Source organism: Lynx rufus, unplaced genomic scaffold, assembly GCF_022079265.1.
Source record: "Lynx rufus isolate CCGP_SWC_20201006 ecotype Redwood Valley unplaced genomic scaffold, mLynRuf1.p SCAF_7, whole genome shotgun sequence".
Classification (NCBI taxonomy): domain Eukaryota; kingdom Metazoa; phylum Chordata; class Mammalia; order Carnivora; family Felidae; genus Lynx; species Lynx rufus.
Window position 1 is genome coordinate 71,089,906 of NW_025814889.1, and position 68,425 is coordinate 71,158,330.

Consider the following 68,425-nt stretch of genomic DNA (forward strand, 5'->3'; position numbering starts at 1 on the left):
AGCCCCGCGTCGGGCTCTGTGCTGACGGCTCAGAGCCCGGAGCCCGTTTTGGATTCTGTGTCTCCCTCTCTCTCTCTGACCCTCTCCCGTTCATGCTCTGTCTCTCTCTGTCTCAAAGGTAAATAAACGTTAAAAATTTAAAAAAAAAAAAAAAAGAAAGAGCTGCATTCAGTGTTTATACTGCATTTGTAATGTCTATCTTCTGGTTTTGAGGGACAACATTTTTTTCACATACCTAAAACCTTTATCATCATTTAAAATAATTTTTAATAACTACATGTTTTGCCATCAAGTTGACACATCTCATTTTATTTCGTTATCTAATGCTGGACTTTCAAACTATAATTTCTTTCACTCTGTATAAAAGTGTTATAATGAGCAAGTTTTGTGTTGCATGTAACTTTTTTCCTTCTTTTGAATTTTATTTCCTTATGCTACTATACCCAAAATAGTTTCACTGACTTAAGTACATAAAAGTGCCAAATACTGATATACAATGCTCTATACTGCTTTTTAAATGTCACCATATTATACTACCAGCAATGAAAGGATGCTAGACCTTCGAGATCAATATATACCACCACCACTCCAAATTTAACTGATATATATAAGTGGTAAAGGATGGTTTACGATGTGGGATAGTTAAATATTTCAATTTTCAAATAGGCAAAATGTTTTCTTCCTCTAGCAACATAAAAGGTGGAGACAATTCTATTACTTGTTGCTTATGAGGTTGTGCTGTCCTGATTCTTTAATAAGTCTCAAAAAGAGTCAACAACATACCCAAAGTGACTTGTAAGTGTCAGAGCTGGAGTCTGAGCCCAGATCTGTCTGACTCTAAAATTTGTTTTTGATGACAGAGAAAAGAATCACAGAAAGTCAAGAGGGTCAATGTATATCGAGATAAGGAAATTGTATGAAAAATTTTATTTCAATCTTCACCGAAGATTATTTATCTCATAAAGAGGTAAATTACCCCGGGGTAGCTACCATAATAGAAATTATATTTCCCTAATGTATTATTCTGATAAGTGATTTAAAAAATGGAGAATGACAATAATAATTAACAAAATGCTTCATTTATCTTTCTCTCTAATCATACGCTTTCATTAAAATCTAGTTTCGGGGCGCCTGGGTGGCGCAGTCGGTTAAGCGTCCGACTTCAGCCAGGTCACGATCTCGCGGTCTGTGAGTTCGAGCCCCGCGTCAGGCTCTGGGCTGATGGCTCAGAGCCTGGAGCCTGTTTCCGATTCTGTGTCTCCTTCTCTCTCTGCCCCTCCCCCGTTCATGCTCTGTCTCTCTCTGTCCCAAAAATAAATAAACGTTGAAAAAAAAAAAAAATTAAAAAAAAAAAAAATCTAGTTTCATCTACATTCTAAGCAAGTAGAGGATATCAACATTACTCCAAACATGTTTTTTTTTACATGTTACCTTGCAGTATTATATGCTCTGAATAGTCCAGAAAGATTGTAAACTTTATAGCACAGAATAAAGGTCACTGAAACATTAGATCATAGAAGGAACATAAGCTTTGCAGTCTTAAATTCAAATGCTGCCACTTACTAGCTCTATGTCCTCTGGAACATCAGCATCAAATTCCTAGTTCCTCAGGATGTTTTGTAATTACAGGAGATAACAATTATAAAGCTCCTGGTAAATGGTAAATGCTCCAGAAATTTTAGCTCCCTCTCTTCTAAAGAATGACAGATACGATTAGATCAAGGCTAATGGTTCTAAAAGTCATGCTTCATTATCTCTCTCAGACAGACCGTAGCATAACACGAAGCATCAAGATCAAAAGAGATCAAAAGAGATAAAGTTGCTTCACCAATGTGGGAACCTTCCATTTTGACATCAGTATCATGTTCTTCCTTTAGTTGGTATGAGACATTGTGGGGACATTTCAATATCTGTCTATAGCATCCTGGAACATTCAGTTTCAGAGTAGGTACTTTAAACCTACATGTCTGCAGTCCATCTCTGCTAAGTATTTCCTGGTACCACTGCCCTACTTTGTTCTTCGGGTATTGAATATTGTATCCAAGCACTGGAAGAACCACCTGTGTAGAAGGGAAAAAATACAGATGAAACAGCCTTCAGAAAAATACATGATCATTGTAACACTGAGATTTGGTATATGAAATAATCCTTGAGATACGATCATTATGTCTCAGGATGTAAACATCACAATCAGCCTAAAACATGCTACTGACCACCACACTACTTTGATTATTTTAAATGCTGCCAGGCAGAGAGCTAACTAAAATCAAGAAGGATTCACAATAACCAAAGTAACCAACTCAAGTCAGATACTACTAGACAAACTATTGTTAATGCAGAAGAGAGGAAACAAGAAGTTCTGGTACATTTAATTAGCTGACAAAGACTTAACCTCAAGGTAGTCATTCAATCCTAAAAGCGTATTGTTTCTATAACACAAAGATGAATTCCTACTGTTCAATAATATAACTGGTATTTTGGCTGATGATGTTATATTCTTCTTACTTATTTAAAAACATGAAAGCGAACCACTAGCATCATATACAGCTGCTTATGCCTTTTGTAAGGCTCTCCTCCTTTGCGGGTGATTTCTAGACATTTTTCTTGAACTACTGGTACCAAACAGTTAGTCAGAAAGAGGAACAAGGTAAAAAATTCAAATGCACACAACATGAATGGATTTCAAATTAATTATGCTAATTGAAAGAAGCTAGACACAAAAGGCCATATACTATAAGATTCCATTTGACATTCTTTCAAAGGCAAAACTATAGGGACAGAAAATGGACAAGCTCCTGCCAGGGACTAGGGGTACGGGTTGACTAAAAAGGGGCACAGGGAAATTTTAGGGAGAGATGAAAATGTTACTTTATCTTGATTTCTGTGGTGGTCATTAAGCCTGCATGTGTTTATCGAAACTCTTAGAATTGGAAACTGAGAAGAGTGAATTTTATTGTATATAATTGCACCTGAATTAAAAAGTGGTTAAAAAAAAAAAAAGGAAGGTAGAGAAGAAAACTAATCAACATTTTGTCTTTTGGACACAATATCTCAATATCTACATTTAGACCAAAGTGATGCCAATTCTTAAGCAAATTTACCTGATGTATTGCATATGTGTTAGCTGATTCCTCTTCTTCAGTTACTAGATGAACCTATTTTTTAAAAACATGACAAAAATATGGATGATTCATTCCCTCAATTTTCCCTGTTATGTATAATTCGACTCCCATGCTGAATATACATGTACCCAAACAAGAGTATGTTCACAATTTGTTTTTAGACTGCATAAAAATTAGAACGCTTCCTGCTTTAACCAAGTCAAATTGGAACACGTACAGAATGGAGGTAGCTTAACACTCTGAGGTGATAATTTCACCTTATCACCAACTTTTCCTGACTTACAAAGTTGTTACGCTGAATCAAAACTCCACTCTCTGAAACCACCACACCCCCCGCCACCTCTGTCCCCAACAAATATCATAATACTCTCCGAGAAGTGGTGTCTCTCAAAACGTGTTTCACAGAACAGTAACAGGAGGCAGGGGAAAAAAAAGAGGTATGTGGTAAGTCTGAGAAATGCTGCTATAGGACACTACAGAATAGGTCATTCTGATTTCTCTAACATATGAAACTCAGGTATAAAGGCAGCTGTCATCACTAAACAAGGATGAACAGGACCCCCACCTTCCAAAGCATTCATCACATAATGTAGTGTCCAGATCCCCTCTAACTCTGCTGGCTTTCCCTTCAAGTCTGCCTACTCTAATCAATAGATTAGATGCTTCCCTTTTCTGTTTTTCATTTTGGGTTTGTATGTTTGCTTATTGGTAAGTTTTTTAATTGCTGCACTCAAAAATGGATATAAAACTCTAGATGTGATCTGACCAAATCCATGGGATGAGGGTCTCTCCTGCATCATCATTTCCAGCTTTTTGTCTTTCACAAACTGATAAGCCTATGAAAATACCAGAAAATGTGGTCAAGTACAGAAGACCATGTTTTGTGTTTGGAGAACTCCCTCCAGATTGATATCAATCAATTTTTTGATTAACAAACATACTTTTGGTGTATGGTTACTCCCCAACTATGAATTCACCTAATTTTTTAATTCACCTAACACATTTCTCTATCTTGTTCACAAAAAATTATAAGAAAATCTACCTTGTGACTTGAAATAAAGGTGTATCTGTACCTGTCTAGTAATCCTATCAAGGAGGGAATCACAATAGTGTCCTATAGTTTCCTACAATTTTTAACTGTAGATGCACAACATGATATGCCCCATATACCATTTATTAGAAACTTGATTGTCTTTTTTCTTTTCATATGTTACCATTTTGGATCTGTAAGTCTTGCTTTTTCTTTTCTTAGTATGTACTAATAGAGTATAAATGATTGGTCTTACAATATATAAAGACTTTTAGTTTTTTGCTAATAGAAGGAAACTTAGCAAGACATGAGGAAGAAAATGTTCTCCTTTCTCTTACAGCTCCAAAAGAAAAGCAGATACACTTCTGATCCTGCAACTCTCCTTGCAAAATGTTACGTTGAACAAAGTCTTATAAGACATGTATTTCAGAGATTATTACCATATCTTGTCAAAGTAACCTTTAATATCTGAAAATCTGAATTAGTAACGGCTAACTTACTAAATAATGCGTAGCACAGGTAATATTTAAAAGAACATGTTTCCTGGAATATGTGAAAAAAAACATGATTTTTCAGTATTTATAAAAAGGAGATCACTGATAGCTCTTCTTCCACTCACATGAGTTAAAGTAAAGCCTATAATGCTGTATTTCTTTTACACAGTTTCAGATGTTGTCTCAGTTAAATGACCATTTTATGCTCCCAGTAATCCCTTTCTTGACTAAATATTTATAAGCCACCCACCCATTCAATGAAACAGTGAAGGAGACATCTGTTGCTCTGGCTTATTCAGCCTTTACTCTCTCTTTTCCAGTAGTAGCACCCTCATTACCAGGTCGCAAATGTGATTTTTATGGGGTGGTTCCAGGAAGGATCCTTTGGAACACAGGCTTAGCCAATGACATACTCCAGGCCACAATAATTGGTTTGGGCCTGGATATGGGACCCAAGCCTGGTCACTCCTAGCCAGAGAGACCTAATCCCATGGCTTTTATTCCATGGGGGAAAAAAGTCCTCTTCTCTACAAGGTGGTTTTTTGTTTGTTTGTTTTTGTTTTCGCAGTCACATTAATCTGGGTTTTTGTTTGTTTGTTTTTTTAATATAATTTATTGTCAAGTTAGCTAACATACAGAGTATACAGTGTACTCTTGGCTTTGGGAGTAGATTCCCATGATTCATCACTTACACACAAGAGATAAGCTTAGAGATGCTCATGACCATCTTGCCACTAAAAGAATGAGCCAGACTCAGAATGGCTCTAACATAGGAAAGCAGAGCTGAAAGATGAAGAAAAGAAGATAGAGATTATTTAAGAGACTGCTTAACCTCTGGATAGAGCTGCGCCTGAATCAGCACCTTGGTTATGAGGGCCAATGAATTCCTGTCTGCTTTGCCTTAAGTTAGTTTGAGGTGGATCTCCATTACTTAAAACAAAAACAAAAACAAAACAAAACAAACAAAACCTTAATTCATACATCCAGACTGTGCCATTAATTTAGATAAAGTTTCCTTTACATAGAATTCAGAGTCTATCTTTCTATTTTTCTTCCTTTTTGAAAAACTGGCCCATGTTCTCTCTAGATGCAGACACGTTTTCTATATTCCATGATTTCTCTGCTAGGGACCAATTCAGGCTAGGGTCTTTTTAATTCTGCTACCTATGTCACTTAATCTGTCTCCTCTCCAATCTGGGTCTCAATTTTCATTTCTACAAAATGGGAGTTAGGAAAGAGAGTCTCTAAAACCCTTTTCTCATCTAGAACTCAATGATTTTATGATGTTATATATGAAATTACTACTCAAAATACCTTCACTAACTTTTATAACGTATTTCTGAGACTAACTTGAGATAATGTTATTTTTGCATTTTAATTTATTCTTTGCATTATATATAAAATAAATTTCTTTACTTGATTTATATAATTCAGTTTCATTATTTTAACTGTTCAAGCCCAAGATAAAAATACTAGTTGGACAGAGAAGAAATGGAAAGAGAAACTTTCCATTATAAAAATTTTATAAAATTTATATTATAATTTTTATAATTTATAAAAAAAGCAAGTTGTAAATGGCAATTATATAAAATCACATTTATATAAAATACATCCAAACATTACACACCCTATATACCATCATTATAAAAACTGTATTTTTTCCTTTTCATATTTTAAGTTCTGAGCTCCTAAGCCCTGCCTTTGCTTTTATTCATGTTAGCTAATAGAATAAAAATACAGTTTTCTATAGATATTTATGTGAAAGCATAGAAAAAGGTCTAGAAGAACATATATGAAAAAAACAGAGGTTGATTTCCTGGACACACAATAAGAGTGGTGGCAAGATGACAGCTTTGTATGTAAAGTTTCAATTTTTCACTTTTAATGGCACTATTTTGTGCATTACTTCCGTAATTTTTTTAACATGTTCTTTAAAGGAAGGTTTACTACGTTTGTACCTTTTACTTAATACCAGTGACTATTTTTATCTTTCTGTTTACAGATAGGTGTTAAGCCTCAGTTAACAGCATAGAAGCAGAAGATAAGCAAATAAACACAAGCGAAAAAAATAAAATGTGTGTTTAGTGCTAAATGATTTCTAAAAACGAGCTTCTCTAATATTCCAAGTGTAGTAACAACTCTTTGAAAACTTTGATGAAAGGATACTTACTTTATTATTTGGGAAATGTTCATCGTCAACATCTTCACCCAAACAGACCAAATCACCCTCTACTACTCTTGACCCATAGGTTCCAAGTCTGTAGGATACTGCCTCATTCCAAATTTTACTGCTATATGCATGAACGTAGAATATGCGCATAGAATGGGGAAAAGAGAACCACGCCTGGATACAACCCTCCTCCGTCATGCCAAAGCGATGCAGTGACTCCAACAATGCTCTCTCTCGAACTTTGAATTCAGGCATCAATGAAAGTGTGCCTTTAGCATCCTCTGAAATAAAGAGAAAATCAGTGAGTCAACCACTTTCCTTTAAAGGCCAGTTATAAGTACCTTTATTATGCCCTCTAAATGAGAGGCAATGAACTGTGTCATCTTATAAACTTGAATATGAAGATGATGCTTATTACCAACTATAAACCTAGCTATACCTGAAGAGTTTGTTTGTTTAATAAAGATCATTAGTCATATAGTCCATTCTCCATTCATTTTCCCTGCTTTAAAAAAAATAGCAAAAAGCACATTAGTAATACCTACTTCAGAATGGAGATAAACTAACTGGAAATTATTCAGAGGACCTCTTTTAAAAAAGGCATGAAATAAACCTGTGAGCCTATAGATTTTTAAAGAGCTATTATGAACACTTATATAGAATATTTGGAATAAGAAAGGTTGGATCCTTCATGTATGCTAACAGGCCTTGCTAATGGGGTGCTTTTTAAAATTAAATTGATGGACTCTACTGCAAAGAGGCTTATTCAGGTAGGAATCCTCATTTTAGTAAATGTGCCACATGTTGCTCATGCACACTGAACTGTATGAATCATTGCCGTAAGGACATTATGTTCTCTGGACTCTAAATAATACAAACACATACGTCATTTCGAGAGTGAAACTCCATGTAGATTGACTCTAGAACCCATACTCATAACCACTTTTCTTTAGTGCTTCTCATTAAACATTCTGCATTATAAACCATCACATTGGGCTAAAGTGTCAAAATTGACAGGGCTGAATGGCGACTAAGCCCAAATCAATGCACAAAGTTTTGGATACAACAAATAATACTTTTATGTAGTTGGTTTTTCAGTCTCCCCGAGTTGTAGCATATACTTCCATCAGTACCAGTTTAGAATTTGGAATTCTTATCTCCTCTGAGGGTACAGACCAAGAAAAACTAAGAAGCTATTTCTCCCCTTACTCCTACCCCCAGGCAAGAGTTAAAACAGACAAGAGTTCTGGATATTTGGCCCAAACTAAAGTGTCTTGGGCATATAATAAAATTATTAAATATATAACATACTATAATCTATTTCCTATCACATTTATGTTGCAATGAATGCCTGCCTAATGACATACATTTATATTATAGATTTGCATGACTATGTATGGGGTAAAGAAACTTTTAAATACCAGTTTGAAGAAAATATTTCTTTGCTCTGTTTACAGGATCATCCAAATCTTCTGGTGTAAGAAATAATTTCACAGCCTCCACCTTTAAAAATCAAGCAAGCAAACATAGTAAATGAAAATGACAAATTACTTTTTTAAAAAATGTTTATTTATTTTTGAGAGAGAAAGCATGAGCAGGGAGGGGCAGAGAGAGGGAGAGAGAGAGTCACAAACAGGCTCCATGCTGTCAGCACAGAACCGGATGCTGGGCTCAAACTCACAAATTGCGAGATCATGACCTGAGCCAAAATCAAGAGTCAGATGCTTAATTGACTGAGCCACCCAGGTGGCCGCAAATCACTTTTTAAAAAAAGATACAAATTCTCTAGCATCATAAAAAAAAAAAATAGGCACTTAACCAATGATATTTGGTGCTGCAATTTTATCTTCAAGCTTTCAAAAATTAAACAGTGTTAAATTGGTAAATAAATCTGTACCAAGCAACTTTACACACAGGTTTAAAATATTCTGAACTGGGGCACCTGGGTGGCTCAGTTGGTTGAACATCTGACTTCGGCTCAGATCATGATCACGCAGTTCGTGGGTTTGAGCCCCATGTCAGGCTCTATGCTGACATCTCAGAGCCTGGAGCCTGCTTTGGATTCTGTGTCTCCCTCTCTCTCTACTCCTCTCCCATTCATGCTCTGTCTCTCAAAAATAAATAAAAGTTAAAAAAAATTAAAACAAAATATTCTCAACTGGAAAAAGTGCCTCCCATCACTTCCATATTCTACTTCTGTCATTCCTTATCTCTATCATTGAGTTATGACTGCATGTATGAACTAATGACATAAAACTCAAACCTGACCAACATAGACAACAAAAACAGGGGAGGTAATAAGCATAGGAAAATGGTGAACCACTAAATTTCATTCCAGTTCTCAAGTTTTGGAATGCTTTGGTCTTTAAAATAATTGCCAAAATCTTTTTTTTTATTGCCAATATTAATATTTTCTTTTGAAAACTAAATAGATTAAAAGACATTCCTTTTTTTTAATGCTATCTATGAGGTCCTCTATATTATTATTATTATTATTATTATTATACTGTCTCCAGCATGGTGATTCATAAGTATATGTTTTAGAGTAGGAAAGGATCTTAAAATAGATCATTCAACCTAAAATCCCAGTCTTATTTTACAGTATTCATTCATCCATTCAAACAAATATATGTTAAGAAGCTAATTCATTCAAATAAATATTACTAAGCATCTGTGATGTGCTAGGCACTATGCAGAGTACCAGGGGTGGAATGTTGAGCAAGAGAGACATAGTGTTTGTTTACTGGAAACGATTAAATAAACATTAACAGTAAAATATAATAAAACCTAAGATGGGAAATCCAAGAGGCTTTGAAGTCACAAGATAAGAATAATTCAATTTTTCTTGGGAATGGGATGAGAATTTAAATTGAGATGCAAAGAATATAAAGGTTGGGGAGAAAATGTTTCCAAGGAAAGAAAATATGGCTTTCTAGCATGGGGCCAGCCTCGAAGTTGGCCCCCGCTGATCTCCATTCCCTGGTACTCATGCCTCGTGCAGTCCTCTTCTGTACTTACCAGGGTGGATCTGCATGCCCAGTGAGTAAAACAGAGCAGAAGTGACGATGTCACTTCTAAGATTACATTATAAAAGACACTCGATTTATGCTGTGGTCTCTCTCTCTCATTCATTTGTGCTCCTGAACTCCTCTCTCATAGGGAAGTCACGCCATGAGTAGTCCCATGATGGGAAACTAATGCTTCCTGCCAAAAGCAGAGTGTGCTTGGAAGGAGATCCTCTGTGCCTCATCAAGTCATCAAAGACTATAACCCTGGCTGACAGTGTGACTGCACACCATGAGACACCCTGATGCTGCAACACCCAGCTTGGCTGCTCCCAGATGCCTGACCCTCAGAGACAGTGAGATAATAAATGCTCATCATTATAGACCATGCAGTTTGCGAGTAGTTTGTTTGTTACACAGCAACAATTGACAGCTAAAGCTCTAGCAAAGTTAAAAAAAAAAATGAGAAGCACAGAATATGAAGTTTAAAAGAGGGGACAGCTTTTGTTTAAATGCTGTAAGAAATGTGAATTTTGCATCATCGGATGCCATATTTCTGGAATTATAGGGTGTTACGTTTCCTCCAAATCCTCCATTCACTTCATTAAGAATTTGGTGAGTGCTCATCAATTCTCTGTTAAGTCTCAAGTATTAAACACAGGGACATCACATACAATTTCACTTTATTACAGTGTGATACTAAGACTACAATAGCTGCTCATAAATGTTCAATAATGTAGCATATGGTGTATGTATGTGTGTACATATGCATTCACATGCTGGGTTAACAAAGCAAAGGGCTGGGTCACGTAGTAAGTATAACTGACAAAACAAATCAGAGCAGAGTGTTTTTTTTTTAATCCATACCATTTCACTCTTCAGCAAAGCCAATCCAATCTGGTCAGTGTGAACTTTCCTTCCCATCCCAAATCTCTGCGGTCCATAGTAATTTACAAACCCTTTATTCTACAAATACAAGAAAATCAATCATTAAGAGCATATTATTATGTGAGCACTGGGTGTTGTATGTAAGCGATAAACCACGGGAATCTACCCCCAAAACCAAGAGTGCACTGTATACAATGTTAGCCAATTTGACAATAAATTATATTAAAAAAAATTAAAAACTAAAATTAAAAAAAAAAAGCATATTGTTATGGACTGCATGCCTGTATATCCCCCAAAATTCATACGTTGAAATCCTAACCTCCAGTGTGATGGTATTTGGAGGTGGGGACGCTGGGAGGTAATCAGAGCTCTCATGAATGGGATTAGTGCCCTTCTAAGAAAAGACCTTGGAGCTAGCTCACTCTATTTCCACCATGTGAGAATACAACACGAAGACAAGGCTGGCACCCTGATCTCAGGCTTTCAGCCTCCAGCATGATACAAAATATATTTCTGTGATTTAAAAGTCACCCAGTCTATGGGTCTTTGTCATAGGCCCAAAGTGACTACAACAAATTAATAGAATTATTGTGTCAGATATCTAATCAAGTGTCCTCTTCATATTTATTTTAATAAAAGAATACTGTAATCAGCAATATACACATGGGAACCAAATGGTCTGAGATATGCTATACAATTAAAGAAAAGAAAGAAGAAAAACAAACAATTAAAAGTTAGAAAATAAGGCCAGCAAAAAAAGCCTTAAAAAATAGGTCAGCTTTCCATTCATATTACTGAAGGGTATTCTAGGATGCAGGACTTTCAATGTTAAAATTGGGGAAGTTCTGGGAAAACTGGGATGAACTGGTTACTGGGTGTGATCTTTGCTCTAAAGCTCTTTCTGATTCTGAGATGCTCCTGTTGTCTGGAGATGCTGGGAATAAGCAATACATTTACTTCAAACCCAGCAAGTCTTAGTTCCTTTATACAGAACAATTCATTTTTTAATTATCTCAGTTTCTAAAGACCTGAGTCAAGAGAATGACATGGCATCACTTCCCCAAGAACAGAAAATTGTAAATTACTCTGCAACCTTAAAGACAATAAATAATAGTCAGTGGTTAAACATGCTCTCACAAGGAAAACATCAGGGCCCAGATGGTTTCTTGAAAGATAAGAGTCTTCCACACTCACTTTATGAGAGGAGATCATATTTATTCATTCAGCAATTATTACTTCAAATTTGGAAAAATAATATCAAATAATATCCTAGAATAACCAGAAGAGTTTTAAATACCCCTTCAAATTACTTAGGGCTGGATATAACAAAAGGTTTCTAGTGGTCAAAGTTATAACCGTCTAAAACAAAACTTCAAAGACTTCTTATTTTCAGAACTAAAGGAAAGTTGGCTAAAGCTAAAACCATTTCTAATGGGGATTTTGGGATTTTATAACTAGCAGTTGTGTATCCATAAGTTCCAAATGAAAGACAGGCAATAAATGCTATCAGACTTCAGAGAAACTTTCTCCCCTTTTTAAGGGATATTATTTTAGTAGCAGTTTTTCAGGACAGAGAAAAGAATTTTAGATACAGAAGTAAGGGAAAAACAACCATATAAGGAGTATACAATCAAAGAGTGTCTATGCACAGGTAAATGTGCTGAATTTTAAAAATCTTTATTAGAAGTCATTTTCCTGACTATAAGGCATAATAACTGATTAAAAACCTGGCTTTTTGTTTGTTTGCTTTTCTTTGGAGAGGAATAAAACTGTGTAAAAAGGTCTTTGTGGTCAGAATCTTATATCAGTGTTTCTCAATGTTAGCTGTAGAGTAAAATCAGCTAGGGAGTTTTTAAAAAATATTAATAAACTAAGCTGCATTCCCAAATGTTCTTATTTAATTGGTTTGGGGGTAGAGATTGACTACTGAGATTGCGTACAAGCATCCCAGATTGAGGATTACTGGTCTAGATCAGAACTTGTCAAACGACTAATGGCCTATAAGTCAAATGTGGCCCTACACCTATTTTTGTAAATAAAGTTTTATTGGAACACAACCATGCTCATTCATTTATGTATTGCCTATGGCTGCTTCCACACAATGGCAGTATAGTGGCTGCAAAAGAGACCATATGCCTAGCCCTCTACAGAGAAAGTTTGCTAACCATACTCTAGATGATCAGACTGAAGGCTATGGTATGTTTAGATGCCTGGCAAATGTCACTTATATGTTTATGTTAAATACCTTTTTATTGCAAGACATAATAAAATGCATGTGATTTACTACAGTGAAAAAAATCATAATTAGACTAAAAAGAAAAAGATTGTATATAATTCTGATAAGTAATGTAACTATTTACCAAAGATTGCTGAAAAAAATTACTGAACAAATTTCCAAAAAAAAATAATCCTTTTGCCTAAAATACTACTCTATATGGCATGTGCTAAACATACAAATAACAACCAAAAAAACCTACCTCTGTTCTTATATAGATAGCTTCCCCCTCCCCACACACTCTGGATAACACTATATGTTACATTTTTAAAAATCACATTAAAGCTGTTTTTTAATACAAAAATATACTACCAAGAAAATTAAAAATAAGCCAAATGTCCCTGTCATTTTTTAAATAATTACATATACACATTTAAAAAAAGGTACGTTTTTCTTCCTGCCTCAGTGTAAAGAGGACTATAAACATTTTCCTATAACATTATTTTAAAATTGAGTTTTCTTACCTTAACATTTTCTATTGCCTCTAAAATTCTGTCTTTCAGGTTTGCAGAGTCATTTATCTGGTTTTTTAAATTTCTGATGACAATATCAAAGTGATTTCCTTTGAGCTGACCAAGTCTAAGGGAATCATCTATAGATCGAATATTAAACACATTCATTCTTTTCTTTTCAATTTCTTTTTCAATATTTTTCAACCTATAAACGATAAATCATATAGACTCAGTTAAATCTTACATTTAAAAATTAATGTAAGTTTAAATGACAGTTGCCAGACAACCACTTATACCAGAACACCTAAAAATTCAAAAGTTAATGTTATTTCAACGAATGTGCACTAAAAAACCCATTATTATAGGATCATATTAACAGAGTTGTTTTATGACCTGAAACACATACTCCTAATGCTATCACTTTATCTGTGCCTTCTGACTTCTCCTTAATTTAACTGGTAAAAACCTCTTAACTGTTCTAGTCTTCCTGTCCTCAGACTTTGTTCCTTTCCTCCTCAGTCTCTCTTCCTCCAACATTACTAAGAAAAACCAGTAGCACCAGAGGATTTTACTAAAATTCTGCTCTGAACACTTTTTCTTTAATATTTATTTATTTTTGAGAGTGGGGGAGGGGCAGAGAGAGAGGGAGACACAGAATCCAAAGCAGGCTCCAGGTTCTGAGCTGTCAGCACAGAGCCCGATGTGGGTGGGGCTCAAACTCATGAACCATGAGACCACGACCTGAGCAGAAATTGGATCTTCAAACGAATGAGCCACCCAGGCGCCCCTGCTCTGAACATTTTCTTACTCAAACTTTCAATTCTTTCCCAAGTCTAAAGAATAGATTCCAATTATTAGCATACCTTTAAAGACTCTATAAGAAAGCATTTTCTTTACATTCATATTTTCTGTCATACTTATAGGAACTATCTGTTTTATCAGGTAGGTAGTTAACTTACTGCTCGTCCAAATACGTCTTCAAGTTTTTTTCATCTGCTAAAATCTTACTATTACTTGAAGGGTAATTAAAATCCTATACCCATTAGCCAAATCAAAGGGCTCTCTCCTCCTAGGAATTAATAATATTTTGTCTTTAGTAGTTGAAAACCAGTTTCTAACATCTAAATATCTTTGAAAGCTAAAGTCTTTCTCTCTTACTATACTGTACTTTAAAAAAAATTTTTTTTTATGTTTATTTATTTTTGAGAGAGAGACAGAGACAGAGCATGGGTCAGGGAGGGACAGAAAGAGGGAAACAGAACTTGAAGCAAGCTCCAGGCTGCTGAATCACTATGCTGTGTATCTGACACTAATGTAACATTGTGTGTCAAGTATACTAAAAAGAAAAGAAAAGAAAAGAAAAGAAAAGAAAAGAAAAGAAAAGAAAAGAAAAGAAAAGAAAAGAAAAGAAAAGAAAAGAAAAAAAGAGGTTACTGTGGCTATTCTGAGTAGTGGAATTATTAGTGACTTTTAACTTCATTCTTACATTCTTCTATTTTCTGAATCTACTGTAATAAATATGTATTTATTTTACAATTACAAAAAATATTTTTAAAATTTGAGAAAGCTGAAAGGAGGTTAATTTGAATACTTTGCTCTTCATTTAATGAGGATTTATTTTATTTTATTTATTTTTTTAACGTTTATTTATTTTTGAGACAGACAGAGACAGAGCATGAATGGGGGTGGGTCAGAGAGGGGAGACACAGAATCTGAAACAGGCTCCAGGCTCTGAGCTGTCAGCACAGAGCCCGACGTGGGGCTCGAACTCACAGACCGTGAGATTGTGACCTGAGCCGAAGTCGGCTGCTTAACCGACTGAGCCACCCAGGCGCCCCGAGGATTTATTTTAAATGTAAGGAACCATGACAATAAAAGCATAAAAAGTATTATAGTAATTAAAAATACATACATTTGTAACACACTGTCCTGAATATAAATGCATATTCAAATATGGTACAGGGTATTTTTTAAACTTTTAATTTTATGTCATTTCTATACCCAACACAGGGCTTGAACTTACAACCCTGAGATCAAGAGTCACAGGCTATACCAACTGTGCCAGCCAGGCGCTGGTACAGGATTTTTAGAAACAATTCAGATCATTTAAAATCTTTCACTTCTCAAAGTGTCTGTCTTAAAACAACCTATATTTGTAGTATAAATTTAATGTTTATTTATTTTTGAGAGAGAGACAGAAAGAGAGAGTCCGAGTAGGGGAGGAACAGAGAGAGAGGGAGACACAGAATTGGAAGCAGGCTCCAGGCTCTGAGCTGTCAGAACAGAGCCCAACGTGGGGCTCGAACCCACAAACTGGGAGATCATAATCTGAGCCGAAGTCAGACGCTTAACCAACTGAGCCACTCAGGCGCCCCTTCAGTGTAAATTTAAGATATAATGCTATTTAGATGATAATTATATTATTAAAGAATGTGCTGTTCAGTAAGCTTTCAATCAATTAATTACTATTGGAGCGCCTGGGTGGCTCAGTCGGTTGAGCGTCGGACTTCAGCTCAGGTCATGATCTCGCAGTTCGTGAGTTCAAGCCCCGCGTCAGGCTCTGGGCTGACAGCTCAGAGCCTGGAGCCTGCTTCCGATTCTGTGTCTCCCTCTCTCTGCCCCTTCCCCGCTCATGCTCTGTCTCTCTCTGTCTCTCAAAGATGAATAAACGTTAAAAACAAAATTTTTTTAAATTACTATTGATAGTGAGGTTAATATGTTCCTAGTGTTCTGATTTTTTAAATCTTACATTTATCTATCTGATGCAATAAGATAGAAAAGTTCTATCTTATAAAGTAATGTCATATTACCTCTCTGGAGTCACTTTTCTAACAACCATTGCTTGATAGGTGACAGCTTTCTTGTCTTTAAGGCCTGCATAACTAAAATCTGAAGGAATCACACCAAGTTTCATAGCTAAAAAACCAACTGCTTCAAACATTTCCAGATTTTCTTTCCGTAGCGTAAAGGCTGAAACAAAGAAAAACACAAGATTACACACACACACACACACACACACACACACACACACACCAGCTGTGATATATCAATTACATTCTTAGTAGACAAACAGGTTAATATAATGAATCAAATTATTCATTTAAGTAGGTATAAGTATTTTTTAGTCAAGATACAAAATCAGTGTCTTAGATTACAACTATCATTTAAAAAATACTAATTGGCTCAGCAAAGGCTTACAGAAAAAAACATCTAAATTCCTTAATTGGGCATTCATATCTGGCCACAATCTCCCTTTTCAGTCTCCACATGTGCCACTTCCATTCATGTATCTTATACAACCCAGAGACTATCTCATAATTCCTGGATGGACTAGATCCTTCCACAGCTTTGTACTTGCGCACATTTGAATCCCTCTGTTTAAATGTGTTCCTCCCATTTTACTTGCAATGCTTGTATGCACTCCTCATGATCCAACAACAGCAGCAGTTCTCTCTCAAATTCTTTCCAAGTTCCCCACACTGAATGCTCCTAAGCAGGGATCGTGTTGGTTTTCTCAATCGTTAACACCCACAGCCTAACACACAGTAAGTATGCAGATAATTGTCAAGTGAATAAATAAATAAACTCCACAACGTGTTGATTACATAATCTGGCATGTCTCCACAAGTTGTCATTATGGATATCATGACACTTGCCATTATAATTTATCTCTTTATGTTTGTCCGCCCCACAAACTGGTAGTTCCAGGACAGCAAACCAGTAGATAGAAGGGTGCTTGCCTTGTGGTAGGTGCTTAAAATGTCTACCAGATGACACGGTGGGAGTGAGATTATGGAGGTAGGGAGAAGGAACAAGCCCAGTACCAACTAACACCAAAGAAGTTCCCCCATATGCTGGCCTACATAACCCACCAGCATTGATAGTAACAAAATACCACAACCCACAAGTCACCATATTTACATATAAGATACATCAAACTATTGCCCTCTTCCCTCAAGTCATGAAATGGAAACACAGGGTTTTTTGCAAAATAATTTATATTTTGTTCAGTTGTCATAATTGTCATCGGCAGCTACAAGGGTCTCTGTGAATAATGAGTACTCTAGGAAAAATGAACATTAAACATAAACATGATTCAGGAAGTAGAAGGATGTGAACTCTATCTATCTATCTATAAATATATAAAATAGCTAAACAAGAGCTTATAATATCCACACTTTAGAATATCATGCAGTTGTTTAAAAGAATGGGGAAGACCTGTTATTTATATCTCTTAATGAATAATCTCTAAAAACATGAAAATAGCAGGTTTCAAAAATATGCATAGTGCATATAATTTATGTAAAAGTTTTAAAAATCTACAATGCAATATTGTATATTTTCAATGTTTTAATTTTTATAAGAAAAATATTTTTGCTTGCACATTTAAGAATTGTTAAAGTATAAACAGATATAATTTCTGAAGAATATTCAGGCACTATCCATTACTTTCTAGATATTTTTTACCACTAGGGCCATTATTTTTTATACGATCATACAGCTTCCTAGATTTCTCCAAATTTTCTATTATAGCAGTGATAAGTTAAATTTACTATGACTTCTGTTATTCTTAAAGAACTGATAAAAGAAGTAAAAGAAAGGAAAGAATCATACACGTCAATTCTGTGTCTAAGTTACAATCTGTTCTTTACACTTTCACGTTATCTTAACCAAATGGATTCGAATATAAACGTCTTAGTCCAAGACTGCTATTTATATCACTTGTTTCAAATAAAATGAAATGAAAAGCCCATATTTAAAATGTAGAGAAATTATAACCTCAAAATATCTCAGCTTTTGTCATGATAGGATTTAATTATACAGTTTAAATAAAATGATTTAGGAAGATGTGCTAGGCTAAGGATACAATGGTCAATTAAAAAAAAAAAAAAAAAATGGTCCCTGTCTTGGAAGCATTTAGTCTTAAGAGGCCTAAAAGAATTTGAGGAAGAAGTGCCTCTGGAGGTTTAAAGAATGAACAGAAGCATGGCAAGCAGCCAAAGCAATAAGATAGAAATATCAAATATTTCTGTTTTTGTAAGATTTATGGGACCTTATTATTTCATAGGGTCTATAATGTTCTCCCTTTCCCAAGTACATACCTGTGTGAAGCTAAGTTTTGTTCTTTTGATTCATTCAAAACAAGAAATTCCAACAGACTGAATGCAAGAACATATATGAGAATCCAGCTGACTTCTATGAAATCAGGCATTAGAAAGATTTGCAGAACTGTAAAACAATGCTTCTTGTCACTAATTTATAGTTGAAATGTTTTTTTCATTAAAATTCTTATCATTTTAATAGTAATAGATTATTTTAAACAACTTCATACATTAAATTTTTTTTTAAATTGAAGTATAGTTGACAAACAATATTACTTTAGTTTCAGGTATACAACATGGTGGTCCAACGATTTTTCTGTTTTAATAGGTTAGATATCAATAGGTAATAAACACACAAACGAAAGTTGTTTGTGGTCTCCGATAACTTATAAGAGCTATCCCCTTCAGGTGTCCTAGAACCAAAATGTCTGAGAGTCAATTAGGAACATTTTGAAAAAATACAGGTAGCCCCTCAAGTATATCAAATTTGTGGAACTAGACAGAAGTCACTAAAATATTTTTTAAATATTTTTTAACGTTTATTTATTTTTAAGAAAGAGAGAGAGAGAGACAGAATGTGAGCAGGCTCCAGGCTTCGAGCTGTCAGCACAGAGCCCAACGCGGTGCTCAAACTCATGAACCCTGAGATCATGACCTGAGCTGACATCGGACACTTAACCAACTGAGCCACCCAGGCACCCAAGTCACTAAAATACCTGAAGAGTAAAAGAAATGCAAAATTCGGTCAAGTGTTGCAGCAGCAGCGCTAGGTGTCACAAACTTTTTAAAGTAGACCAGGAAACTGTATTCCAAAAAAGGCCAAGAAACAAATCCTTACAAGTTTTGAAGTTTATGTATTTGGTAACTAGGGTTTAAGGTGTCAAATCTACCCCTGACAATGTGGGTATGTCACTCACTAGCTGTTAAGCAAGCTCAGCCATGTAGGAAGGAACCTCCAAATTGTCTGAAATTATATCATTTGTTGCGGATTAGCCGCAGAGCATAAGCACTTTTTATTTCATTTGTGAGGATTTAGAACTTAGAATAGGAATATTAAGGAGAATCAAACCCATAATTTTAGTGTTTGTATAAATGAATCTGTGTCTTACATACTTGGAATGTTTAAGAGAATGAGACTCCCATATATTCCAATTACAAATGTCTAATTGATTTAAATTTGTCTTTTTACATTGAAATCTCATTAAGTTAGTAACTAATAAGGAAACAACACAGGAAAACTTAAAGATCACCAAATTTATAAGTTTAATTTATAACATTTTCTTAAATACTTGGAAAAAGTGAAGTGTTTAAAAAGAAAACCAACTATGCTAAATTTTAAAATTCGCGTTTAGAGGGGCACCTGGGTGGCTCAGTCAGTTAAGTGTCCAACTTTGGCCCAGGTCATGATCTCGCAGTTCGTGGGTTTGAGCCCTGTGTCTGGCTCTGTACTGACAGCTCAGAGACTGGAGCCTGCTTTGGATTCTGTGTCTCCCTCTCTCTCTGTTCCTCCCTGGCTTGCACTCTGTTTCTCTTTCTCTCTCAAAAAAAAAAATAAATAAAAATAAAAAAATTAAAATAAAATAAAATTCACTTTTAGAGAATTCCACTTGTTAGAATAATTGGTACTAGATTCGACCTCCCACTGTAAACAAATAGAAAGCTGGACAAAACACAAGAAACACCCGTTTTTAGACACTGGAGAACAGGCAGCATAGAACTATGATCCAAAAAGAAAAGGAAAACAAAGTAAGTGAGTCCTAAAATACAGTTTGTTTGTGTGTTTGTTTGTTTTTGGCATAGAGATATTTACTTGACCACAGCACATGGAGGAGGAATCCAGGGAGAACACAGTGGTTGTACTGAATTAAAAGGGTGGAGGTTAGAGTTCAGGAAGGCTGAGTGGCTGGAATTCACAGGGCAGAGTTCTAGATAAGAGGAAGCTATGTGTGCACAAAGAGTTCCAGAAATCTGCATAGGTGATCCCTTGAGGTGTTTGCTTTTTAGTAATCTGCACATACCTAGGATTAATTGCTATATACTATTTATCTAATGTTGCGTAACAGGTCACTGCAAACCTCAGTGGCTTACAGTGTTCATTTATTTCTCATAGCGCCTGTGGGTCAGAGATTCAAGAGCAGCTTGGTTTGGTGGTTTGAGTTCATGCTCTCTCAAGAGGCTGCAGTTAGATGTGGCTGAGAATATAGTTATTCAAAAGCCTGACAGGAGCTGAAGGATCCATTTCCAAGGGGACTCACCTACATGGCTGGCAAGTTGTATTGGCAGTTGGCTACAGCCCTCAGCCCTCCAGTGAGCCATATGTATATCTTCACAGTATAGTAGCCGGCTTACCCTACAAAGAGCAATCCAAGAAACATGGGCAAAAAGTATAATGCTACCTATGATCTAGCCTTAGAAGACACATACACCATCACTTGTGTCATATTCTACTGGCTGCAAAAGCCACTCTGTGTGAGTACCAGGAGAAGAGCATTAAGAATCTTGGGGTTGAGAACTACGATCCACCTTTTGGCTCGAATACTTTTAGTACGACCACACAAACCCCCAATTCAAAACATACTCATTCCTTCCCAAGGCCTCCAACACTCATACGATTAAAACAGTTCAAATTCTAGCATTTTTTTTTTATCTAAATCAGGCCCAGCTATAGATAAGGTTCCTTGAATACATATCAAATCAGAATCCTCAAATACGATTTCTCTTAATATGAAGGCTCTGAAGGACCGTGACACAAAGAGACAAATCTGCTTTTCACACACCTTGAAATGTTGAAACACACATAGGACAAGTGCTATACACTCTTTATTCAAACTGGGGGGGGGGGGGATAGATATACCTACAAGTTACTCTTACACAGCAGTTCTGAATCCAGCCAGGTGTATGTTGTTGTTCCTTTATTAGCATTCAGTCCTCCCAGTATCTGGGAATAATTACTATAGCTCTAGAGTCCACTTTTGGGTGTCAATTTTGCCCTCCAAGTGAAACTTCCTCTTCTGTAAAAGTTACCTATTTATAATGCAGTAGTTTTCTTAGCCCAATTCCTGCCTTTGAAAGTCTGGCAGTACTGGGGTGCCTAAGCGGCTCAGTCAGTTAAGTGCCAAACTTCGGCTCAGGTCATGATCTTGCAGTCCATGAGTTCAAGCCCTGTGTCAGGCTCTGTGCAGGCAGCTCAGAGCCTGGAGCCTCTTTGGATTCTGTGTCTCCCTCTCTCTCTGCCCCTCCCCAGCTCATGCTTTGTCTGTCTCTCTCAAAAATAAACAAACATTAAATAATAATAATAATAAATAAATACAAAATAAAAGTTTGGTAGTACAAAGGCCTCTATTTTGTACTGTCTTTGACCTTTTCAAAAACTATGTGGGTTCACTCTATTAGACAAGGATACACTCAAATTTTGTGAAGACCAGATGTTTTAAACTTAGGGCTTCTACTGAAGATACTGAGGGAAAATGTCCCCTAAATCCTTAGGGGTATTACTGTTTAACACAGGGGATCCTTGAGTCATGCCCTTCAAGTCCCCAGAGGGCCTTTGCCTGTCTGAATCATTCTGAGACACTGGTAGAGGTTTGTGCAAAAATTTTAAAAAAGGATTTCACAGTTCACACCCTAGATTTCCTTGCTAGAACATGTCCTGACCTTGCCATGATTTTCTCTTTGTCTGGAAGCCATTTCTTAATTTAAACATAATGTGCCATCTTAAGAAACTGGGGATTTTTTTTTTTTGAAGAAAAAAAAATGATTTTGAACCCAGTGAGTTCTAGCTCCTTTATATCTAGCAGTTTTTCCTTTAGAATTTTACTACAAGGAGTAGAAAAGAAGCCTTCAACACTTTGCCTACAAATCTCTTTAGCTACAGTGCTCCTCTTTAGAAACATTTCTACTTTCCATTTTACTGCCTACAACAAGGTTGCCAAACTTTGTGTCACTACATAACAAGTATTCCTTTCTTCCAGGTTCTAATAATACTGTCCCTTCCTTTAAACTGTCCTTGAGGGGCGCCTGGGTGGCTCAGTCGGTTAAGCGGCCGACTTCGGCTCAGGTCATGATCTCTCGGTCCGTGAGTTCGAGCCCCGCGTCAGGCTGTGCTGACAGCTCAGAACCTGGAGCCTGTTTCAGATTCTGTGTCTCCCTCTCTCTGACCCTCCCCCGTTCATGCTCTCTCTCTCTCTGTCTCAAAAATAAATAAACGTTAAAAAAAAAATTAAAAAAAAAAAATAAACTGTCCTTGATAGCCTCCCTGAGGTAACTTCAAACATCTGCCTGCCAACAGGTCCAAAGACATTGCTACCACAAGTTTTAGGCTTTTGTTATAGAAGCAACTCATTTCTGGTACCAAAATATGTTATTTAATGCTGCACAATAAATCACCCCAAATTTTAGTGACATAAAATAATAAGCATTTCCTATCTGTTATGGACTAAATATCTGCATCACCACCACCACCCCCAATCCTCAAATTCCTATGTCAAAGTACTAGTCCCAGTGTGGCTGAATTTGGAGATGGGACCAGTAAGAAAGCAATTAACATTAAATTATGTCATAAGGGTGGGGCCCTGATTCAATAGGATTAGTGTCCTTATAAGAAGAGACATCAGAGACCTCCCTTCCTCTCTCTTAATTTCTCTCTCCATGTGTGCACAAAGAAGAGGTCATGTGGGCACATAGTAAAAAGATGGCTGTCTACAACCCAACAGGACAACCTTTACTAAACATCAACCCTGCTGGTACCTTGATCTTGGACCCCCAGTCTCCAGAACTGTAAGAAAATAAATGCCTACTGTTTAAGCCACTCATGTATATGGTATTTTGTTATAACAGTCTGAGAAGACCAACATACTATTCCAGCAGTTTCTGTGGGGCAGGAATTCAGAAGTTGGACCGCTTTGGCTTGAGGGATACTATGAAGTTGCAGTCAAATATTAACTGAAGCTAAAGGTCATGTCCAAAGTGGCTCACTCACATCAGTGGCTAAGTAGATGCTGGCTAGTGATGGGAAGCATCAGTTTCTCCCTATAGGGCTTCTTGAGTGTTTTCAAGGTATGCTGTCTTGGTTCTGTCAGAATAAGTAATATGAAATGCCTTTTATGACCTAGCCTCAGAAGTCACTCACTGTGGCTGCCATATTCTATTACTTAGACAGGATGGCCCTGATTCATTGTGGGTGGGCATTACAAAAGGTCATGAATATCAGTAGTTGAGGATCACTGGGGGCTATCTGAATGCTGGCTACCACATTCCACCAGGCTAAACGATGAAATATTAGGCATTTGTAATCTAGTCAATTTGTAATCTCTTTGTCAGAGATTATACAAAGCTGGAGAGCAGCCAAAGAGAACAGAGAGGAGAAATCTAACTAAATAGCAAGGGCATGCAGGAGAAGCCACAGAAGGATCATGCTATAATAGTAGAACTATATGACTGACAGCTCTAGAGTAAAGCCTACTCTAGACCTCCCTTAGTCAAACTCAAAATGAAGCCTCAAATGCATTTGCAAATTACTTCCTACCTGTTAAAGCAAAGTTCAACACTCTTTAAATGAAGACAACATAATCCAGACAGTCAACAAGGTAACACTCACTAAGTTTGACCTTCAAAAAATATTACTAAACATGCAAAGAAGCAGGAAAATATGACCCACAACACAACTAAAAGACATTCACTAGAAGCACATCCAGAAATGACAGCAACAGAATTAGCAGACATTTTTTAAAGACCTATTGGGGCGCCTGGGTGGCGCAGTCGGTTAAGCGTCCGACTTCAGCCAGGTCACGATCTCGCGGTCCGTGAGTTTGAGCCCCGCGTCGGGCTCTGGGCTGATGGCTCAGAGCCTGGAGCCTGTTTCCGATTCCGTGTCTCCCTCTCTCTCTGCCCCTCCCCCGTTCATGCTCTGTCTCTCTCTGTCCCAAAAAAAAATAAATAAACGTTGAAAAAAAAATTTAAAGACCTATTAAAAATAGGCTCAAAGATTATAGGAAAACATAAACATAATAAGTTGAAGACCTAAGAAAGAACTAAATTGACACTTCTAGAGCTGGAAAATGCAATTCTTAAAATAAAAATTTAACTGGATGTTTAAATCTTTCATATATTTTCTTCTGCAAAAAGTATTCTAGGAAAATGGATATGGTGCTATCTCAAAAAATTAAATACAGAATTACCATATGACCCAGCAACTACACTTCTGGGTACACATCCAAAAAAACTAAGAACAGGGACTTGAACAGATATTTTTACAGCCATGTTCACAGCAGTATTATTCACAATAGACAAACGATAGAAATAACACATGCCCATTGGCAGATGAATGGGTAAATAAAATGTGGTATATATACATATAATATTATTAAGTCTTTAAAGGAAGGAAGTTCTAACACATGTATAACATAGATGAATCTTGAAGATCTTCAGCTAAGTGATATGTGCCAGTCACAACTTGGCAAATATTTTATGATTCCACTTATCTGAGATACCTGGAGTAGTCAAATTCATAGAGACAAAAAGTGGGATGGTGGTTGCCAGTGGCTGGTGGAGAGGAGAATGGCAAGTTACTGTTTAATGGGTATACAGTTTCAGTTTGGGAAGATAAAAAAGTTCTGGAGATAAATGATGGTAATGGTTGTAAAACAATATGAATGTGCTCAATACCATTGAACTGTACACTTAAAGGTAGTTAAAATGGTAAATTTTGTTACGTATATCTTATAACAACTAAAATTAAAAAGTGTTTTAAGTGTTCTACTTTTTAGATAGGCCTACTTATTAAGAAATTTTTTTATATGAGCTATTTTTTTCTTAAAAAAGGGTGGCCTTTGCAAAATCTGAGATAAGTATACTTTAACTTTGTCTTTTTCTTTGTTCTTGGACTTGTGGATATCCCGATATCTTCATACTATTCTCTGGAGTAGTACCATCAATTCCTCCCCTTAACATATCCCTCCAATTACTCATAGATTTTGTAAAACTAATTTACACTAATATATAAAAAGTTTCCATAATTTTTTAGTTCATTAATTCAAGGTAATGCTGTTAGAATTTCAAATAGTATAAAATCTATAACTGCTTAAATCACTTAACTGCAATTCTCCCTTCCACATGTAAAACTAGTTTTGTTTTTTCCTTCAAAACAGATTTATCTATTATCATTTACTGCATGCCTCATGTATCAAGTCCTATACCAGCAGTTTTCTCATGGATAAGGCAAGTCACACAACCAGACAGAAATTACCAGGAGAGACACCAACATTTGGATAACTATTACATACTAAACATTTTCATTATTTAATTGTTAAAATATCATTGTGAATTAGGTTTTACTATTACCCCATTTTTAAAGTACAACAAAAAGTTACAAATTGTTAAGTAACTTGCCCATGGTATTATTCTTTCCATTTTTATATTTGTGGAAATTAAATCTTAAAGATACTAAAAAGTTCATACATCTTTTTATGAACTGAAGTCATAACATAAAGTAAGACCTACATTCAAGGTCCAATCTCTTCATTTATACCACAGAATCCTGTATTATATAATAAAATCCTGTTTCTGTGCCACATGCAATCTACACAAATTTGGGTTGCTGATTTTATTTAAAAAGCTTTGCTGTACAAGGCCAATATCTCTGATGAACCCAGATGCAAAAATTCTCAACAATATACTAGCAAACTGAATCCAACAATACATTAAAAAAAAATTATTCACCACAATCAAGTGAGATTTATTCCTGGGTTGCAAGCGTTATTCAGTATGTACAAACCAATCAATGTGATATGTCCTAGCCACAGCAATCACACAACAAAAAGAAATAAAAGGTATCCCAAATTTGTAAGGAAGAAGTATAATTTTCACTATTTGCAGATAACATACTATATACAGAATACCTAAGAATTCCACCAAAAAACTGCTAGAACTGATAAATGGCTTCACTAAAGTCACAGGATACAAAATAAATGTATAGAAATACTTGCCATTCCTATATATCAACAATGAAGCAGGAGAAAGAGAAATTAAGAAAATAATCTCATTTATAATTGCACCCAAAATAATATATACCTAGGAATAAACCTAACCAAAGAGGTGGAAGATCTATACTTTGAAAACTATAAAACACTGATGAAAGAAATTTTAAAAAAAGACAGAAAAACATTCCATGCTCATAGATTGGAAGAACAAACATTGTTAAAATGTCTATACTACCCAAAGCAATCTATACATTTAATAGAAATTCTATCAAAATATCAACAGCATATTTCACAGAACACCCTAAAATTTGTATGGAACCACAAAAGACCCCAAATAGTCAAAGCAATCTTGAATAAGAAAAGCAGAACTGGAGACATCACAATTCTGGATTTTAAGTTATATTACAAATCTATAGTGATCAAAACAGTATGGTACTGGCATAAAAATAGACACAAAGATCAGTGGAATGGAACAGAAAACCCAGAAATGAACCCACAATAATATGGTCAATTAATCTTCAACAGAGCAGGAAAGAACTTCCAATAGGAAAAAGACAGTCTCTTCAACAAATGGTGTTGGGAAAACTGGACAGCTACCTGCAAGAGAATGAAACTGGACTACTTTGTTACACCATACACAAAAACAAATTCAAAATGGATTAAAGACCTAAATGTGAGACAGGAAACCATCAAAATCCTAGGAAAGAAGACAGGCAGTAATTTCTCTATCATTGACGGAACATTTTTTCTAGATAGGTTCCCTGAGGCAAGGGAAACAAAAGCAAAAGTAAACTATTGGGATTACCTCAAAATAAAAACCTTCTGCACAGCAAAGGAAACAATCAATAAAACAAAAAGGCAACCTAAAGAATAGGAAAATATGTTTGCAAATTACATATCCAAAAAAGGGTTAGTATCCAAAATATATAAAGAACTGATACAACTCAACACCCAAAAAATAAGTAATCCAATTAAAAAATGGGCAGGAGACATGAACAGACATTTCTCCAAAACACACATACAGATGGTCAACAGACACATGAAAAGATGTGCATCACCACTTATCATCAAGGAAATGCAAATCAAAACTACAATGAGGTATCACCTCACATCTCTGAGAATAGCTAAAATCAACAACATAACAACAGGTGTTAGTAAGGATGTGGATGTTGGTACAGCCACTGTGGAAAACAGTAGGGAGTTTCCTCAAAGAGTTAAAAATAGAATTACCGTATGATCCAGAAATCTCACTCCTGGGTATTTACCCAAAGAATACAAATACACTAATTCAAAGAGATACATGCACCCCTAGATTTATAGCAGCATTATTTACAATATCCAAGGCATGCAGACAACCTAAGTGTCCATTGATGGATTGATGAATGGATAAAGAGGTGTATACACTTCTGTATATACCATATACAATGGAATATTACTCATCCATAAAAAAGAATGAAATCTCGGCATTTGCAACAACATGGATGATGCTAGAGTAATGCTAAGTGAAAAAAGTCTGTTAGGGAAAGACAAATACCATATGATTTCATTCATATGGAATTTAAGAAACAAAACAAAAAAAAATAAGCAAAGTGGAAAAAAGAGAGAGACAAACCAAGAAACAGACTCTTAACTATAGAGAACAAACTGATGGTTTTCAGAGGGGAATGGAATGGGTGAAATAGGTGATAGGGATTAAGGAGTATCATGATGAGTACTGGGTGATTAAAATAAACACTTAAAATAAATAAATAAAAGTTTTTAACCAAAAAAAAAGCTTTTGCTGTATGAATCTATAAAACATGACCATCTGAAACACTTCCCATCCTTCATGTAAGATACTGGCCAATTAAATCTGGTGAGCTAAACTTACAGAATAAGGTTTCATCAGGGGTATCTGGGTGGGTGGCTCAGTCAGTTAAGCATCCTACCCTTGATTTCTGTTCAGGTCATGATCTCACAGTTCAATTCGTGAGAACAAGCACCATGCTGAACTCTGCACTGACACTGAGGAGACTGCTTGGGATTCTCTTTCTCCCTCTCTTTTTTACCCCCCTGCCCCGCTCACGTGAGCATGACCCCAGCACCTGCACACGCTCTTTCTCTCTCAAAATAAATGAATAAACTTAAAAAAATATATATTTCATCAGTTCCATCCAATCTTAGGAATTGAATATACCCACTAAAACAGTGATTTTCAAAATGTGGTACCTAGACCAGTAGAAAAAGCATCACCTGGGAATTTGTAAAAAGCCCTGCCCCAAACCCTCTAAATCAGAAACTCTGAGAACAGGACCCAGAAATCTGTTTAACAAGCCCTTTTGGTGATTTTAACGCATGTTAAAGTTTGAGAACCTCCTCTCTAAAAGAGTGACTGAGTCAAAGGAAGGACCTCCTTATAAGTTTTTAGGCTCTCTACCTTGGGTAGTGAAGTTCAATTGTTTTATTTACTTATTTATTGTTTAATTTACATGAAGTTCAATTGTTTTAGATAACAAGGTATTCACTTCGGGAAAGCGAAGCAGAGCAGATGCATTCTACTTATCTCTGAATACTTAATTTTAATTAAAATAACTTTTAAAATATGAAATCAAGATTTATCGCCAATAAAACGTTAACAAACTAACTGCTTCAACTTTACACATTTGTGCTGATGTTAACCATACTTTCATCAATAAGGTTATTTCTTAAAATTAGTGTAATTTGTAAGGCTTCATCTTCCACTAAAAACCAGACCCAAATATTTTTCCCAAGAGTCCTCTGGTTAATTCTATTTAATTCATTTGAAATTATTCATCTTTCACACAATTTTAACTAAGTTTGTTGAGGAAAATGGTAATGATTTATTAAATTACCTGTATATATAACTTTTCGATCCCGGTACTCAAAAAGGGACCTCTTCCTGTGCTTGTGTGTTTTTTCCCGAAATCTTACTGTTATTGCTACATTTGGATTGCCAGCACTATAATTGAGCTCAGGGAAAGATTTGGTTTCCACAAGGTTTCCAAACTTTTTGTTGACAAAATGGTGGACAGCTTTTCTGTGGTCTTTGTTTGTATCAGGTTTAAAAGTAAATTTGGAATTTTCTTTTTTTGCATCCAAATATTTAAAAAAGTCAAATGCTTCTTCTTCAGATACCAAGTGACAGAGTTCCTTATACTCAAGATTTGGTTTTACAACAATCTCACTGTTTTTACCTACAGTTATTAAAAAAGGAAATTTCTGCCTAATAGCACTGTGCAGAAGAGCCCTCTGGTTTTTGTCAAGGATTCTGCCTAATGAGAATTCAGGAGATGATCCAATTAGCTCAGTTTTAGAATTCCACTTCTCTTTTATATCACAGGCAAAGTGATTCAGTAGTTCATTAGTTTTTTCATCTAACAAGGTACCTAAAACATCAACTGTTTCTTCTTCGCCTTTGGAAGTTCCATCACTGATAGTATCTTCCCTTTCTGAACCAGATTGATGATATTGATCAGCACCAGAGCACCCAGCAAAAATACTAACTTCTTGGTTGCTTCCCTCTTCAAAGGATAAATTCTGAAGATCAAGTTTTGTCTTTTTGGCAAAGTTATTTGGCTCAGGTAGTACTTTACTAATCAGTTTACTTGGTGCCTTATTAACTAACTGTCCCTGTTCATCAATCTCTATAACAACAAAATCACTTGGTGAGCTTTTTATAGTGCCACGAAATCCAACATGATCAGTAACAAAACACAAAGAACTAAACCGGATTCTAAAATCTGTATCCTCTTCCATTCTTAAATAACAATGCCTACAAAAGAAACAAAGAGGCAGTCAGTTACCCAAAAGAAAAGTTATAGATAACAAGAAAAAATAAATTTGCAGGATTTATTTTTCTTTCTCCCTTTCAATCCTGGTCCCCTTAAAATACAAATTATTTCTATAAATCAGGGCATTTTGGCTCTCCTATACCAAGATAAACTAATAGGCAATCTTTTTCTCATGAAACTGATGATTTGCAACTTTTCTTTCACCCATTCCAAGCTTCCATCTATTATCCAGAATTAAAATGGGTCCGTTTCAAGTCTGCTTTAAAAATATCATGTGTAGGCCGACAAAGAAGAGACCAGAACACAGACTTAAACAATGATTTGTCCAAACCCCATTCCTGAAAATTTCTAACTAATTCCAGAGAATTTGTGGCTAGATTTGTATATATTAGGGGTTAGAGATGAGAGAAGGGACTAGAAGACAGGAGGAAATAGTCCAAATTGATAAATGAAACTTCCAATGTGATTATGCTTCAAAATAGGCTTAAATTAATCCAGAATCTTAAGCCTTCTTGAAAGCCCAGTTACAAACTTTTACAGACACAAGTTTTTAAGGTTGAGGCACAGAAAAATTCCAACCATACAACTGGCATCAGAGAGAAAAAAACCCTTACAGATTTTCTTGAAGCAGTAGATAAGAGAATCCTCTGAAGCCTTTACTCACCCTTCACATAACCCATGGCCACCATATCAGATAGTGCTATAAGAAAGATAAAATGCCCATGGGCCCCATACTACTCAGTTCTGTGTGTTAACTACAATCTCTAGGTAATTTGTCATCATCTGAACCTTCACCCCATTTCTACAATGTATTCTACCAATCCGAACCAATTTAGCAAACCCCCACCCCCAATTATGCCATGTAGAAATCACAGCAAAGTCTCTATATCTTAATTTCTTGGACTAAATGAGGATATATTTATTTCCCTTCTTTCCGTGATTTCCTGCACAGTCTCCTCAGTTTCTTGCCATAACTGAAACCTGGCTATTTCCTCAGGCTTCTTCTCTAGTCTTCTCAAGTGAGGACTCTTTTTCCTTTGACACCCACCTAACTTAGGACCTGGAGATAGTAAATATTTTCTATTTGCCACAGCTCCAAACCATTTATCCCTCCTCTACCTTCCCAAATCCCAGCTCTTTCAAAGCTCATGCCATCAGGCTCTACCATCTGCTATCATCTTCTCTTTGATCCCCAGATGACTCTTCTTCATTCACTGATGCCTTTAGTGCCTCCCTCAATGTCTACCCAGCATGACTTTCACGTCCATCTACATGCATCATCTATTTAACACCACAGTCCTTGATCTCCACCTCAATCCACTTCCACGTCATCTTGGTCATAACTTTGACTTTCTCATCACAAAAAATTACATCAGCTTTAAGCATCTGGCTCTCTGATTACTGTCAAGAGATGACAGTACATGATGGCTGTCCTTTGATCACGCAGTACTTCCACCTCAGTAATTCTTATACATTGTGAAGGCCTCTCATCTGCTTCTACTACTAGCCTACCATAGTCCATTCTCCACATAGCCAGAATGATGATTTAAAAGGTAAATTAAGTCATAATCACAATTCTCTTTAAAACCTCTGATCACATTTAGAATGAAATCCAAACTGCTTACCCTCGCTTCCAAAGACTTCTAAGATTCTGGCCTCTGTTTATTCTCCAAACTTATCTTGTACCCTTTCCCCATTACCCACTATACTCCCAACCACACCGGCTTTCTTCAGTTCCTTTGTCTTAACTGTTCCTGCTGATTAAATTAGTCCTTCCCCAATGACATCCTCAGAGAGGTCTTCCCTGACTAATAAGGTAAAGGAACCAGCAAGGCACTCTTTCACCAAACTCTATTCAATTTTCTGCACAGTATTTCTATCTAATAATTTTCCCTATTATTTACGGTAGATCTCTCACAACTACAATGTTAGCTCTATGGGAGCAAGAACCGTGTCTGCCTAATTGACTAATTATCTCACATTCAGAACAGCGTCAAGCATATAGTAAGCATGCAACCAATACTGACTGTTGAATAAATGAAACTAGTACAAAATAAGAGCTGTAAGAGTGAAGAGGAAGAAAAAAGAGATCACTCCGGCCTATGATAATCAGAAAAGGTGTAATGTGAGAAGTGGCCATCTAAGTCTTCAAAATTATTCAAGAGACAGAAATAAGGTAAAAACGTGTAAGTAACATACAAACAAAATATGCAATGTGCCAGGGAAAATTGAACAGTCCAGATACAGGAGTAATGTCTTACAGTACAGTTCTAGAAAATACAGTTTGGATTAGAGCCAAACTGCCAGTGAATGCCCTGCTAAGGACTTAGGATCTATTGAGTGGTCAATAGATGGCTACTGCAGGTGTTTGAGTAGAAAAATGGCACAATCTAAAAAGCTGTTTTAATAAGATGAATAATGGCAATGAGCAGGATGAATGTGATGAAGTATTCCAAGAGTTTCAAAGCAATGTGATCAAGAGCACTGTTTTAGGATTGGCCTTGTAAAGAATAAGGATCTACTCTCTCCCAGTAAAAGCAAGATGTGACGACATTCTAAACTACTAGGATAGGTAGAACTGAAAAGAACGTAATGATCAGGGAATTACAACAACCATCTTATAAAAGAAAGTAGCTGAGCTGGAGGGGGCCAAGGAGCCCACGTGGAGTTAAACACAAATGTGCAGTGTTCCTAAACAGATTTCTTGATGCGGGTACAGGGTGGAGAGGGGAGTGAGTAGTTTGGCTAACCCAAGACAGGGTAATTGTTGGTTGAGGGTAGATTCTGGGGAGATGTTAGAAATGCAGCAGGTAGTGCTTTTTCCCCTCACGCTCCTTCTTCCAATGCCAACGCTCAGCCGAACTCACTCTTACTTGCTTTCTGTCACCAATTTGCAGAACTAGTCTCCGGCGGTGTTGCCTTCTGGCTAATCCGAAAGTACCCCCCAGACACAGCCAATGGCTCCACTTCTCCCTCCACTTCCCCCTCCTGTCCCAACGCACGATACTAGCCCATGTCGCCCTCCGCTTGCGGGCAAACAGTCGGGGGTCCCATTACTAATCACGTCATTGCCCCCCACAGAAACGCCAAAACTCGCAAGATTGACCCGGTCTACCTCACGTCCACGTTACGGAATTCCTGGGCACAAAACTGTGCGCATGTCCGGAAGCGCTAAAATACTTAGCCTCCGACAGCGGAGTAATTAAAGGGGCAGGCTGCCACTTAAAGCAGAGCCTTACTCAAGACCCGGAATTTCTCTGCGGAGACGCCAGGACTTGCAAAGAGGAGGGGCGGGGTTTGGACGTGGGCGGGGTCTCGGGCTGGAACTAACAGGTGGGACCCTCCCTGCTCCGCTGCTGTTCCAAGTCCGGGTTGCCTCGCAGCCGGCTCAGCTGGGCGGTGCCCCGGCCGCCCAGGCGCCCCAGCCGCTCTGGCGCCCCGCTACTGGGCAGGTAAGGGATTCCCGCCGTGCGCGCCTTCTTCACAGGTCGTCCAAGATCTGTGCTCCGGCCTCCATCCCTCTGCCGCAAGGTTGTTGAGGGACGGTTTCGGAAGGAAAATGGCAAAGTGAGAAAAGTTAGAGAGGAAGTAGTTTGTGTGGGCACAGCTTGCTCCAGGCTAAAAACTTGGGTGGGTTCCCGAGGATCAAAAAGTGAATAGGACCTGGGGAGGAGCCCGGGGCGTGGAGAGGCGTCACCAAGTTCATTGTGTGGCTGTGTCAGACCTCGCGTCCTGTTTCTCAACACCCAGGCCTTGTGTTGCGGGAACCAATTTACGAAATGAATCTCTTTTCCCGAGAACCAGGAAGTAAGGCCAGCTCCGGGCAGAGATGCTCGTGGCATGGAAAGCATTCTGGGCCTCCACCAGATTCTAATTAACTTGTCACTCTCGCTTCCAAGTTTCCAGGAAATTAGAAAGTGAAGAGGGCTGTCAGGATCAGGTAAGTACATAATCAGATGGGAAAAGTATACCTGACAGCCTGGAGCAAGAGAGATAACAAAGGGATAAAAAGCAGACCCTGAGAAAGCGAGAAAATGCCATTTAAAATGGAAACAGATAGCTGTATTTGTGCTTGAAAACTTACTGCCCAAGGAGCCCTAAGAGTGGAGAATATTAAAGCCAGCCTTTCCCCTTTCTAAGGGTAATCCTTGAAGAGATCGGTCAGAAAGTTATCTCTTTTATTCTCTCAAGCTGAGCACTCATTTGAAGTTTGCTTTCTGCCTGTCCAATCCAAGCTCCTGATCCTGCGGGCCAAACTTGCACCTTAGTCTTCTCCATCCTAGTAAATGTCAGGAAACGTTCAGGCCAAAAATCTTGGTGCAATCTCCTTGCCCTTCATATCAGCACATAGGATTCTATTTGCTCTACTTCAGAAAATATACAGCATCCTAAGACTTTGCACCTTTTCTGCTACCACCCAAGCCACCAGCACCTCCCACCTGGATTGTTCGCGAACTACTTAATTGGTCATTCCCTGCCTCTCCACTCTTACTCCAATATCCTTTATTCTCAGCAGCAGCCCCAGTGTCCTTTTAAGATATGAATATAGAGTATATGTCTCCATTCTCAAAGCCTCCACTGTCTTCTCACTCAGAGGATAAACAAAATCAATACAAAGGCTATAGGCTCTAGCCTACCTCTCTCATCTAATCTGCTACTTTCCTGCTCCTTCCTCTCCAGACTTAGCATCTCCTTGCTGTTCTCAGTGGGCCCACTCCAGACCTTTATATTTAGTATTCCTTTTGTCTCCAAGCTTCTCCCACAGATATCCCAATGTCTGACTTTCCCATTTCTTCAGACCTTTAATCACATGGCACTTTTTTACTGAGGCCTACTCTGACTACCCTCTTTAAAAATGAAACCCCTTCTCTATTTTTGTCCGCACTATGTAGCATAGTATAGAGTTTATTTGCTTATTGCCTGTCTTCCTCTGTTAAAAATATAAGCCCCATGAGTTCAATTATTTTTTTCATATTTTCCTAATGTTTTATCTCTAGGAACTTAGATCAGTATCCAGCACAAAGTAGACCTTAGTCTACTTTGATTTATTTATTTTAGCATTCTGAAATATTCAATATTTCAGCCTGCTTGGGATTCTCTCTCTCTCCCTCTCTTATCTGCCTCAAAATAAATAAATAAACTTGAAAAAACTAAATTAAATTTTTAAAATCAGTCTTTCATCCAACACAACTATTTTGAGTAGCTGCTAAAGCTCAATTTGGTTGGGTCCCTGCTTAGGAAAGCACACCATCTAGAAGAGAAGGCAGACACATTAAACAATAAAATATGATAATTGTTATGCTGGAAGAGTGACTGGTGACAGTTTGGAGCAAAGGAGATGATTATCAGGGAAAGCCAATAGTGCCTTTTGCATTGAGCTTGAAGAAATCCTAGGCATTTACCTGGTTGTCCTCAAGGTGATTGGGCAGTTATTTTACTGAGCCCTAAATGAATTCACCTTCTGCTTCACCAAAAAATAACGTTGTGTGTGAATTCTCCCTCTCCCTTCAAATATGTCTGTATCCAAACCTCTGCTTCCTCTTTTCAAGATTTGGAAGAATCTTCCTTCTATTCAAGGCTACATCTTCACCTATACTCTATTCACTATCCCTTTTTGTATCTTCAACCAGGCTTAACTCTAAAAGCAAATCTTAAACCAGCAGTTTTCAGGATGTTGTTGGTGTCCCCAAGTCTCTTTCAAGAGGTTTGTAGGGTCAAAATCGCTTATGAGTAAAAGATTGATTCAGAATGCAATGAACTTTAATGAAACAAAGTTCATTGATATCGTTTAGGAAATTATCTTTTATCAAGGTTCACTATAGTGTCAAAGAGAAAAATCTACTTTGTGAAAAGGCTATTAAAATACTGTTTCCAGCTATGTGTCTGTGTCAAGTTGGATTTTCTTCATATATGTCAACCAAATCAATATATTGCAGCAGATTACATGCAAAAGCAGATATGAGAATCCAGCTGTCTTCTATTAAGTTGAACATTAAAGACATTTACAAAACTGTAAAATAATATCACACTTTTATTTATTTTGGAAAATGTATTTTTATCAAAATATATTATGTATGCTAACATGTAATATGTTCATTATTTTTAATCAGTTAATGAATAAGTAATCTTTAAAGTTCTCAGTGTCAGTTTCTAAGAAGGTAAATATTGATAGATCTAACCAACATAAACAAAAACTCTTTGGAGTCCACAGAAATTTTTAAGAGTGTAAAGGGTACCAAGACCAAATTTGAGAACTGATGCCTTCTGTCTCTGTCTCTGTGTCTCCTTCCCTTCAAACCCAGATTTCTTGGAAAATGCACTTTTATCATTCACTCACTGCTCTATAAAAACTGTTCTTAAGTCATCCAGTTTCCAAATCTAACACACCCATCAGTATTTATCAGACCTCTTTGGGTCTTTTATACCAACCTATCCCCTATTCTAGAAATCTCTGATATGCTATTGTCTTAGTTTTTTTTCTTACCTCCATGGCTAATCAATACTTTTTAAAGGTTCTTCTTTCTCTTCATTTCTTCATATTCTATATGTTCCTAATAGGCAACCTCATATTTACTTGTTGCTTCAACCAACAATTTACTTGTGAACATTTGAGAATGCCCATACACTGAGCATTCTTTACTTAAACCTCTCTCCTAAGCTCCAGACCATATATCTAGCTACTTAGTGCCAAATCCCCTAGATGGTGCCAGAGGTAGATATTTCACATTTAACATGACCATGAACACTTCATTTCCTCTATCATCTAACTGCCCAAGCCAAAAAACCAGGAATCAGCTTCTGGATTTCCCTCACTCTCCTCTCCCTCTAATATCTGATGTGTCGTTAAATTATTTCAATTTGGCCTCCTAAATCTTTGAGTCTTTTTTTCCCTCCATTCCTCAACTTTTTTCAGGCTTTCATTTCTGCTGACCTAGATTATTGCAAAGTCTTCAAACTGATCTCTTTATCTCAATATACATCCCTTCAAACTTTTTTATCCGGGAGAATCCACTTAACCAAATAAGATCTCATGACACCTTTCTTTAAAATCCTGAAATGGCTTCCTGATAACTTTTAGTAGAAAGCTTAAACTCCTTATCTTAATATCTGAGGTGCATGATGATTTGGCCCTGCCTACCTCTCCTACCTCTTCTCTTACTACTTAATGACATGCATCCCATGCTCCAGCCATAGCAAACTCCTTGCCTGAGCCTAATCCATGTTCTCCCTGCTATTCCTACTGCTTGGAATTTCCTTTTAGGTTTATCCTCATTCCTTTTCACTCATCCTTCTAATCTCCCACCCCACCTAAATCTGTCTTGATATATTTCCTTTAGACTGCTTTGGCTTGATGCTCCTTCACTGGGCATCCACACCTGCACACTGCTCTTGTAACATTTGTCATTCACTCTTTGTATCCCCTGCTGGACTGAGAAGCTTGAAAACAAAGATTTTTCTCCTCTCTGTAGCTCCCATCACTTAGTACAAAGCCTGACATGTTTGTTTTTAATTTTTTTTAAGGTTTATTTATTTTTGAGAGAGAGACAGAGAGACAGGGGAGGGGCAGAAAGAGAGTGAGACACAGAATCTGAAGCAGGCTCCAGGTTCCAAGCTGTCAGCACAGACCCTGACATGGGGCTCAAACTCACGAACCCGCGAGATCATGACCTGAGCCAAAGTTGGACCCTTAACCAACTGAGCCACCCGGGCGCCCCCAAAGCCTGACATGTTATTTGAACATATGAATATATGAAAGGATATGTCTTGTCTTTATAGAAAAGAGAATGACTCAAACAATGCATTGAGTTATAGAAGCAAGGACATATGGAATGAATTTTGGAGTAAGATACAGATTCATGTACAACTCTTCATTTACTACCTTTGTGAAGTAAAGATGTTAAAATTGTCTTCATCACTGTAAGGGTTAAGTGAAATATATGAATTACTTAGCATGGTACTAGACAACAAATTCATTCATTTCTAACATTTATCTGCAATATATACCACATGCTAGTCACTAGTTTTATATTAGTGAATGAAAGAGCATAGTCCCTGAACTCATGGAGCTTATAATCTGATGGGGGAGGCAGGTACTAAACAAATAAATACATGATTACAGTTACATTGGGCAGTGATCAAAGACAATTAGGTTGAAGGCAGATAGACCTACTTAGATGCCATGGTCAAAGAAGGCCAAAGAGAAGAGAATATAAATATAGAGGCCTAGGATCAGGGAGACATTTGCTTCTTACTCTTTTATAGCTTCTGAATTTTGTACCACGTGAATATATTTTTTACTCCAAAAAATTTACTCCAAAATTTAATTATAGTACATCTTAAAGTTAAAAATATAAGAGGATGGGGCGCCTGGGTGACTCATTCGGTTGGGCCTCCAACTTCGGCTTAGGTCATGATCTCGCAGTACGTGGGTTTGAGCCCCACGTCAGGCTCTGTGCTGACAGCATGGAGCCTGGAACCTGCTTCAGATTCTGTGTCTCCCTCTCTCTCTGCTCCTCCCCCGCACATGCTCTGTCTCTCTCTCTCTCTCAAAAATAAGTAAACATTAAAAAATTTTAAAAATATATATATATATATGGGGGGAAGCAGGAAAATAATTGACAGAAGAATATCTAAATCTCTCTGTCTTGATGAATTAGAAGGAAAGGTTGCTACTTGCTAAAAACGAGAGGCATAGAGATCAAATAAAACCACATGGAAAGAGGGTAAGGTGTGAAATAGTCACTAAGGACAATAAGCTGAGAGAAGACAAGTAATAGGATTAACAGCAGTGTTGAAGGCCCCATGGAAAAGGGATCCCCATTAATTTGTATTCATACCAGTCTGCTCAGTTACCAGGTTCTCTTAGGTATATTCAGCAATGCTGTTGTACCAGTAAAATTGTGAAATCTATCCCTGGCTGATGCTCTCCAGGGTGCAGTGGCAAAAGAAAAAGGGGAATAAGGAAATAAAGGTTTGCTCTAGAGTGTAAAGTGGTGAACCACAGGGTTTGGCTTAGTAGAGAATGAATTATGATCAGATAGGTCTGCTGGATTCAAATAATGTGGAACATTTGAAAAAGAGATATTATAGAAAAAGTTGACTATTTACCGTGTCTTTTAATGCTACTCAAATTATTTCAGTACATTTTTTTTTTTACTTCTACCAAAGAGTGGTGGTAAATGTTTCATAGTAAATAAATACTGATTGAGAAAAATATTTTAAATTAAAAAATAAATCTCTGTTATTTAATAGATTTGATTCCTGAATATATTCACAGGAATTTTTCTGAAAAAGTAAATTTTTTACTCCTTTGGATAAATTATACTTGGGAAATGTCAGTGTCAGAAAAAGATTCTTCCATTTTTTATTGATAATTATAGGTAGAGAAAGTAAGTAAGAACAGAGGACAATTAAACAAATAAACCACAATTTTAATTTCTTCTTAGGATATCGTTAGTTTACTTTGGAGTGTTCCTTTATTATGGTGTAATCAGTTGCCAACATTTCATATACTGTAGAAAAATGTGATTTATAAGCTTACAGATGTCATCACTAAAACTACTGTAAAATTTTAATGAGAATTTTCCATATTTTAGGAAGAGAAGATGAATAAACCCATAACATCTTCAACATATGTGCGCTCCCTCAATGTTGGACTAATCAGGAAGCTGTCAGATTTTATTGATCCTCAAGAAGGATGGAAGAAGTTAGCAGTAGCTATTAAAAAACCATCTGGTGATGATAGATACAATCAGTTTCACATAAGGTAACCTATAAAATTCTCTTCCTTTTTAAATTCTTACATCACAATCTAGAATGATGAATAGATGTAAATACTGTCTAATGTTGCAATTCAGAAAGTAAAACTCTCTCTCTCTTTTTCCTCTGTGTGTGTGTATGATTTTTTTATTCCTTCTCCATTATGTTAGCTTGGCTAGTATTGTGATCTTGCAAATAAGTTTTTGGGTTAGAATCAAGATTCCTACTTTTACTATAGTTTTCTGTTTAGCAAGCTGAGAACAGTTCCCTCTGCCTCACACTTGTCATTTCCAGATTGAACATAGGATATTATAAGCATCTCTAGTAAAATTCTAAGTGTATAAATCTCTACTCCATCTTACCAGTGTACTTTGGGAGTTCTTCAAATTGACATTTTAAAGTTGCTTATAAATGTACACATCTATAAACAGAATTCTTAGTTCTTAGGATTTTTCAACACTATCTTCAGATAATTTCATTCCTTGTCTACTTATCTCTGCTTGATTTAGTGTAAAATACAAGTACAGATTTTATTTTTGAAGCTGTTACTTCAGCTCAAACCTATATCAAAATCTGTCTTTCGAAGTAAGAGGAAAAGACATTAATTTATGATTTTCAGCATTAACCTAATAAAGATCCCAAAACTTTAACTTCTTAGTCCTTCTAGGAAGTGTTTCCTCATATGAAGGATAAACACTTTAAGTTACTTGAAAGAAGTTTAAGATTAAACCTTGAAAGGCAACTTTCAAAGATAGTTTACTGATACACTATTAAAACCTTCTGGGGGCGCCTGGGTGGCTCAGTCAGTTAAGCGGCCGACTTCGGCTCAGGTCATGATTTTGCGGTCAGTGAGTTCGAGCCCCGCATCGGGCTCTGTGCTGACAGCTCAGAGCCTGGAGCGTGTTTCAGATTCTGTGTCTCCCTCTCTCTGACCCTCCCCCGTTCATGCTCTGTCTCTCTCTGTCTCAAAAATAAATAAACGTTAAAAAATTAAAAAAAAAACAACAAAAAACCTTCTGGAGAATGGTTGAGGCAGTGGGGGGGGGGCGGAGAAAAAGCTCTTCTCTACAGATTAATGGTAACAAATAATTATTGAAAAAATGATAGAAAAGTTACCAATTTACAACCACCAATGAATAATTGCTTCATGCAAGACTCATCAGTGATGCTAAAACGACAAGATGAAAAGTTGTCAATGAACAAGATATGCATAAGATTTCAAAGTATTATCCACAGGTTACTTATGAATTATGAAGGGTAATGGTGCTTTTACAAAGAAAAAATCTGAAGTACACCTCCTTAACCAAGTAATCAAACTTTGGGTGACTAATAATGGTACAGACTGCATTATGTGCCCTCTGGATGTGATACAGTGGCAAGAACACATTGTCACCTATGTAGTGTTCTTACCCAACATTTTTAACCTGAATTTAATCATGAGGAAGTAGTCAGACAAATCTAGACTGTGAGACATTGTACAAGGTGTCTGGCTTCCACTGTAAAGCCTGTGCGCATACACATGTGCTCCCATGCACACACATACAGGTAAAGGGAGAGGGCAAGAACACAAGTGTGACAAAGTGTTATCAACTGGTCAATTAGTGCTTCTAGGTGAAGGGCAAATGGTTGTTCATGGTATTATTCTTTCAACTTTTATGTAGGTTTGACATTTTTCAATGTAAAAAATTTGGAGGAAAACCAGAAAAAATTGTTACATTTTTAAGTGTTAGTTTCCAAACTAATTTTTATTTTTTTTTATTTTTAATTTTTTTTTTTAACGTTTATTTATTTTTGAGACACAGAGAGACAGAGCATGAACGGGGGAGGGGCAGAGAGAGAGGGAGACACAGAATCGGAAACAGGCTCCAGGCTCCGAGCCATCAGCCCAGAGCCTGACGCAGGGCTCGAACTCACGGGCTGTGAGATCGTGACCTGAGCCGAAGTCGGACGCTTAGCCAACTGAGCCACCCAGGCGCCCCTCCAAACTAATTTTTAAAGAAATAAGAACAAAAAACTGACCTGTTTTTCCTTAATTTAACTAAAATGTAATTAAGATCAAAGGAATAATTCTCCAAGTTTATGTATAGTATTGTATTTCATTAAACAGGAGGGTTTATTGAAAATCATATGGCTGGGGGTGCCTGCAGAGCTTAACTGGTTGAGCGTCCAACTTCGGCTCAGGCTGTGATCTCATGGTTAGTGAGTTAGAGCCCCACATCGGGCTTGCTGCTGTCAGCACAGAGCCTGCTTCGAATCCTCTGTCCTCTGTGTCTGCCTTTCTCTTTTTCTCTCTCTCTCAAAAATAAACATTAAAACAAAATTTAAGGGGTGCCTGGGTGGCTCAGCTGGTTAAACGTCTGACTTCGGCTCGGGTCATGATCTCATGGTTTGTGAGTTCAAGCCCCATGTCAAGCTCTGTGCTGACAGCTAGGAGCCTGGAGGCTCCTTCGGATTCTGCGTCTCCCTCTCTCTCTCTGCCCCTCCCCAATTCGCACTCTGTCTCTCAAAAATAAATAAACATTAAAAAAAAAATTTTTTTTTAAACTCATATGGCTAGCAGAGTTATTAAGTCAGGTAGGGAAGAAATATAGCTTAGTAGGTTGAAAGCAGACCCTTATGTCAAGTGAGATCTAAATTTGGATCTCAATTTAGATACAGTTTTCTGGCTGTGTGGCTATGGGCTGGTTATTTTACCTCTTTATGCTTTGCTTTCTCATTCATAATTAGTACTACATTTGTAGTATCTTTGAGAATGAAATGAGTTTATGTGGGTGCATCCCATGGCCCACTGAGCAGATACTCAGTAAGTACTCAATATATGCTAACCTGTAGTATAATCACCTTCAGCATCTTTTTCCTTTCTGCCTATCTTCCCAGTTCTCTGTAATTCTGGCTGGTTCTTCTGCTGCCCCTTTCCTTTAATACTATAGGAGATGGTATGGGCCAGACCAGGGCATGAGGGAATAATTCCTATTTTCACGTTAAGCCTATTTACATACTAATTTTGTTTCTTTGTTGCTTGCTTTTAAGGAGATTTGAAGCATTACTTCAAACTGGAAAAAGCCCCACTTGTGAATTACTGTTTGACTGGGGTACCACAAATTGCACAGTTGGTGATCTTGTGGATCTTTTGGTCCAAAATGAGTTTTTTGCCCCAGCAAGTCTTTTGCTACCAGGTAAACTTGAGCATGAGTAGGTCATCAACAATTAGGGTGCAAAGGCAAGTGGCAGAAATGGGAACATGTCTTCTTACTTGGACTTTTTTCTCCTAGTAGATGAACTTTACATTTGAGACTCCTTTTCATTCTTTCCACCCTCCCCAACTCAAAAAGCACCCCAGACATAGGGCACTGTGGACTTGCTGCTGAGGAGAAGGAGGCCTCGTGACTGGGCCTGAGCCCACCATTCAAGTCAGGTAGTTTTGTGCCAGTAGGAAGTGTAGAAGGATGAAAATTAGTTTTGGGGTGTTTTTTGTTGGTTGGTTGGTTGGTTGGTTGGTTTTGTTTGTTTGTTTTTAGCTCTTGATTTTCTTTACCCTTAACCTCCACCCTCATGGGACTCTGTGATCATGTTATCCTTACATTGTATTCTGGTGGGTTACTGTCTAGATGCCTTCCTAATAGCCTTATTTCCCTTTGATACCATTTATACTAGCAGTTGTCACTTTTCAGTGTGCAATAGAATCCCTTGGGGTTCTTGTTAAACAGGTAGCTTCCTGGTTGTATCAGAATTCTTGACTTGGGTTAAGGTCTATGTTTTTAAACAAGCACTTCAGTGCTCTGATGTAGGTGGCTCATAGACTTTTTCAAAACATCGCCTTACCCTCTCTAATCACCTTAACCCCAAACTCACAAATTCATACTAGGTAGCTTATCATGTGTGCTGTGAGAAAATGGGGTTGACATGTGGAAACTGAAGTGATGTCAAATGAACCAAGTTCCTAGTTTAACTTTTGGACAAACACTTTTCCGTATTGAAGAACAACTTGTAACTTCATTTGGCAGATGCTGTTCCCCAAACTGTTAATACACTACCTGCTAAAGAAGCTGTAACAGTTCCGCAGAAAGAAATGCCTCTCTGTGGCAAAGACAGGACATTTGTGTTACCTGTGAAGGATCTTGAACAAAACTATATGCCCCCTGACTCCTCAAGTCCAGAAAATACAAGTTTAGCAGGCAGTGATACACGTAAGTAACATGTGCAGTGCTTTCCCCTGGCGGGTTTGTCATTAGGCCCATCACTGCTTTGAAATAAATCTCTCCTTTTGTTTGTGCACACTGGCAATAGCTCTTTGGTGGGTTTTCTTTGTTTCCCTCCTGACCTATTAAGCACCATCTTCATTGTATTAGTGTGTTATCAGTGAGTACAGTCAACAGAATATACAAACAACCATAGAAATATGAAAAAATGTATAAATATTTACATAACTTGAAAAGGTCATTTTGTAAAGAAAATAAGTGACTAGAGTTTTGGGTGGAGGACCACCAAACAGAATTGTCAAGATAAAACTTAAATTTTTAGTTTAAAATATAGCTTTACTCTCTCCTATCCTGTCTAATCCAAAGTTTAAATATTTGTGTATACATGAAATAATCAAGTTGAGAAAACACTGAAGTTATTAAAACCAATATCCTTTTTATTGAAGCACTTTTTTTTCTTATTTCATTGACATTATAGGTTTTCACAGCTTTTCATTTTATGAATTGAAGAATGTCACAAATAACTTTGATGAAAGGCCCATTTCTGTCGGTGGCAACAAGATGGGAGAGGGCGGGTTTGGAGTTGTGTATAAAGGCTGCGTGAACAACAAAACTGTAGCAGTGAAGAAGCTTGCAGCAGTAAGTTACATGTTTAGGAGTAAAAAGAATTAAAGGAAAAAGTTGCTTCCTAGGGTGCTCTATCTTAAGCTTTAAATTAGTCCTTAGGAAATACATTATTTCAGAGCATATTTTCTTTAAACATCTTCTAAGCTGGTGGTTCTGAACACTTAAAATTTTGTTGAAAGCTATGGATCCTGTCCCTACAAAAATGTAGTTATGGGCATACACATATAATTGTATATATAATTTTGGAAGAATCACAAAATAAAGTTGAGAAGCCCTGTTCTACATAGTGCTTTTATGCATAATCAGGATTAAAATGGGAAGACACTAAGAGAATTTTGTAAAAATAACTTTCTTATGTTACTGTTCTCATTTAAAAATGAAGTTTAAAAATTACACAATAAGAAAAAAGATTGAAAAAATTCTTGTCTAGATCCCTCATTCCCATTGCTACTAGAGTGTTCAGCATGTAGTTGATTTGTTATATTATAAATCTGTTATTATGTTTTAGAAATATCCATATAATACATATTTATATGATAAAAATAGTCACCCATTGTCATATACAGTACAAATACTTTTGCAGGTTTTGTTGTTCTTTTTGCCTTCAAATTTGCTTATGTTTTCTGACAGCAAATTTTTTCTTCAGAATGTTTATACAGTGAAGTCTCACATTATTTCATTTTGTTCTTACAGTAACTGAGACTTATATGGTTATATGGTTTTTAAGGTTTTTTTCCTTCTGCTAACTAGCCATAGGACCTTGAACAAATCAGTAATATTTCCAGTTCTCGGGTATTCTACAGAAGGGAGAGAATAATGCCTTACTATTTTAAAGAAAACAAGATCAGCCAGGCAATCGCTTGTGCCTCCTTCTAGCTTTAGGAGCCTTAAGGTTATCATGTTGTATTATATTACATATTATTTTTTCAGATGGTTGAGATTAGTACTGAAGAACTGAAACAGCAGTTTGATCAAGAAATAGAAGTTATGGCAAAGTAAGTTAATTTGACAGTGTGGTATAATGGAAAAGAGCAGGACAAGAAGCAGGGGGCCTGGTTTCTTACCCAGAGTATGCCATGAACTAGTGATATTTTCAGATATGTAAAATTAAAATAAAGGGTTCAGATTAGAGGAATTGAAAGAATTTCGACTATAATTCTGTGACTGCATATGCCTATATGCCTGTAGATAAAACAGCAGTTATTATTTTAAATCATAGCAAAGTTACAAAGGGTTTCAAATATCTTCCATTATCCTCTGCTGCTCCCAAAATTCATGACAGATAAATTATAGAGATACAAAAAAAAAAAAAAAATTATAGAATAATAGGCCCTTAGATATCTTAACAACCCTAAACCAGGAAAAAGTTATATGCCAGAATGCTTAGAAAACTTTGACCCAGTATGCTTGAAAATTGTTGGGTGTCTCCAGGAAGAATAAGGGAAACAAATCAGGAAATTATTCTAATAATTGTAGTGCAGTGTATTTTATGTGTGTGGCCTCATTTAATCCTCATAAAGGTTATTGTAACCTCCCTACCTTTTTTTTTCTTTGAGATTTAGAAACATTAAGTAACTTGCCCGAGGCCACATAGCCAGCAAAAATCAGATCTGCCTTTCATATTCAGATCTGATTCCAGAGCTTGACCTTTTTTCTTTTTACTTTTTTTAAATGTATTTTTTTAATATTGAAATGTAATTGACATACAGCGTTCTATTAGTTTCAGGTGTACAACATACCGATTCGGCAGTTCTCTACATTACTCAGTGCTCACCACCATAAGTGTAGTCACCCTCAGTCACTATACAATTCTAGTGAGATTTACCAGTTTACACTCAGTTACACCCATTGCTATAAATTACCGATTCTAGTTGCTTAACCCCTAGAAAGAAAGAACAGACTGGAATTAATTCAGTGACAGTAAAAATAATGCATACTGATTTAAAAAAAAAACAAAAAACCTCTTTCAGGATTTTGTTCCCCCTACTCTTAACACCGACTCTCCAATCCTAAAAGTAATTTGTCCAAAGTAGATAATCTACGAAATATGGGAATATATATTTACAGTAATAAAAATCATCCCTTAAATATATCACTCAGATATAACCATGACTAATATTTTGATGTACTTGCCTCATGATGTGTGTATACAATTTTCCCATGTCATTAAAAATAATTTTAAAACATTTTGTTATCATACATTAATTTCAAGGTATTATATGTTAATTATTTGGCATATATGATGATTATGTTTTATTTAATCATTACCCTACTAGGTTAATTTCTAATTTTCAACATTACAAATTAAAACTCCATTAAATCTTGTTGTACATAAATCTTTAAATGCAGCTCTGCATATTTCATCAGGCAGAGTCCTAGAAGAATTACTCATTCAGAATTCATGAGCTTCTTAAAAACTTTTCAAGTACATGTCCAAATGGCTTTATAAATAGTGATTTATACTCCTGCCAGCAATGTTTTACAATGTCAAATTTCACCTTTACCTCACCACCGTTGAATATTATCACTGTTTTTTAACAAGTACCAATTTTTGGATCTTACTAGCAAAATAACCCTGGCCAAGTTTCTTAACTGTCTATTCATTAGTTTTTTCATCTATAAAATGGGATAATAGTGTTTACTTCATTAAGTTATTGTGAGAATTCAATAAAACAAAGCAGGTAAATCATTTACTGCAGTGCCTTGTATAAAGTCATCAAATGTTGCCAACTCATTTTAAAAATGTGCCAGTTTTGTGGAAAATAGAGTACTTACTGTTTTAATTTGTACTTCTTAAAATATTTATGAGGACAGACTGATTTCAAATTAAAGTCTGATTTGAAATAATGAAATGTCAGAATTTTAGATGATATTGAATCAAAATGAGTAAGCACGTGGATGGAATGTTATCATGTTCTAAGTATATTTCTAGGCTCTCATGTATTTGCTCATTCAATTCTCAGAGCATCCGTGTTACATAATCGGTATTACTATCCACATCTGGTAAAGTTGCTGAAGTTCAGTGAGGTTGTTAACCTGTTAACTGTTAATTTGGCCTATAGGTCAAATATCCAGAGGGTGGCGAAGCTAGGCTTTAAACTTAGGACTTTGCCCACTTTTCTTTCTACTTTGCCTTGGAAACCTAAGGTTTTGTTATGTTTCAGCTCTCTTTAGTTTTATTCAAGTATATAAAGAAATTCAAATTAGGTTATAAATAACGTATCATTAAAGATCAGAAATGTGTAAATTAGATGTGGTTAGAGATCACACGTCTATGAATCAGTGCTTTGGATATGTTAAAAAGTTCTTGAAAAGATTGTCATACCAGTTTCAGCAGACTTGTTGAAATCTTGCCTGTACTATCATTGAAAATTGTGCTACGCAAAGGTAAATATCAACCCAAGTCCTTAACCAAACTGTCACAAGTTCCAAAGTTCTAAAGTATTGAGCTTTTACTATAAAATGGAAAAAGGGGTTGCTTCTAATGTTGATCAGTATTGTCTGAAAGAACTGTTTGCAGAAAATTATAAGCGGTTGTAATAAATATACATACTATAAACATACATATTATAATATAATGATACATAGCATATCAATATTTTCTTACTCCTTTTTTTCTGTTAAAGTTCCAAATTGAATAACCTTCAACCTACAGCTGAATGTATGTATGTATCATAATAATTTTGAGTGCAAAATTATTTGTCGTAGGTGTCAACATGAAAACTTAGTAGAATTACTTGGTTTCTCAAGTGATGGAGATGACCTCTGCTTAGTGTATGTTTACATGCCCAATGGGTCATTGCTGGACAGGCTGTCCTGCTTGGTAAGATATTTGTTCATCATATTGCTTGGCTTTCTGTTTATGTGTTGGAATATGAATATTCACTTTCTGACAAGGTTATTTGAACCACATTAATCTTAATATTTTTCTTGTTCTTTGAAAATTATACAGCTGATAGGTAAACAACTGGGATTGCCATTCTATTAGGTAATAATCTTAAACATAAAATTATCAGTCAAGACTAGTCTTTGAAGATGCTCTTATATATTTTTATTGTCAAATAAGAATTGGTAACTCCGGTTTGATCTTATTTAGAGATTATTTTTGAACAGTTTTTAAAAATTGCAATTCTAAATCTGGGTGATATGATATCATTTTCAGCAGTTGCTGAGAAAGTTGTTCTTTTTTTTAATGGGTTGGTTTCTTACTTTATAAGGATGATACTCCACCACTTTCTTGGCATATGAGATGCAAGATTGCTCAGGGTGCAGCTACTGGCATCAGTTTTTTACATGAAAACCATCATATTCATAGAGACATTAAAAGGTAAATGCTACTCTTAAAAAGCTTTTGGAGAACCATCTTTAAAAAATAACTTGCTCTAGGGGCGCCTGGGTGGCTCAGTTGGTTGAGTGTCCGACTTCAGCTCAGGTCATGATCTCGCGGTCTCTGAGTTCAAGCCTCGGGTCAGGCTCTGTGCTGACAGCTCGGAGCCTGGAGCCTGCTTCCCATTCTGTGTCTCTCTCTCTCTCTCTCTCTCTCTCTCTCTGCCCCTCCCCTGGTCATGCTCTGTCCCTCTCTCTCTGTCAAATATAAACATTTAAAAAAAATTTTTTTAAAGAATAACTTGCTCTCACTCTTTCAATTCATAATTATATGCATGTCTTAACTTATGGCACCCCATGAAAGGTCTTCTCATTAAGATGTTCTATAATTTCCGGGGCGCCTGGGTGGCTCAGTCGGTTGAGCGTCCGACTTCAGCTCAGGTCACGATCTCGCGGTCAGCGAGTTCGAGCCCCGCATCGGGCTCTGGGCTGATGGCTCAGAGCCTGGAGCCTGCTTCCGATTCTGTGTCTCCCTCTCTCTCTGACCCTCCCCCGTTCATGCTGTGTCTCTCTCTGTCTCAAAAATAAATAAACGTTAAAAAAAAAAATTAAAAAAAAAAAAAGGTGTTCTATAATTTCCTTTATTACAAACCCAGTGATCTATTTTTAGTGCTCATCCTACATGGCCTTTCTTTTTTTTTTAATAGCATGGCATTTTGTTTTTCTTGACCACTTTTACCTTGTCAAAATTATTTTCGAGGTCACCATTATTTTCTGAATCACTTTCATCCTCCATGGGTGCATTTCAGGTCTCTTTCTTCTTACATAAGTAACAAATATTAATTGAGCACCTACCATATGGTAGGCACTGAAGATAATATATTTAGCAAAAGTAGCACTTGTTGCATTTGACATCAGACGAATGATCACAAGATCATAAAAAACTTTAGTGTACAGTATACAGTATTTAATATAAATATTAGTATAAAGAAGTGTTCTCTGAGGATGTGATATTTTAGCAGAGATCCAAAGAATGAGTGGGAAATAAGTGGGCTCAAGTTGAGGGTGGCTAAAGAAGGTAGGGAAAACAGCATTCTGCATTTGTGAAACCAATGTTGAGAGGGAGCATGCGGTCATGATGAATTAATTACAGGAAGTGAAATGAACACAGTTATAACTGAAGTGCAGAAATAGTAGGAATGATATATACAAGATGAATTTATAGAAATCAGCAAGGAGCTAAACCCTGTAGGATTTAATAGACTAACGTAAGGACTTTACTTTTATCATCAAATAACCAGATGCCGTTGAAGAATTATAAGTAGGGATGTGGCCTCATGTTTAAGTTTTGAGAAGGTCACTTTGACTCTCAGTGTAGAGAACAGTTTGTAAGAAGGGAGAGTTAGGCTTTCACAGAAGTCTTGGTGATAGCTGTTCATATCAAAAGAAGTGAGCAGATTTGAGAGATTTAAGATAGCAGGACCTGCTCATATCTTGGCTGCAGAGGGGTCAGGAAGAGGGACATGTCAGGAATGACTCCTGGATTTATAGCTTCCTGAATTGCATTCTGGGATGTGTGGAAGAGGACCAGGTTGAGGGTTGAGAATATGAATTCTCTTTTGTACACGTTATGTTTAAGATTCTCTTAAGATATAGAAGTAGAGGGGCGCCTGGGTGGCGCAGTCGGTTAAGCGTCCGACTTCAGCCAGGTCACGATCTCGCGGTCCGTGAGTTCGAGCCCCGCGTCAGGCTCTGGGCTGATGGCTCAGAGCCTGGAGCCTGTTTCCGATTCTGTGTCTCCCTCTCTCTCTGCCCCTCCCCCGTTCATGCTCTGTCTCTCTCTGTCCCAAAAAAAAAAAAAAAAAAAAAGTTGAAAAAAAAATTAAAAAAAAAAAAGATATAGAAGTAGAGATGTTAAATAGACAATGTGATATACAGATTTGGACCTGAAAGAAGTCTGAGCTGAGGACATTAAATTTGTGCATTACTTGCATGTAGGAGATAATTGAAGACCTGTCATATGATTGTATTCACTTAAGGAGAGATAGAGATTAAGAAAAGGTCCCAAGATTTAGTCCTAAGGAACTTTAAGACTTAATGGCCAACTAGAAGAGCATGATCCCTAAGGAATCTAAGAAAATAGGCATAGAAAGGTAAGATGAGAACCAGGAAAGTGTGGTATCCGTGAAAATAAGGAAAGAGAGCATTTCCTAAGAAGTATTAGTCAAAAATATCAGTTGCTTTCTGGAAGTGAGGATGAGGATTAAAAATAACCATTTGAGGGGCACCTGGGTGGCGCAGTCGGTTAAGCGTCCGACTTCAGCCAGGTCACGATCTCGCGGTCCGGGAGTTCGAGCCCCGCGTCGGGCTCTGGGCTGATGGCTCAGAGCCTGGAGCCTGTTTCCGATTCTGTGTCTCCCTCTCTCTCTGCCCCTCCCCCGTTCATGCTCTGTCTCTCTCTGTCCCAAAAATAAATAAACGTTGAAAAAAAAAATTTTTTTTTTAAAAATAACCATTTGATTAGTGCCCTGAAGGTCATTAGTATCTTTACAGAGCTCTGTTTCCACACGTAGCAATTGGGCAGAATTCAGCTTGTAGTTGAGGAGAGAGAAAGCTGGAGAACTGAGATGTGAGTGTAGACAAGTCTTTTAAGACATTTGGATAGTGAAGAATGATCACTGAAAATAATATGTCACTCAGGAAACCTTTTTTTTTAGATGGTGAAGACTAAAGCATGCTTTTATGCCTATGGGAAGAGGGAGATGATAAAGTAGAAGAAAGAAGAAGATAATTTATAGAGTAAGGTTCCTGAGAATTTAGGATGGAGTCCAGATAGAGGGATCAAGCTTGGATGACGGGACAGGCACTCTCTCTCATCCCTTCCATATTGGTGCATTTCCTCATGTTCTCACCTCCTGTCTCTTCTGTTCTCACAACGTATTCTTGCTGACTGACATTATATTGACTTCACCTACTATCTATTTGTGGGTGACTCTATCATCATCCGTATCATCAGCCTCCAATCCTATATTTTCAGTATCTCCAGGCCAAAAATACCTCACCTGGATGTCCCACAGCAGCCTCCAAGTTAACATGTCAGAAATCAAATTCATTTTCTCTTCCAAACCAATCTTCCTCCTATATTCTCTTCCTGATTAAATGAAGTCACTATTCATCCTGTCTCCCAGCTAGTCTTTCTCATTCCTCGTATCAGACTAATTACAAAGTTCCTTTGAACATGCCTCAAACTTTTCAGCTCCTTTTCACCCACGGTGTTCTTTCTTTATCTAGACTCTATCTCTTATTTTATTACAAGCTTTCATGGTCAGCCTTTAACCAGTCTGTACCAGTTCTCTTCCATTCACTACTACATTGGGCAGGTAGTGTTCCTAAAAATCAGGTGTAATAGCACTAATTCATTACTAGGAAACTTTCACTGGTGTCCTGCTATCACAGAATGAAGTTCATATTCTCTCCATGTTCCATGGGCACCAGCTTCTTGAAATTGATCACATGCTTTTGTTTTCATCACTATGTACGTGTTGCTCCATTTGCCAAAATACCTTTTCCCCTCATTTAACCATCACCTTCTAACAATCCTTTAAGCACACATTTACCCTGTCTTTAGAATTTTCTCCAGTTCTTCCAGGCATTTAGTTGTTCTCTCAGCATTTTGTACATAACATCACCATTGTGGAATATTTTTTGGATTTTTAAAATTAGGTATATACCTTTGTCACGGACAAGATTTGAAAACTCCCCCTCTATGCAGCACTGAGATCAAATACTATTATACATAGCAAGTCCTTAATAAAGTTTTATTGAATGTGAGTATGTGTGTATGAGTGAATGTGTGTAATGAATGAATGAAGACCTTTTAGCCATGTTCTTTCCTCTTTGAAAGTTATCAGATAGTACAAAAAAAGAGAGAGAGGGAGAGAATAATACCTGAACCTAATATAATACTTCATGTTAACTATACTGGAATTAAAATTAAAAACTTAAAAAAAAAGAATAAAGAGATGAATAATTAAGATACTTTGTTTGGAAATTTGTTCTTAAATGAGTTAGGAAATGTTAGGAAAGGAATTTAAGACTGGAGCTTTAGGAAACCGAGGGATATTTTCCCAAAATAAATTATTTGTGAAACAATGAAATTATCTCTCACTAATGTGGACAGTTTTATTTCATTTATATTCTTCTAAAATTTTTCCTCAAGAAACAAAAAGGGAAAAGAAGACAATTATTTCTCTTTAGCTTCAATCTGAAGTCTAGATTTGTTTACACGAATTTCAGGCTTTTATGATGTGTATTATAAAATAGTCTACTCTGTAAATATGTACGTATGTGACTGTTTGACTTGCTTGAAAAGAAAAATATTATTTTCTTCAAACTTTACTTTATTTCAGTGCAAATATCTTACTAGATGAAGACTTTACAGCCAAAATATCAGACTTTGGGCTTGCACGGGCTTCTGAGAAGTTTGCCCAAACAGTCATGACTAGCAGAATTGTGGGAACAACAGCTTATATGGCACCTGAGGCTTTACGAGGAGAAATAACAGCCAAATCTGACATATACAGCTTTGGTGTGGTAAGTTTCACATATATAATTCATAACAATAATCATTCTGGCTATAACTGTGAAGTTGAAGTAGAATATTTTGAACACACCTGTCTTTCTTAGCTCTCTTATGTAAGTATGTATATTGTTTACTTTAACCTTTAGTTAAATGAGAAAGTCATAAAACCTTCTCCAAATTTGTAAACTTTTAAATTGGTTTCTGAAGTTACTGTAAGAAATGACTTTTTTAGCACACTATCCTCACAAATTAGTATGAAGCTTAAATTAGTGCATAAAGCAAATCATATACAGCATGTATTTTACTGTCAGTTTTTAAATGAAATATTTTTTAACAGATGTACACTTTGGCATTTTCTGATCTACTGGTCTGTTCCTAATAACCTTTAATATGGAGTGAGTGGAAATGGTTGGAGAAGTTAGGTGCTACTTCATCTTATTTTTGCGCGTATGTTTCCTATATGGAAATTTAACTTCATAGCACTGTGTTGTTAAGGCACAGAGTTGTAGGATAGGCCTAAACTTTAGAAAATAATATTCTAAAAGCCAGAGACAATTATTCTTGTGAAGAATCCCCTGCAAGACAGGGGACAGAATGTCTAGAATACATAGTGAGTGGAGCTGATTGTTTAGTAAGTTGACAATCGAAAAGTACTGCTTGTGGGGATTGCTGGAACCCAAGGTTTCTGTGAGGGAATGATGGTGAGAAATGACCACAGCTCATGTCCTTTCTGCTTTAATGCCTGAAAGGCATAATGCAATCCATATTTATAATCAAGATCCATATTCTGTCTAGTTTCTATATGTTGTCTTGAGTGTTACAGTAATGGATCTTTTTTTGTCTTCATAGGTTTTATTAGAAATAATAACTGGACTTCCAGCTGTAGATGAATACCGTGAACCTCAGTTATTGGTAATTGAAAGACTCATTTTTTCCAGTCCTTTTCTTTTGCATTTATAATCTAAATTTGTATGGGTAAGTTTGGCATCTAGATATGTCACTTTCTATTGGAAATTTTTCCATTGGCAATTACCCAGTGGCATATGGAAAAAGCATAACAGACTTCTAATCTCAGCTCTGCCATGAAGGATTTGTGAAGCTTGGTAAAGTCACTTATATATTCTATGTTCTGGTTTCTTTGTGGGTAATATCAGAATAGAACTATATAATCTTTTAGGTCTTCTCTAGTATTTTGTTGTTGTTGTTGTTACTTTCAGGATGATTACTAACAGACTATTCAGCTCAGAGAGAAAAAACAATATTGCTTCCTTTCACATTTGTATCAGAATAGAATTACTGGTAAAATTTGCTATCTATTTCTATTATGGAGTATTTTATTTTTATTTTATTTATTTGTTTATTTTTTATTTGAGGGAGAGAGAGCAAGAAAGTGTGAATTGGAGTGAGGGGCAGTGGGAGAGAGAGAGAGGGAGGGAGAGAGAGAGGGAGAATCTTAAACAGGCACAACACTCAACACAGAGCCCAATGTGGGGCTCAATCCCACGACCCTGGGATCATGACTTGAGCCAAAATCAAGAGTCGGACGCTCAACCAACTGAGCCACCTAGGCACCGCTATGAAGTATTTTAATTATAAAATTATGATAGAAAACATTACCTGTGTATTATATTCGGCATTCGTTGGCAATTACATAAATAGACTAACTGAATGCTAAAGTTATGAGAAAATTATGCCTTGCCCCTTTTTTCCCCCATATAGTAAATTTTAAGAAGTTAGAGAGTCTTTTTATAAAATTAAATATTTACAAAAATCTTTTGTAAACTAAAGATTACAGAAATACTATCATGTATAAGCTTTTCTTAAAATTAAATATCTACGCTGACTTTCTTCTAATTTATGTGTTCTAATGAGACAAACCAGTGTGAAAAATTCAGATAATACATGAATAACAGATTATTTCCCTATGGAGATTAGAAAGTCAAAAGCTATGTTTGCTCAAGAGTTTGATGTCATACTCTTTTAAGAAAAGCCATAAGGGGCGCCTGGGTGGCGCAGTCGGTTAAGCATCCGACTTCAGCCAGGTCACGATCTCGCGGTCCGTGAGTTCGAGCCCCACGTCAGGCTCTGGGCTGATGGCTCGGAGCCTGGAGCCTGTTTCCGATTCTGTGTCTCCCTCTCTCTCTGCCCCTCGCCCGTTCATGCTCTGTCTCTCTCTGTCCCAAAAATAAATAAACGTTGAAAAAAAAAATTTAAAAAAAAAAAAAAAAAAGAAAAGCCGTAAGTATGATATCTATATATTATAATATTGTTACTGGTGTCCCTTAACAAAAAGTACATTATAAAGCTTTCCATGGTTTCCCGGATATGTACTATTCCAGTATTATATATTATATAACATTTCGCATTAAGGTATATTTACAGAACATAATATTATTGTGAAAAGTTATTATTTGTATAATATATATTTATATTATTATATTATCTACATAATAATTATATCTTCTATATAATATATAGCTATATATAGCTATATATATGTTATTATAGTGTATGTACATTACTTACTGTGTGTTGGACATCAGGAAGGAAGCCTCAGCTGCAGATACAATGTTTTGGAACCATTAGTGTCCAAGTGTAGATAAAGCTTTGGGTGTGGATGGGATTATACAGAGAAAGTGCATAAATTAAAAATACAGGGGTGCCTGGGTGACTCAATGGGTTAAGTGTGCGACTTCAGCCCAGGTCATGATATGAGCTTCGTGGGTTTGAGCCCTTCATCAGGCTCTGTGCTGACAGCTCAGAGCCTGGAGCCTGCTTCAGATTCTGTGTCTCCCTCTCTCTCTGCCCCTCCCCTGCTTGTACTTTGTCTCTCTGTCTCCCAAAAATAAATAAACATTAAAAAAAAATTTTTTTTTAAAAACAGTACAGTTGGGGTGCCTGTGTGGCTCAGTTGGTTAAGCATCTGACTTCAGCTCAGGTCATAATCTCATTGTTCATGGGTTCAAGCCCCACGTCGGGCTCTGTACTGACAGCTCAGAGCCTGGAGCCTGCTTCGGATTTTGTGTCTCCCTCTGTCTTTGCCCCTCCCCCACTAGTGCTCTGTCTCTGTCTCTCAAAAATAAATAAATGTTTAAAAATTAAAAATAAATAAATAAAAATACAAGACAGTTAAAAAAAAACTAAAAGAACTCTCCTTTTTTTTTTTTTTTTTACTGTGTAATTTATACTTTTTAAGCAAAGCCTACCTGTCTAAAAGCCTAAATCCTTTTCCCTCAGACTTTTTCTCCTTTAATATATTATGAAAGACTCAAACCTTTGGTTTGAGTAAGGATGAAATACAGAAAAACACACAATCCATCTCAGTCCTAACCTTTATGCATGATCATATAATAATGAAAATCATAAAACTTCAGGGAAGATTATACCCTTTTACTTACTCTTAAGGTGTGCATGCAAGATGACCATAAAGTAGTAAGATTTTATTACAAATACAACCAAAAGGGAGTGAGTGAGCCTTGAAAGAACCTTTACATCACTAGATTCTGCCATCACCCAAATGCTTTCAAAATTCTTTTTTTTTTTTTAATGTGTATTTATTTATTTATTTTGAGAGAGAGAGATGGAGAGGGGCAGAGAGAGAGAAGGAGAGAATCCCAATCAGGCTCCACACTGTCAGCACAGAGCCCAATACAGGGCTCAAACCCATAAACCATGAGATCATGAACTAAGCCGAAACCAAGAGTCAGAAGCTTAACTGAGCCACCCAGGCGCCCCTTAAAATTCTTCTGGAAGAGTTTCTGGAGGGTTTACAACTGACCTCACATAAGTAGTCTTTTCCATGATAATAGTTTCCTAGGGCTGCTGTAAGAAATTGAGACATAAAATAACAGAAATTTATTCTTTCATAGTTCTGAAAGCAAGAAATCTGAAATCAAGGGGCTGTCAGGGCCATATTCCCTCTGGAGGCTCCAGAGGAGATTCTTGCCCCTTGCCCCTTCCAGCTTCTAGTGGCTGCTGGCATTCCTTGACTTGAGGCCACATCATTCATTTCTGCCTCTGTGGTCACACTGTCTTCTCTGTGTCTGTTTTCTTCTCTTCTCTGTCTCTTCTACAGATGCTCATCATTGGATTTAGGGCCCACGTGGATAACCTAGGATGATCTCATCTCAAGATGCTTAATGACATCTGCAAAGACCTTTTCTTCAAATAAAGTCATAAGCATAGATTCTGGGAATTAGGACTTGGACATACTGTTTTCAGGGCCATCACTTGACCCACTACATCATCCTAGTTCTATGTCTCTCTCCCTATACAGTACTTTTTTATCATGGCCCTGTCCCCTTTTTCCTTCTACCTCTTTATCTTTGATTCAATAATTTGAGTACCTATAGACAAGTGTGCCTGTCCAGGGAGGAGGATTTTGGGTCCAGAAATTGGAACTGCATTATCAGGAGCACATCAAGAAGCAAATCACCTTGGGCTAGCAGCCTAGTAAATGCTGCCAATGGGAACATGAGCGCAATTAGCTCAGCAACAGAATACAAAAATTAGAAGGCAAATGGCCGAAAGTATCTAAAAGGTATGTATGTACCTAGGTATGAATAGATGTATAAATAGACAAATAGGGTTTCTCCTGTATGTCTTTAATTCTTAGTAAGGTTATAAAAATAGACAGTAAAATAAGAGTACATGTTGTTATGAAGTAGATGAAATAAATCCATTTACATTCTGATTTCTCTCACTTTTCTTTGAAACTCCTACTAAAGTTTTAACATTTGTTTTAAAGCTAGATATTAAAGAAGAAATCGAAGATGAAGAAAAGACAATTGAAGATTATATTGATACGAAGATGAATGACATTGATCCCATTTCCATTGAAACCATGTATTCTGTTGCCAGTCAATGCTTGCATGAAAAGAAAAATAAGAGACCAGATATTAAGAAGGTACTGGTTTTTTATATTTATTGAAAAAGTGAAGAAGGTAGGGTTCATCTTTTTTTCCTAAGTGTACATTTCAAACCAACTCTTTAATGCATTTTTTTTGTTGTTTTTTTTCTGTCTTTATGAAAGGTTCAACAGCTGCTGCAAGAAATGACAGTTTCTTGAAACTTCACTGGAAGACTCTTGGTTTTTTATATACAGCTACGTAAAACAGTTTTTAAACTAAATTTTTGTTATAAACATTCTTTTTTACCTTTAACAAGGCAGCATGGAGCATGGAACCCCCAACATATATGTAGAACAACAAAAGTAGAGCCACTGTATCGACCCTAATCCCTGGCTTTTTAGTGTCACCCTCAGTTCTTGAGTAATCCCCAAGACCTCGCCTTAGAACCTCACCAAACATGGTTTGAAAACTAGAATTAGCAACAAAGGGGACTGGACTATAGGGTGAAAAGACCCGAAGCTGAAGCCCCAACTCCACTACTAATTTGCCGTAGAGCTTTGGACAATCCTTTAACAGCTTTGAGCCTTTGTTTTTTCACTGGTAACATTAGGCTAATTATCTACTGTGCTTCTCTGACAGGTAGTCATGGAAATCCAATGATGCAGACTATGTACAAGCACTTTGTAACATGTAAAGTGATGTAAAATTTAAAGTTTATGTAGATGTTTATACAATCCAATTACAGTCGTTTGTTTATAGGATCGTGTTCACAGTGTGTTTTTTGAGAGAGAGAGAGAGCTTGCATGAGTGGGAGAGGGGCAGAGAGAAATATAGAGAGAGAATCCCAAGCAAACTTCGCACAGTCAGCACAGAGCCTGACATGGGGCTTGATCTCTTGAACCGGTGACATCATGATCTGAGCTGAAATCAAGAGTAGGACGCTTAACCAACTAAGCCACCCAGGTGCCCCACAATGTACTATTTTAAGCATTCACCACTAACCAAATATTACCTGATGATATGGTCATTATTAGATTATGTTATATGGCAACATATTCCATAATGAAGGAATTTTGCAGATGTTGGTAAGGCCCCTAATCTGCTGACTTTGAGTATCAACAGAGAGACTGTGCTGGGTAGGCCTGACCTAATAAGATGGTTTCTTACAAGAAGTCTGAGACATTGTCCTGTGGGCCTTGAAGAAGGAAGCTACTGTGTTGTAAGAAGGCCACATTGGCTAAGATCTACGGGTGGCCTTCTAGGCTAAGGGCTACCTTCCAGCTGTTAGCCAGCATAAAAAACTGGGACCTGGGTTGTAAAACCACAAGAAACTGAATTCTTCTAGAAAGAACAACTGTTTTTTGAACCATATTTCTGACCCACTGGTTTGCTAGCTAGCCAACTAAAAATTTTTAATTTTTAATTTCTCTCGTTATGTTCTATGAAAACCACGCAGGTAATAGGAACAATTGATATATGTTTTGCCTTACTTTTGTGACATATAATTAAGAGAAATTTAAGACATTCTAAAGCATTTATTGCTCTATCCGCTTTCTGGTCCTATATAAAATGCTCATAGATCTCAGCTATCTGTAGTCCTTTTTTTTTTCACTTTCAAAACACAAGCATACCTCAGAGGTATGAAAGTTCGGTTCCAGACCATCACAATAAAGTAGGTATCACGATAAAGTGAGTCAAATAAATTTTTTGGTTTGCCAATGCATATAAAAGTTATGTTCATTCTATCCTGTAGTTTATTAACTGTGCAATAGCATTATGTCTAAAAAATAATGTACTTACTTTAATTTAAAAATACTTTATTGCTAGAAAAGGCTAACTATCATCTGAGCTCACAGGGAGTTACAATCGTTTTGCTGGTGAAAGGTCTCACCTCCATGTTGATGGCTGCTGACTGATCAGGTGGTGGTTGCTAAAGGTTAGGGTGGCTGTGGCAATTTCTAAAAAGAAGACAACAATGAAGTTTCCCCATTGATTGACTTTTCCTTTCACAAACAATTTCCCTGTAGCATGCAATACTGCTTAATAGCATTTTACCTACAGTAGAATGTCTTCCAAAATTGGAGTCAATCCTCTCAAACCCTTCCACTGCTTTATCAGCTAAGTTGATGTAATATTCTAAATCCTTTGTCGTCATTTCAACAATCTTCACAGCACCTTCATCAGGAGTAGATTCCATTTCAAGAAACCACTTTCTCTGCTCATCCATAAGAAGCAACTCATTTGTTTAAGTTTTATCATGAGATTGTACCAATTCAGTCACAACTTAAGACTCCACTTCTACTCTTGCTCTTTCTATCACAACTGCACTTCCTCCACCAAAGTTTTAAACCTCTCCAAGTCACCCATGAGGGTTGGAATCAACTTCTTCCGAATGCCTGTTAATATTATTTTGACATCTTCTCATGAATCATAAATGTTTTTAAATGCATCTAGAATGGTAACCCTCTCCAGAAGGTTTTCGGTTTACTTTTCCCAGATCCATCAGAAGAATCTATGGCAGAAGAACCTTATGAAATGTATTTCTTAAATAATAAGACTTGAAAGTCAAAATTACTCCTTGATCCATGGGCTGCGGGCATGACTACAACGTTAAGCTCCTTATACATCACCATCAGAGCTCTTGCATGTCCAAGGGAATTGTCAATGACCAATGAAATGTCAATATTTTGAAAGGAACCTTTTTTTTCTGAGCAGTATGTCTTAACAGTGGGCTTAAAATATTCAGTAAACATGTTGTAAACAGATGTGCAGTCATCCAGGCTTCATTGGTCCATTTATAGAGCCTAAGCAGAGTAGATTTAGTATAATTCTTAAGGGCCCTAGGATTTTTGGAATAGTAAATGAGTACTGGCTTCAACTTCAAGTCACCAGCTACATTAGCTTCCAACAAGTGTCAGCCTGTCGTTTGAAGCTGTGAAGCCAGGCATTGACTTCTCCTCTCTAGCTATGAAAGTCCCACATGACATCTTACAAAAGAAGGCTGTTTCCTCTACACTGAAAATGTATTGTTTAGTGTAGCCACCTTCATTAATTACCTTGGCTAGATCTTCTGGAGAACTTGCTGCAGCTTCTACATCAGCACCTGCTGCCTCACCTTGCACTTGTATGTCATGGAGATGGGTTTGTTTGTTTTTTTTACTTGAACCTCAGAAACCAGCATCAGTTAGCTTTAAACCTTTCTTCTGAAGCTTCCTCACCTCTCCCAAGCTTCATGGAGTTGAAGAGAGTTATTAGGACCTTGTTCTGGATTAGGCTTTGGCTTAAGGGAATGTTGTGACTGGTCTGATCTTCTTTCCAGACCACTCAAACTTTCTTCATCCCAACAATAAGGCTGTTTCACTCTCTTATCATTCATGTATTCTCTAGAAGAGCACTTAAAAAAAAATTTTTTTAATGTTTATTTTTGACAGAAAGAAACAGAGCGTGAGTGGGGGAGGGGCAGAGAGAAAGGGAGACACAGAATCCAAAGCAGGCTCCAGGCTCCATTCTGTCAGCACAGAACCCGACGTGGGTCTCAAACTCACAAACCATGAGATCATGAGCTGAAGTTGGACACTTAACCAACAGAGCCACCCAGGCACCCCTAGGGTAGCACTTTTAATTTCCTTCAAGAAATTATACTTTGCATCACAAGTTGGCTGTTTGGTACAATAGGTCTAGCTTTTGGTCTATATTGGCTTTTGGCATGCCTTCCTCACTAAACTTAATCATTTCTAGCTTTTGATTTAAAGTAAGAGATGTGGGACACTTCCTTTCACTTGAACACTTAGAAGCCATTGTAGGGTTATTAATTTGCCTAGTTTCAATATTGTTGTGTCTCAGGGAGTAGGGAGGCCTTAGAAGAGGGAGAGAGATGGGGGAACAGTAGGTCAGTAGAGCAGTCAGAACACACACAACATTTGTTGCTACGTTCCCTGTCTTATATGGGTACCGTACATGATGCCCCCAAACAAAACAGAAACGTCAAAGGTCACTGACCACAGATCACCATAACAAATACAATAATAATTAAAAGTTTGAAATATTGCAACAATTACCAAAATGTGACAGGCACTAAGTGAGCAAATACTATTGGAAAAATGTGCCAATAGATTCGCTCGACCCAGGGTTGCCATAAATCTTCAATTTATAAAAGCTGCATTATCTGCAAAGTGAAATAAAATGATTTATGCCTATGAGTATGTATTTTAATTTTTTCCAGCTTTCTTGTGGTCTAGTTAACATAAAATTATACATACTTCAGGTGTTCAATGTGTGGTTTGATTTACATATACATTGTGAACTGATTACAACAATCAAGCTAATTAGCACAGCCATCACCTCACATCACTACCTTTTTTGATTTGTTGGTGTGGTGAGCATGTTTAAGATCCACTCTGTTAGCAAATTTCAGCATACAACACAGTATTATTAACTATGCTCATCAACCTGTGCATTAGATCCAATAACTCAGCCATTTTATAATTGAAAGTTTGTATTCTTTGACCCACCTCTCCTCATACTCTTTTATAGTTTGTGCTATAAGAGTGGCCATAAATAGGAATGGCTTTTTAATCAAATTCTTTTTTTTAATCATTCAAATCCAAATCTCAAAAATAGTCAATATGGAGACAATAGCAATGAATTTCCAAAATTAATGCTAAGATTTCATTCCTCTGATGAAATTAGGGGAAAAAATCATCTCATGAGATACTCTCATCTAAAACAATAATTAACAAATAATCAACTTGATTCCACAGATCTTCTGATTGTTTTCAATGGTCCAGACATTTATAATAGCAATGAACCATTAATAATGAACATTACTAAGTCCTTGTTTTCTAGGAGCTTGTTCTCAGGAGAAAATCCCTATTTGATGGAGATGAGACACTGAGATGATACAAGTAAATAAAACAGGATCAGAAAGTGAGAAGTATAAAGGAAACATTAAAACTATGTGTGTGATAAAGAGATTACCTTGGATTAAAAGATTTAACAACACCCAAGCTCAAAAAACAAACAAAATGAAACCTACCAATGTATGGTCTTGGAAATGGCAACCATTGCTATAACTTAGAAAAAAGAAAATAAAAAAATAAAAATTGAATCAAGTTTTATTTGGTGTTTAGCTCTGTTATCAGATGCCCTTGGGTTAGCAGTGACCTAAGAATAAGACTTTGTCATCAAATTTCTACTACTATCCCGGGGCAAGGATTATTATCTTTTAGATTATGTCAGGTATTTTCCTCTACTAGGCTATTTATTTATGCATCAGGGTAGTTTGTTGAAGATAGCTGTTAAGGTTATCTAACTCTCTGGTTGCTTGCATTAACCCCATACTTATCTGCCAGCCTTTTCATTTTGATTTCTTGCCTGGATTTGCCTTTTAGAAGACAATGCACAGTGACAAAGACTATGGCAACCTACGTATCAGTTTCTGTTTCAGAGTGTTTTTTTAATGTTTATTTTATTTTATTTTATTTTTTATTTTTTTTTTTTAATTTTTGTTTTCAACATTTATTTATTTTTGGGACAGAGAGAGACAGAGCATGAACGGGGGAGGGGCAGAGAGAGAGGGAGACACAGAATCGGAAACAGGCTCCAGGCTCTGAGCCATCAGCCCAGAGCCCGACGCGGGGCTCGAACTCACGGACCGCGAGATCGTGACCTGGCTGAAGTCGGACGCTTAACCGACTGCGCCACCCAGGCGCCCCAATGTTTATTTTATTTTTGAGAAAGAGACAGAGCATGAGTGGGTGAGGGGCAGAGAGAGAGAGAGAGAGAGAGAGAATCTGAACCAGGCTCCTGACTCTGAGCTGTCAGCACAGAGCCCAATGTGGTGCTTGAACTCATGAACCATGAGTCAAAGTCGGACGCTTAACTGACTGAGCCACCCAGGTGCCCCTCAGCATCTCTGTATGATTAGTAAATTCACGTCCTGGTTTATACCTAAGTCTTTCAAAAGTGTAGGTAGCATGAATTAAATTTTCACAATTGATCATGTCAGGCTGATCTGCAATTCTAAAATTCAAACCTTAGACTTTGAGTGACCCTTTCTCCTACTACAGCCATTCTAATAGCCAGATGGTGTCTCGACCTCTTTTTAGAATTAAAAAGGAGCTACTAGCTCCAGCAATTGCACTACTAGGTATTTATCCAGAGAATTTACCCAAAAATACTAATTCAAAGGGATACATGAACTTCAACATTTATAGCAGCAATATTTACAATAGCCAAATCATGGAAACAGCCCTAATGTCCATCGACTGATGAACAGATAAAGAAAATGTGGTATATATACAACAGAATATTACTCAACCATAAAAATTAATGAAATCTTGCCATGTGCAATGTCATGGATAGAGCTAGAGAGTATTATGTTAAGCAAAGTAAGTCAGAGAAAGACAAATACCGTATGATTTCACTTATGTGTAGAATTTAAGAAAAAACAAATGGGGAAAATAAAACAAACATGGGGGAAAGGAGAGAGAGAGGCAAACTAAGAAACAGACTCTTAACTATAGAGAACAAACTGATGGTTACCAGAGGAAAGGTGTGTGGGGAGATGGGTTAAATATATGATGGGGATTAAGGAGTACACTTGTGATGAGCACTGGGTGTTGTATGTAAGTGTTGAATCACTAAGTTGTACACCTGAAACTAATATTGCATTGTATGTTAACTAACTGGAATTTAAATAAAAACTTTTCAAATGTATAGTTAACACTATGGTGGTGATTATCTGGCAATATACAAGTGCATTAAATCACCATATTGCATACCTTAAACTTACACGATGTTATATGTCAATTATATCTCAATAAAGCTAGGAAAGAAAGAACTTAAAAGTTAAGCAAGAGACTGCATACTTAGTTCCTCCTCCCCTTTGTAAAATGGCTAAATAATGACAGAACTTTTCCTAGAAAGTGAGGAATATTTCCATAACATATTTTAGAAGAAGACTAACACTTTTCTTTATAGTGATAACACAATTTGACTATTATAGGTTAGTGTTGACCAATAGCTTTAAAAAAAGTCAACAATGCTTCCATTAATGGTATTCTTTGGTCAAATATTCTTAACTAAATTCATTAAACATATTAGGAAACCCTGCCATACCAAGATTGTTTTTCTTTTTTGACAGAGAAAGATCAGTAAGAACATGTGCCATTAAATACTCAGGGCTCAAAAATGATAAAGGAGCTCCAAAAATTTGCCTCTCCATAAAAACAATGAATACAATGGCAAAAATTGTCAGAACTGACTTTTTTAGAACTAGAAACTTTACAATAACCCAAGGGACATTTACTCAAGAAAAAGGGCTGAATCCCAATAGGAATGACAAGTTTTGTGACATTTTAATTTGTCCTAATACCATCCCTTATGCCCAGCTTGCAGCCTTGAAGAAAAAGCAGCCCACATTCTTGGTACCAGAGAGTGCAGAACAGACCTGGAGCTCTTTCAAAGCTTCCTTCTGAAAGAATTGTAGTTGTTTTACCACTCAGGTGGTTCCAATGACGTCCTAGGTCTTATCTTTATTTGACCTGACTAAAGCTCACCCACCTAGTGCTAAAAACTTCCCTGTGGAGTCATTTGTCAAAAACATTTGCTGGCTAATGATTTAATCACAGCTGGCTGAAGTGATGAATAACAGGACAAACAATAGGTTAACTAAAAAGTTTAAAAGAAAAATCTGACAAATAAGATATTCATTATGGCTTTTAAAATCTCTAACATATTCCTGGGAACCAAGAAAACCACGCATATGTGCAAGGCCATGCACATGCTCGAAATGAAAAAGACCTGAGAAATCCCTAAGCTCTCAACTCTGGCTGACCTTGTGGCTCTGTACAAGCAAGAAGTGAGGATTAAGGCAGAGTCTAAATTACCTACTTTAGTGTGGAAGGTGGGTCTCTATATGCACTCAGAGCCCTAGCCAAGACTCTTTTATTGGGAGATTTATTGGCTGCAGATGTTTAAGGAAATCTCGGTCTATTCAATAGTGATGACTAAACTGAACAGAGACTTTGGTGGCCACACATTACGAAGAATACACACTTTACAGGATTTGTTTATCAAAGTCATTAAACAACTAAAATGATTAGCAACAATAAGTCTTGGGGAGGGGACGGAGTGATTTCCAGAGTTGCCACTATTTAAAATGCCCAGTTTTCAACAAAGACATACCATACATACAAAGAAAAAACAAAGTATGACCTATACCCAATGTAAAAAAAAAAAAGTCAATAGAAACTACCTGAGGAAGCCTGGATGTTGGATCTACTGGAGAAGGACTTTATCAGCTATATTAAATATGTGCAAAGAGCTAAAGGAAATCATGTCTGAAGAACCAAAGAAAAGTATAAGAATGTTTTGCCATATAGCAAATATCAATAAAAAGATAAAAATTATAAAAAGGAACCAAATAAAAATCCTGATGTTGGAAAGTACAATAACTAAAGTAAAAATTCACTAGAATGGCTTACCAGCATATTTGAGCAGGCCAAAAGAAATCAATAAATATGAAGATAAATCAAATGAGGGAAAGAAAAAATAAGGAAAAATGAGCAGATCTTTAGAAACCTATGGGACACCCTGAAGTTTACCAACATACATGTAATGGGAGTCCTAAAAGGAGAGGTGAAAAAGTGCTAGAAAGAATATTTGAAGAAATGATGGACAAAATTTTTCCAAATTTGATGAAAATTAATCTATGCATCCAAGAAATTAACAACTGCAAGTTGTTAAACTTAAAAAGATAAAGAGGATAAACTTAAAGAGAGCTGCACCTAGACTGGTCATAATTAAGGTCAGAGAATCTTGAAAGCAGCAAAAACAAAGTGACTCAGTAGGTATAAAGCATCCTCAATAAGATTAATAGATATAGATTTCTTATGAGTTAGGAAGCCAGCTAATAAAACTTATTAGAAAGAATATAAAATAAAAGTAAGGACTTTTTGTGCATGGATTTGATGTTATCAGTTTTGTTTACTTGGGTTTTTTTAAAATTGTTTTTAATTTTACTTTTTTCTTTTTAACTTTGGATTCCCCTTACCCATTTCTCCCACCATCTGTCCCACTTCTAGAAACCACAGATCTGTTCTCTGTATCTATAAGCTTGTTGAGGTATTTCTGTTTGTTTCTTTTTTTAGAATCCACATATAAGAGAGATTATACAGTATTTGACTCTTTATATATTTCACTTAGCATAATGACCTCAAGGTCCATATATGTTATTGCAAATAAAAAGATTTCACTTTTTTATGGCTGAATAATATTCCATTGTCTGTATATACCACTGCTTATTTATCTATCCATCCATTGATGATCACTTAAGTTTTTTCCATATTTTGGCTATTGTAAATAATGCTGCAGTGAACAAATGGGATGCATTTTTTTTTAGTTAGTATTTTTGTTTTCATCAGATAAATACCCAGAAATGGAACTGCTGGATTATATGGTAGTTCTAATTTTAATTTTTTGATGTATCTCCATCCTGTTTTCTATAGTTCCACCAATTTATATTCTCACCAACAGTACATGAGGGTTCCTTTTTCTCCACATCTTCAACACTTATTATATCTTGCCTTTTTTATACTAGCCATCCTTACTGGTTGAGGTGATATTTAGTTATGGTTTTGATTTGCATTTCTCTGATGATTAATGATGCTCAGCATTTTTTCATGTACCTGTTGGCAATCTGTATGTCTTTTCTGGACAAATGTCTATTCATATCTTCTGCCCTTTAAAAATATTTAATTGGGGCACCTGGGTGGC

General features: G+C 36.6%; 2 protein-coding genes across 4 annotated transcripts; one reads left to right on the plus strand and one right to left on the minus strand.

Annotated features, from left to right (window-relative positions):
* Nucleotides 1-1,288: 1,288 nt before the first annotated feature.
* Nucleotides 1,289-30,282, minus strand: PUS7L (pseudouridine synthase 7 like). Its single transcript, XM_047067185.1, has 8 exons — nucleotides 29,367-30,282; nucleotides 16,247-16,406; nucleotides 13,449-13,641; nucleotides 10,689-10,787; nucleotides 8,238-8,319; nucleotides 6,817-7,097; nucleotides 3,102-3,155; nucleotides 1,289-2,060 (listed from the first exon to the last, which is right to left on the minus strand). Exons 1-8 carry the CDS (start codon nucleotides 30,268-30,270, stop codon nucleotides 1,734-1,736), a joined length of 2,100 nt encoding a protein of 699 aa, XP_046923141.1. The 5' UTR covers nucleotides 30,271-30,282; the 3' UTR covers nucleotides 1,289-1,733.
* A 3,370-nt stretch (nucleotides 30,283-33,652) lies between these two features.
* Nucleotides 33,653-59,406, plus strand: IRAK4 (interleukin 1 receptor associated kinase 4). 3 transcript variants are annotated; one of them, XM_047065374.1, is made up of 12 exons: nucleotides 33,653-33,757; nucleotides 39,902-40,071; nucleotides 43,095-43,240; nucleotides 44,069-44,251; nucleotides 44,742-44,902; nucleotides 45,821-45,885; nucleotides 48,599-48,713; nucleotides 49,108-49,217; nucleotides 53,626-53,809; nucleotides 54,648-54,710; nucleotides 58,546-58,704; nucleotides 58,831-59,406. In XM_047065374.1, exons 2-12 carry the CDS (start codon nucleotides 39,911-39,913, stop codon nucleotides 58,864-58,866), a joined length of 1,383 nt encoding a protein of 460 aa, XP_046921330.1. In that variant the 5' UTR covers nucleotides 33,653-33,757; nucleotides 39,902-39,910; the 3' UTR covers nucleotides 58,867-59,406. The 3 variants fall into 3 exon arrangements, with proteins under 3 accessions (XP_046921330.1, XP_046921331.1, XP_046921332.1); XM_047065375.1 differs by lacking the exon at nucleotides 58,831-59,406 and having other exon boundaries at nucleotides 58,550-58,698; XM_047065376.1 differs by lacking the exons at nucleotides 58,546-58,704; nucleotides 58,831-59,406 and adding an exon at nucleotides 57,874-57,993.
* Nucleotides 59,407-68,425: the final 9,019 nt, after the last annotated feature.

Excerpts from the sequence above, each read along its gene's own strand:
- PUS7L (XM_047067185.1), bottom strand. The coding sequence starts at position 30,270 with ATGGAAGAGGATACAGATTTTAGAATCCGGTTTAGTTCTTTGTGTTTT. Across the intron at positions 3,156-6,816 it reads AACATTTCCCAAATAATAAA|GTTCATCTAGTAACTGAAGA; the intron begins GTAAGTATCCTT and ends TTTAAAAAATAG. Across the intron at positions 2,061-3,101 it reads ACACATATGCAATACATCAG|GTGGTTCTTCCAGTGCTTGG; the intron begins GTAAATTTGCTT and ends CCTTCTACACAG.
- IRAK4 (XM_047065374.1), top strand. The coding sequence starts at position 39,911 with ATGAATAAACCCATAACATCTTCAACATATGTGCGCTCCCTCAATGTT. Across the intron at positions 44,252-44,741 it reads TTTAGCAGGCAGTGATACAC|GTTTTCACAGCTTTTCATTT; the intron begins GTAAGTAACATG and ends TTGACATTATAG. Across the intron at positions 58,705-58,830 it reads AGAGACCAGATATTAAGAAG|GTTCAACAGCTGCTGCAAGA; the intron begins GTACTGGTTTTT and ends TCTTTATGAAAG.